The sequence below is a fragment of the Schistocerca gregaria genome, chromosome 8 (genome assembly GCF_023897955.1).
Source record: "Schistocerca gregaria isolate iqSchGreg1 chromosome 8, iqSchGreg1.2, whole genome shotgun sequence".
Taxonomy (NCBI): domain Eukaryota; kingdom Metazoa; phylum Arthropoda; class Insecta; order Orthoptera; family Acrididae; genus Schistocerca; species Schistocerca gregaria.
Genome location: NC_064927.1, coordinates 167,575,588 through 167,645,762, shown reverse-complemented (window position 1 = coordinate 167,645,762; position 70,175 = coordinate 167,575,588). Strand labels below are relative to the sequence as shown.

Below are 70,175 nucleotides of genomic sequence, written 5' to 3'. Positions count from 1 at the left end.
TAAAGTACGTTTGAGGTAGATGACACTATTGAAATGAGCAGAGAATATTTTTTAGGTTTTGAAATTATTGCAGAAAGCTACGATGATTGAGATTTGGCTGAGGTTTTATGATGTTATGATGACGATATGTATTATGCTGTTCGGTATGTTTATGATCAATATACTGATGCTATATGAGTTATTTGATTATGCTACGTATCTGTTATGATGAAATATTGAAGAAGTGTCTATGAATAAGGTAAGGAATAATGAGTAGTGGTTAGAGACTCTGGTTTGTGAAAAAGGTTGTTGGAAACCAAGAATCGTACTTTAAGAGTTATGAAATGTATGTAGATGCGTGAATGTACTACAATGCCGACGAAATTTTTTTGGACACTGTTATATCAATAGGATTTTGTTTCTACAGATGTGTAACGCAAATTCTTGACCTATGAAATTTTTTATATGAGACTGCCACTGTAGCGGAAACTGGTGTAAACATTTCGGTAAGACAGTTAAGTGACCACCTGCACGTAATGCGTCTTGGGCACCCAGTTGCGCGACAGCCACCTGACAAAAGAAAGTCATTAGGTGGAAAAAAAAGAGGCCATTATCCTCGCTATTGACATTCCTTTGTAGAAAGCATCGCAAAAAACGACACGCTCATTACTTGGAAAGATACTTACATCTGCACACCTGATAATGACAAGCGTCTTTCTACCAGAGTTGAGAGAATTTGTACTAACTTATAAAATATCACATGACTATTGAATGATATTTTTATGCTTTGCCTTTCATAGTTGCTTATTTCATTTGATATCTAGTTTCCAGCTGTGTTGCAGCATTGGTTTTATAAAATAAAATTAAATGCATTTGCTAATGTGAACACTTTCTGTCAATAGATCTATTAAATAATCATTTTATGATCCACGTTCTTCGAAAAAGGAGCACTTGGAAAGGAAAGGAAAATAAGAAGGGATTAATAACAGTTACTGAATACTTAATTTTCTTTTCAACTACTTGGTAATATCTTTTGTAGAATTAGTTTTGTGGTGCACCACTTTAATGACATAGATATTAATATGTGAATAAACATTTCCCTTTTCTGCATTGTTGTCTTTACTGTAATATTTCTTCTGCTTGAGCTTTTTCATATTTAGATATAAGTTATTGCATTTGCTGCTGCTGTTTGCCAGGCATAGTGTTACTTTCACTTTGTATTACTCTCTTAAGCCAGTCTTACTACTGATTTATTTTTCTTGTTGCTGTTCATTGCTTCATATTAGTTGTAATGTTGCATTTGCTTTGCTAAGTCCTATATTGCTGCTTTTTTTGCCAATTTGCATTTTTTGTCACTGCTGTTTGTGTTAATTGTTTTGTACTGCTGCATGCCTCGTCCCTTATTTTAGCATCTGAGCTCAGTAGGTTTAAGTTAGCTTAAGAGGGGGTAGACTATATAAGAAAGTAACTATGAAGAAATCATTGAGAAGCTATAAGAAAATGATTTGGCCAAAAAAGTACTGTACAGTGGAGAAAAACTATTTTTGAAAATGTGAACAGAATACAGAAAGCATGCTTGGATAGGATTTTTTTTATTTATTTATTTATTTTTTTTTTTTTTTTTTGGCTGGAGCAAATGTTGAAATAAAAGGGACGATCTATGGAATGAAGTTTTGGGTTGGACTGCAGCACCAAATGTTACACTGAAAACAAACCCTGTCCTTTCCTTTTGTGTTATTCCACTATGTGTTTGTGTACCTTTGTGTATTTGTCTTCTTCCTGTGTCTGTGTACTGTTTCATAGAATTTTTTCTCTTCTAATACTAAGCTACATTCACTATGATGAGGAATACTGTTATCCTCAAATATAATTTGCAATAATAACATGTTATTTACTTCGTAAAGAAGTTTACACATTATTTATTCTGTTTTGTTCTAATGCTCATGTGTGAAGTTGATGTTTCAAAAGTTATTCTGATCTTTTATGTATGTACTTTGTCATAATTCCTGTAACACTGATGTATATGTTATTTTGATTCTTTTGTAAAGCCTGTATTACTGCAAATGTTATCTGTACTATTACGTTCTTTAATGATATATTTTGTACCTTTGTTATTGTATGCTCATGTTATAAAATTGTAATTGACACCAGTTCATCGAATTAAGTAACTTGTAAACTACATTTCACTGCACACGTTTCTGTTGGTCATAGTATATGGACAACATGTGAGAAGTAGGGACTGATAGTGTTTGCACGTGTGTTAATAATTCAGCAAGGGACTGGATAACAGCATTGCTGGTACTAAGGACATTTCAAACAAATTTTTTGTCAGTGGACAAGTGGTGGTTTATGGACTTGCTATGTTCTCCACAAGACTCTTCGATGTTGATTGTGCACCTGCACAGTCGCAACAGATGGCTGCTGGCCGTATCTACATGGACTACAGTGGGTTTACACCGTTGATAGCCCACGAATAGCATTATTTCTACAAGGACTACAGTGGGTGTGCACCTCTGGTGGCCCACCAATCCCGTAATCTCTACCAGGACTACAGTGGGTCTGCTCTGTGACGACCTACCTACCAATATTCTTCAAAACTTTGACTGACCCTGCCGTGCGTTTGCTCTGTTGTGGCCCATTACCTGTCAGCATGTCAAGAGTCAGCACTGTCTTTCCGTTGGAAGAACAACACTACTTCTTCAAGACTGCATGGAAATCCACTTCTTCCGTGTGCACTTTCTTTTGCTGCTCAGACTTTGAGAAAAAAAAACACTGCAATTTTACTGTGATGAATGATCAGGACTGTCTTTATGGACTGTGAGAAAATTTTAGCTTTTGACCAACATTGTATCATTAAGTGTGTGCATTTGATTTCTTTGTTATTGTAATCGTAATTAAGAAAAAAAATTTCAAATCTATATTGGCCAGTGCGCAAAACAATTTTTAAAAATTTTTGTGGGGAGCATGGGGGCTATGTAAGTAGGCTGTTTAGGTTTTTTTTTTTTTTTTTTTTTTGTAACACCACCTCTGTAGGAAAATCACTGGCTGTGCTGTGTGCAGTCTGTGGCTGGATGGCATTGTTGTAATACTCGTCATTGTAGCGTTGGGCAGTTGGCTGTTAGCGGCGCATAGCGTTGCGCAGTTGGAGGTGAGCCGCCAACAGTGGTGGGTGTGGGGAGAGAGAGATGGCGGAGTTTTGAGATTTGAACGCCTGGATGTCATGAAGTGCTATATATATTATGACTTTTGAACACTAGTAAGGTAAATACATTGTTTGTTCTCTATCAAAATCTTTCTTTTGCTAACTATGCCTATCAGTAGTTAGTGCCTTCCGTAGTTTGAATCTTTTATTTAGCGGGCAGTAGTGGCGTTCGCTGTATAGCAGTAGTTCTAGAACGAAGATTTTTGTGAGGTAAGAGATTTGTGAAACGTATAGGTTAATTTAGTTACGGCCATTCTCTTGTAAGGATTACTGAAAGTCAGATTGCATTGCGCTATATATATATATATATATATATATATATATATATATATATATATATATATATATATATATATATATATATATTTTGTGTGGCAGTTTAAGCACAGTCATGTATAATTGTTATAAGGGCACGTTTCAGATAGGGTTTATCAGTGAGACACTAACACAGGTTGGAGGTTGAAGACGAGCATAGCAAGGGAGGTAACCAACATCCTATCTGAGTTATTTCGGGCATTGCGATTCCAAATTGTCGTGGATGTCGATGGTCGTCTCACAGAATAATGTTTGTAACCTAGAACGTAAACATGGTACACGTATCAGTAGAAACAATCACTGCCGTGAAACACCTAAAAGCGAGAAACCTAAGAGACCTAAAATGAAATAGCCACACAAAACAAATTGTAGAAAAGGCTGGCTCCGGCTGAAGTGCACTGGAAGGATCTTAAAGAACTGTAAATCAGCCCCGTAAGAAGTGGTTTGCGAAATACTTGCTCGACCGACTCTCGAGTGTTATTTATGATTCTTGAACCTCTTAACAAGTAGGATTAACAGAAATGATAGAAACGACCCAACGAAGAGCAGCGCGTAGCGTCATAGGATCATTTTTCTAGTCGGCAGGCAAACATTACGGAAGTGTCCAATGGCCGAAATAAGTGTGACAACAGGGAGGGGGGAGGTAAAAGTGTGAGTACCCTCCGCCTCTCATATTAAGGTGGGTCCCTAATGTAGGTGTAGCTGTAGACGGTAACAGAAACAACGAAAGTACAATACTTATTAAAATAAAATAATGAAAGCAATTACCAAACGAGACTTCAGAAGAAAGAGCGATTTATTAGCAAGAAAACAACCTAATATGGAAACAAGAAATAAATTATTCATGTCGTATATTTAGGTAGTTTTCAGATAAGAACATCACTGGCTGAAAGAAGACACAATAACAAAATATAAAATGAAATTAAAGAGGAAATGATGTTTACATTTTGGTAACATGTTGAAGCATAAGCTATTGTACATAATATAAAAATAAAATGCAACAGTCCCAAATTCATTTTATTTCCGTCCTACTTGAGGTAACCGGTTTCGGTTGTAAATTATAGTCGGAACAAAGTACCACACACCAAGAAGAGCTGGTGATCCGAGCTGATACGCATAGTAACTCCGAGCACCGACTCTTCGTGCTCCCTGAGGATGGTTATTACAACAAAACCCGGTTACATGCTGCATGACTGAAATAAATTGCGACCGTTACTTTTTACTTTCATAAGAAGAACATTGATTAATATACTACAGAGAAATTTTACTTTTATTAGAAGGATATTGATTAACATGCTACAGAGAATAAAGATGAAATGCCTTCACAAAAGACGACGACGTAAATATTCCAGAATTCGAATCGAGAACAGCTGTCAACGTGAGTAACGTAGAAGTAAATATCCTCTACATCTACATCTACATGACTACTCTGCAATTCACATTTAAGTGCTTGGCAGAGGGTTCATCGAACCACAATCATACTATCTCTCTATTATTCCACTGCCGAACAGCGAGCGGGAAAAACGAACACCTGAACCTTTCTGTTCGAGCTCTGATTTCTCTTATTGTATTTTGATGATCCTTCCTACCTATGTAGGTTGGGCTCAGCAAAATATTTTCGCATTCGGAAGAGAAAGTTTGTGACTGAAATTTCGTAAAAAGGTTTCGCCGCGACGAAAAACGTCTATGCTGTAATGACTTCCATCCCAACTCGTGTATCATATCTGCCACACTCTCTCCCCTATAACGTGATAATACAAAACGAGCTGCCCTTTTTTGCACCCTTTCGATGTCCTCCGTCAATCCCACCTGGTAAGGATCCCACACCGCGCTGCAATATTCTAACAGAGGACGAACGAGTGTAGTGCAAGCTGTCTCTTTAGTGGACTTGTTGCATCTTCTAAGTGTCCTGCCAATGAAACACAACCTTTGGCTCGCCTTCCCGACAATATTATCTATGTGGTCCTTCCAACTGAAGTTGTTCGTAATTTTAACACCCAGGTACTTAGTTGAATTGACAGCCTTGAGAATTTACTATTTATCGAGGAATCGAATTCCAACGGATTTCTTTTGGAACTCATGTGGATCATCTCACACTTTTCGTTATTTAGCGTCAACTGCCACCTGACACACCATACAGCAATCTTTTCTAAATCGCTTTGCAACTAATACAGGTCTTCGGATGACCTTACTAGACGGTAAATTACAGCATCATCTGCGAACAATCTAAGAGAACTGCTCAGATTGTCACCTAGGTCATTTATATAGATCAGGAACAGCAGAGGTCCCAGGACGCTTCCCTGGGGAACACCTGATATCACTTCAGTTTTACTCGATGATTTGCCGTCTATTACTACGAACTGCGACCTTCCTGACAGGAAATCACGAATCCAGTCGCACAACTGAGACAATACCCCATAGCTCCGCAGCTTGATTAGAAGTCGCTTGTGAGGAACGGTGTCAAAAGCTTTCCGGAAATCTAGAAATACGGAATCAACTCTTAGTAGTGAAGCAACATAAATCAATTAATAAAAGCAAGTCTTCTGGTCCAGACTGTATACGAACTAGGTTCCTTTGGAATCATGCTGATGCATTATCTCCATACTTAACAATCATATACAGCCGTTCGCTCAACGAAAGATCCGCACCCAAAGACTGGAAAGTTGCACAGGTCACACCAATATTCAAGAAAGATAGTAGGAGTAATCCACTAAATAACAGGCCAGTATCGTTAACGTCGATATGCAGCAGGATTTTAGAACATATATTGTGCTCGAACATTATGAATTACCTCGACGAAAACGGTCTATTGACACAGTGTCAACATGGGTTTAGAAAACATCGTTCCTGTGAAACACAACTAGCTCTTTATTCTCATGAAGTGTTGAGTGCTATTGACAAAGGATTTCAGATCGATTCCGTATTTCTGGATTTCCCGAAGGCTTTTGGCAAGTAGCTCGTAGTGAAATTGCTTGCTTATGGAATATCGCCTCAGTTATGAAACGGGATTTGTCATTTCCTGTCAGAGAGGTCACCGTTCGTAGTAACTGCCAGAGAGTCGTGATGTAAAACAGTAGTGATTTCTGGTGTTCCCCATGGTGGTGTTATAGGTCCTTTGCTGTTCCTTATCTATATAAACGATTTTGGAGACAATTAGAGCAATCGTCTTCGGTTGTTTGCAGATGACGCTGTCGTTTATCGACTAATAAAGTCATCAGAAGATCAAAACAAACTGCAAAACGAATAAGAAAATATATCTGAATGGTGCTAAAAGTGGCATTTGACCCTAAATAACGAAAAGTGTGAGGTCATCCACATGAGTGCTAAAAGGGACTCAAACTTCGGTTACACGATGAATCAGTCTAATCTAAAAGCCTTAAACTCAACTAAATACCTAGGTATTACAATCACGAACAAATTAAATTGGAAGAAAATGTTGTGGGGAAGGCTAACCAAAGACTGCCTTTTATTGGCAGGACACAGAAAATGTAACAGACCTAAGGAGACTGCCTACACTACGCTTGTCCGTCCTCTTTCAGAATACTGCTGTGCGCTGTGGGATCCTTACGAGACAGGTCTGACGGAGTACATGGGAAAAGTTCAAAGAAAGGCAGCAGGTTTTGTATTATCGCGAAATATGAGAGAGAGCGTCACAGAAATGATGCAGGATGTGGGCTGGAAATCATTAAAATAAAGACGTTTTTCTCCTCACAATGCGAAAATATTTTGTTGACAGCGACCTACATAGGGAGAAACGATCACCACGATAAAATAAGGGAAATCAGAGTTCGTACTGAAAGATATAGATGTTCATTCTTTCCGGGCGCTGTACGAGACTGGAAGGTGGTTCGATGAATCCTCTGCCAGGCACTTTAATGTGGTTTGCAGAGTATCCATGTAGATGTAGATATAGATGTAGAACTGAATACTTAATTCCACACGGCAATTTCATAAGAACATCTTGCAAGGCAAAATGTTCGGGGGAATTCAGCGGGCAATGCCAGAACTTCCACATCACACAATGCTACTAATGGAATTAACCAAGTGTAACCAAACGGCAAAACTGGTGAGCGAACGAGAAGTGTCGCTACATTGACAAGGTGGTGCCTTCAGTGTTTAACGATTAACGGCTGGTTAAGACGCTTCGCTTAGCTTGTGAATGGGACGACATATCAACGAAAGAGGCGAAGGAAATCAAGGCATAGGAAATGTTCAACATTGAGGTCAGCTGGTAGACCCGTTGAGTTACTACTAGTCTATACTAGTGATTACGTAAGCCAAAAAATGAGGCGAAGGGCACGTTCTTGCAACCAGCAGAGAGCATCCCTAGAGACAAGTAGTGCTGCTTCTTGTAACGCATCTACTTTTATTGTTTAACGAATTGTGTGTGGTGCAAATAGTATTCCAAATATAAACAAATTTTCATGTACATGTTTATTGGTGTGTACGGTGTTTAAAACTTTAAGTAAAATTTTACAAAAGCATGTTGTTAAAAATAACCGTAACTCAAAATGGAATTTAGCTCCAAAAATATAACTTGTAGTTTTAATGTTTTCTAGAGCATGGCGACCAATATTTTTATTTTCAATATAGATACCTTTTGTTTTAAGTTTGTAACTTGAGATATAAAATTACATAACAAAGTATCAGCAAAACTGCCGAATAGTACCCAAGCGAGTGAGATGGGGCTGTAGCCAGCCCCATTGTTATTCAATCTGTTAATTCAGTAAACAGTACATGAACCAAGGAAAAACTGAGAAAGGGAGTTAATGTTGTGGTTGGCAGGAGAGCCAACACCGTGTTACTAAAGGAGACCGAAATGCACGCGTTTTAGCTCACGCAGGCTGGCGTGAGATCTGGAACATGACAAGCGAATTAGAATTGAGAAAAACGGACGTAGCTGGTCGAATACTTAACTTTAATCCATTAATGACGAACGTCGGTCTTGACGGTACATGATTCAATATCAATAATAACTGATAATGGCGCCTTGCTAGGTCGTAGCAAATATCGTAGCTGAAGGCTATGCTAACTATCGTCCCGGAAAATGAGAGCGTAGAAGTCAGGGAACCATCGCTAGCAAAGTCGGCTGTACAACTGGGGCGAGTGCTAGGAAGTCTCTCTAGACCTGCCGTGTGGCGGCGCTCGGTCTGCAATCAGTGGCGACACGCGGGTCCAACGTATACTACCGGACCGCGGCCGATTTAAAGGCTACCACCTAGCAAGTGTGGTGTCTGGCGGTAACACCACATTCCTCCCCCGCAAATCGGCGTACGGTTGTAGCATAAGGCTTCCGCCCGCAGTGGGGAGGACCCCATGTTTACGTATGCGACGAGGTGGGGAGCCTAACAACAGGCGAGGCTTTACCACCCGCACCCTGCCATTCGGACCGCTGGGAGCCAGGAAACGCCTGAAAACCTGCTCCAGGGTGCACGCCAACATGCGGTGTATGAGCCCGTAGAGAGACAGGAGGGCCGAAGGGTCGACCTCCATCGGGCCGGGGTACCCGACAGGCGAAGACGACATTTGGTCCGGAGCAGGAAAGAGTTCCCCGTCGGAGGACAACTGGTCACGGAATGCGATCGGCGGCGCGTGACCCAGGGAGGCGCCCGGCGGTTGCAGCGGCGCGTCCACTGCGGGCGTCGCCGGCGGGAGAACAGGCGGCGGCGGCGGCGGTGGCGGCGGCGGCGGCGCGTCGCCATGGGTCAAAATGGAAGGCAGCGTCGGTAACACCTGGGGCTGAGGCGAGCCAGTAGATGGGTCCCCAGGGCGCTGACCGGAGGGCACCGTCGCTGAAAGCAGACGGCGAGCGGCAGATCCCGTGCGACGACAGAGGCGCAGCTTATTGAGTTGCCGACGCACCTCACAAGAGGCCCCCAAAACCAGATACATAGCGCAGCCGAGGCAGCGAAGAATGCGCCCTTCTAGGCAACGCCGTGAACCTCGATAGTGGCGATAGTATACAACGTCGCCTAGAGCAAAAGCACGTGTCTGCCTCTGCACAGGGACCTGATGCGGCGGATGTAGCGAAGACATCAAAGTTCGATGATGACGACCGTGGAGCAACTGAATTGTGGGCCATTGTGGGAAACAATTGTCTGTGGAAGACCTTCAATGCAAAAGATAGAAGACAACGCTTGGATGGTGGCAAACGATGTCGTGGAAGACATCCGGACAACAAAAGGAAAATTACTGAATGAATCTATCACTACCAACCACTACCATCGAGCATTCCAGAATGGACCAGCAAAATCGATGTGTAAGCGTTGCAAAGGGGAAGTGGCTTTTGGCCATGCAAAGAATTTCCGCGGTGGTGCTGATTGTTGTTCGGCACACACCCGGTACTGCAAGAGGAAAATAGACCAGGGAATGAATTCCTGCGCTGTTCGTGGAGGTACAGGCTTGGTCGGATGAAAAAGCGATGTCAAAGGTTTGTGGTCCGTGATTATGGTAAAGTGACGACCATACAAGAAATCATGAAACTTTGTAACACCAAATACGAGAGCCAATGCTTCTTTCTTGATCTGTGAATGATTTCTTTGAGCAGACGAGAGCAATTTGGACGCAAAAGCAATAGGGCGATCGTGCGATCCATCTTTGCGCCCAAGCACAGCACCGATCCCGAAATCCGATGCATCCACCATCAACAAGAGTTGCTTCTGGGGATGGAATGGCGTAAGGCAAGTATTGGAAAGCAACGCCGATTTCAACTGGCGAATGGCGCATTCGCATTCCGTCGTCCAGACGAACGGATCACCTTTACGGCGTAAGCGATGAAGCGGAGCTGAAATGGAAGAGGCATGCGGAACATAGCGGTTATAATACGTAATTTTCCCCAGCACACTCTGTAGCTGCTTCAAATTCTGCGGCGACAGTAACTCTTGTATGGCACGAAGGTGCGTAGGACTGGGATGTATGCCTTGGGCATTGAGTACATGTCCCAAGTATGGCAAGTCCCCGAGCAAAAAACACATTTGTCCTACCGCAAGCGAAGACCATTTTGTCGCAGGACCTGAAATAACGGCCTGAGATTGGCCAAATGTTCTTCTTCCGTCTTTCCAGAGATCACAATATCGTCCAGATAATTCGCTGCAGTAGGGACCGACGCACAAACAGTTTGTAGATATTGCTGAAACAATGCAGGGGCGGATGCACACCCGAATGGCAGACGTTTGAATCGATACAAACCAAGATGCGTGTTAACCACCAAAACGCGCTGGGATTCTTCGTTCACCGGTATTTGCAAGTACGCATCTGCGAGGTCCAACTTCGAAAAATATTTACCCGGGCACAGTTTGTAAAAAGATCTTCCAGGCGGGGTAAAGGAAAAGTTGCAATCACTAGTTGTGGATTCACTGTTGCCTTGAAGTCCACACAAAGTCTCAATTTTCCGGAAGGTTTTGGCAAAATTACTAAGGGTGATGCCCAGAGAGAAGCCTCCACTTGTTCAATTACACCTTGTGATTCCAAATCGTGTAATGTTTTTGCGACCTCATCACGCAATGCGTGGGGAACATTTGCGCGCTCTGAAAAATTTCGGTTGCGCGTATACTTTCAGTTCCAAATGTGCTTTATAGTTCGTAGCGCAACCGAGGGCCGGTGCAAAAATGTCTGCAAATTCTTCACATAGACTAGAAACACTGTCTGAAGGCACCGTCTGGTTCACTGATAGGACCTGTTTTACTATAGACAAGTTAAACAACTGAAATAAATCGAAACCAAATAAGTTCACTGCAGAAGAAGAACGAAGGACGTAAAATGACACAAGTTTTGTTTGTCCTTTTTATGTTGCAAGAAGGCTGCACTGTCCTAACACAGGGATGTTTTGTCCTGAATAGCTATTTAACTTAACATTTACGGCACGCAACTGAGGTGTGCCCAGCAGTTTGTAAGTGTCTCGATTGATCAGTGAAACTGCAGCTCCGGTATCGAGCTGGAATGGTATCACTTTGCCGTTAATGTCCAAGTCTACAAAAAGTTCTTTTGTCCTGCTGACGACAAGAGCGACTGTCTCGTGCAACGTGTACTCACACTGGTACATAATCACTTGCGACTTGACGGGAGTTCCGGCGATGTCGACGCACACTATTTTTGGGACGAACACAATCACTGTTAGAGAGAGTGGCACTGCGCGGAGTGGAATGAACTACATGAATTTCCATGGGCGATGTTTCGCGAGCCTGAGTATACTTGGTTCGATTCCTATTCCAGCGCGAAGCAAAGGGCCTGGAACGGTTTTGAGCTTCCGATCTGAGCTTTTTCTGGCAAACACTCTGAACATGTCCTTTTTTATTACAGTAAAAGCAAATAGCTTGGCGTGACGGGCAATTCTCACGCGAATGTGCAGTAGCACACCGAGGGCATGATTTGATCACTGCATGTGCTTGCCTGCGCGGCACACGTGGCTGAGAGCCTGGCGGCAGCGGCGCGGCCGGGCGCGAGGGCTGTTTACTCCACCGTGCAGCTCGCCTGGCAGGCCGGTTAACCTGACACACTGCTGGCGAAGTTACAAATGATTCCTGAGCAAAGTCAAGTGTGTCCTGCTGATCCAATATGTTCATCACTTGTTGAAGGGAGGGATTTACTAGTTTCAAAATCTGTTCCGTTATACGAACATCAGAAACGTTCTGTGCAATTGCATCACGTACCATAGTACCTGAATAAGGGCGTCCACATTGACACTCAAAAGCACAATCCCTAGTAAGGCCTTGCAAGGTTGCAACCCACTCCCGATTAGTCTGACCTGCCGTACGTTTTGTACGAAAGAAGGTATACCTTTTCGCAACTACATTGACTGATTCTTTGAAACATGCATCTAATGCAGACAAAATTTCTTCGTAGGACAGAGTTGCTACGTCGCGTCGGGGAAATAATTTGACTATCACACGGTAAGTTTGCACGCCAACCGAAGACAATAAAAAAGGCTGCCGCTCGTTACCTTGAATTCTGTAGGCGGCGAGATGGAATCCCAATTGGCATGACCACTCCGTCCAGCTTTCCAGTGCAGCATCAAAAGGTCGAAAAGTTGGTGCAACTGCGTGTTGTGGCTGCGTTAGCGGCGGAGCGGCTGCTGCCGCATCGTTTTGCATCGAATGTTGACCCTGGACGAGCTGTCCAAGGGCATCCAGTAATGCCTGCGTCTGCTGATTCTGTAAGCGATAAAATTCGGACAGTACATCTGGAGATTGTGGCGAAGCCATTACACGAGTAAATCTGGGCTGTTTAGAGAAGAACGCGGATTTGCCTCGTCGCCAATGTTGTGGTTGGCAGGAGGGCCAACACCGTGTTACGAAAGGAGACCGAAATGCACGAGTTTTAGCTCACGCAGGCTGGCGTGAGATCTGGAACATGACAAGCGAATTAGAATTGAGAAAAACGGACGTAGCTGGTCGAATACTTAACTTTAATCCATTAATGACGAACGTCGGTCTTGACGGTACATGATTCAATATCAATAATAACTGATAATGGCGCCTTGCTAGGTCGTAGCAAATATCGTAGCTGAAGGCTATGCTAACTATCGTCCCGGCAAATGAGAGCGTAGAAGTCAGGGAACCATCGCTAGCAAAGTCGGCTGTACAACTGGGGCGAGTGCTAGGAAGTCTCTCTAGACCTGCCGTGTGGCGGCGCTCGGTCTGCAATCAGTGGCGACACGCGGGTCCAACGTATACTACCGGACCGCGGCCGATTTAAAGGCTACCACCTAGCAAGTATGGTGTCTAGCGGTGACACCACAGTTAAAGTTCGTATAAAAGAATTAAAAACTTTCTAATTTGCCGATGATATTGTAGTTATGTCAGAGATGGCAAAGAACATTGGAGAGCAGTTGAACTGAATTCATAGTGTTCTGAGAAGAGGTTATATGATGAACACCCACGAAAGTAAAACAAGTGTAATGGATTGTTGTCGAATTAAATAAGGCGACTCTGAAGGAATTACATCAGAGAATAACATATATTTAGGCGCCGGCCGGTGTGGCCGTGCGCTTCTAGGCGCTTCAGTCTGGAACCGAGCGACCGCTACGGTCGCAGGTTCGAATCCTGTCTCGAGCATGGATGTGCGCGACGACCTTAGGTTAGTTAGGTTTAAGTAGTTTTAAGTTCTAGGGAAGTTGTGACCTCAGATGTTAAGTCCCATAGTGCTCAGAGCCATTTGAACCATTTTGTAAACATTTTTGAAAGTATTTATCTGGAGCGCAGCCTTATACAGGAGTGAAACGTGGACAGTAAGCAGCTAAGACAAGAAGACAATAGAAGCTTTTCAAAATTGGTATTACAGCAGAATGCTGAAAATTATATGAGTAGATCGAATAACTAATGAGGCATTGAGTCGAAATGGGGAGAAAAGAAATATATGGTACAACTTAGATAAAAGACGGGATCGGTAGATAGGACATTTCCTGAAACATCAAGCAATATTCTGTTAATTCAGGAAGCAGGTACAAATGGATGTAGAACACAGTTGTTGAAGAGGCTTGGAAGGGACGGAATAGCATCGATAGTTGCACAAAACAGTCTTCGGACTGAAGACCACAAAGATAACATTACCGAAAGGAAAGTAAATCAAATCTTAATGAAGTTTCCCATTCTTTCTCCTATCGTTTCGCACATAATTTGGTACATGACCTTAAAAACGTATTGTCTGTCGATGAAAATAAAAGCTATGAGGACGCTATGTGGCTGGAATTGTCAGGTTATCTTTCGCTGGCTTGTACAACTGTGAGAAGAAAACTTTCACGTCTTACCAATGCTTTATAGGTTTAGCCCACAACAATACGTGAATGATTCATCTTTTTATCTTTTGTTTGCTGTGTGCTAATGTCTTACTATGACTCTAAACGAACCGTTTCAGGAGAAGAGTCACTATCTTGTTCGCAGCAGCTGGTTCCAGGGTTAGCAGCAAGGTAATTTAGTTGCTAATAAATGCCTTATTGTAGAAATTCTGAATATGTATATTTTCGAAACTTGGGTTAAGGTTCAAATATCTCTGAGCACAATGGGACTTAACATCTGAGGTCATCAGTCCCCTAGAACTTAGAACTACTTAAACCTAACTAAGGATATCACACACATCCAAGCCCGAGGCAGGATTCGAGCCTGCGACCGTAGCAGTCGCGCGGTTCCGCACTGAAGCGCCTAGAACCGTTCGGCCACCTTGGCCGGCTATTGGGTTAAGAAAACATGGTACTGCAGCCTAATGCTTATATTCAGTTTGTCCAAATTTGCGTTCTGTTTCCTTGTGTAGCTCATCTTATACTTCCTCCACTACTCTGCTGACAGTGCAGTAACCAGTAATGCGGCCAGAATTTTGGGTAAATAATAAAAATGTAATAAATCGTAACTAGGATCCATGGAAACGATACTTGTTGTAAAATATAGTATAAATTGAATATTATGGAATAAAATTTTTTCAAAGTTGAAAGATCTCGACAGCAACTCTGTACGGCCATCTTTTCTTTCTCTAGGGTTGTTCTAATGATGGGAGAACCTCTTCCCACGCTTCATAAATTAGGAAGCATGCGAAGAATTGACAATGACAATTCATGTCAAACAGGCGGGCTTAGAGCATGAGCAAAATAGTTAAACCGACTGCCTATGAAAAGGAAGATCGACTGCTTGTGAATAGGAGGATATCCAGATACGATTCACAGTCCGAGTTCAGTTGTAGACCCAAACAGAGAAAAAAAGTCGAGCTCCTTCTTCTGTGTACCTTGAATTCAATTGATGCTTCGCGTGAGGGACAGGGACGAAGCTGTGGCACAATGAAAATAAAAAACAAACAATCATGTTGGCAGAACATCCGCAACTGAGCACTGTAGCAGAATAGAAAATACCGCTTCAGTTGTAAATTATTTTATTTTCACAGGACCGGTTTCGGACTGTTATAAGCCCATCCTCAGGTGTCGTATCTGTGCTGTGGTCCCCGAGCACCGCGTGTACCAGACGCGGTGCGCTGCCTATGAGCGCAGAACAGGGACTCCCTGTGAACCGTATCTGGATATCCTCCTTTTCATAGGCAGTCGATCCTTTTATTCATAGGCAGTCACTTTAACTATTTTTCTCATGCTCTAAGCCCGTTTGTTTGACATGAATTGTCATTGTCAATTCTAGGAATGCTTACTAATTTATGAAGCGTGGGAAGAGGTTCTCCCACTGTAGGAACAACCGCAGAGCAAGAAACGATGGCCTTACAGACTTGCTGTTTCCCGCTCATAGGCAGCACACCGCGCCTGGTACACGCGGAGCTCGGGAACCACAGCACAGCTACGACACCTGAGGATGGGCTTATAACAGTCCGAAACGGTCATGAGAAAATAAAGTAATTTACAACTGAAGCGGTATTTTCAAACTGCGAAAATAAAAAAAATAAAGTAAAAAAACAGTAACAGCCACACTTACCACAGTGGGAGGAACAATGTCGCGGAAACTGCAATCATAGGTGGCGCCACCCTGCAGCTGTAGCTGAAACTGCTCAGTCCCATTAGAGATTGTATGGCGGGAGTAAACGACCCGTGGGCGGATACGTGACCCAGGAGTCCACTAATCACGGACTGGTAGAGCCGTTCTTCTGTGTGTGTGTCCGCTAAAGGTAATTCTGAATACAACGCGGAATGCACATTTGAGTGGCTCATCAGCAATACCTGGCACGTTAAAATGGCAACGTTCTCTGATGGTACTAAGTTGGCAAACGATGATGTGGTATCCTGGAAACCTCAAGTACAGCATTCCACTGTCTCTCGGGAGGCGACATTTCACTGGACGATCCTCATTAGGGCGCTGCACTCTCAGATGGAAATATTCGTCTGGCAGCTGTGAATCGTTAGTACAGTACATTCTCAGGCCGGTAAAACTTACTTTCCGTCCCCCACTGAACCCGAAAAGATGCGGTGCACTGTCTCGGACCAGGCTGAGGTTAGTGTGTTTTGTTTTCCTTCGTACATGAGTAGGACGAGTACCCATGTGGTAGACTGAGGTGAAAATGATCCTTTGGACCGCCGCCCCCAACCCGATCGTCAACTTTCTGCGGTTCACAAATGAAGGGCGGAGCATTGCCTATGAAAAAGACCAGGGCGTCTCCGGACCTAGAACGAGAATAATGGAATCGCGTCTCCTGGAAGTAATCTCTGGCGTTGCGGCCGCTGGAGACTGCAGCCATCGTCAACAGCAGAAGGCTGCAAGACCTCCCCGAGCTCTTCATGGCGCACTGAACTCTGACACTGCTTGCAACTCAGGATGCGAGACCAGTGCTGTGCTATAAACGCGGCGTCCCTACATCACAGCCCTACGTCTCTGTGTTAGTTTTTGTTTCTGAGTTTGTCCGCTGCCGCAGTTACTTGTGAGCAAGTCTCGTGGATGACGTCACCGCAGCTGCTGCGGCCGCTGTTAGCCGCTCTCGCCGCTGTCTCCCAGACTCAGCTGCCGTTCTGCGACTTTTTTCTGCTTACTGTTTGTGGATGACTGACATGTGTACACACGTAGCTGCTCGCTGACGATACTGCGTAACGCCGAGAGTGAACTGAATGATGCGACTCTCCCTCCATTACACCTCCGCAAGCCACATTCGGCTAATGCCAGTAGGCCCACAGAGTGCCATAATTTTCTTGCTGCCCCCTATACTTCTTTCCTCGAATAGTGAAAGATGCAGAAACAAATGACTTTGGTGGTTAATAGTTACATATTGTGTGTCCTCTTTGCTACACTTGAAATTCTGAGGAGGGAGTTTGCGATATATGAATAGAGTGAGTAAGCAATCTCCGTAACCCTGTAACACCCGTTTAGTGTCAAATATTATTGTGCAGGCTGGTAGCTATGTTTCTTCTTAACAACTGTTGGGATTCATGTTTACATGTTTTCACAGTCGCAGTCTAGTTTTAATTTCTAGCCATGGCAGATTCGAGCGTTCATAGTCTCGTTGTTAAGGAGTGCTTAGTGACAACTGTATGAGTGGATGAACGGCAACACAACAGACAGTGAGACAGATTATCGCTGCATTCCAGGAAAGATTTAATAAATCTCCACCGGGAAAAGCAACACTTCTGGACTGGAAAGGATGTACTTTTGCTTTTCGTAGTGTTAAAGACAGGTACCATTGTGGAAGGAATAGGAACAATCTCATATCAAGTCGACACGTAAACATGCTTCGGAACTCGGTGTACAGAGGACAATAATGTGACACGAGGAAAGACGTTTAAGGGTCAGATGTTTTCGAGTGACTTTCGTAAATGAGACCAGAATGAGCACATGCTTGGTTAACTCAGTTTTCAAATGCAGTGAATGAGCCAAATTTAAGTTTTCAGTTTGATGAGTCACTTGTCGCAGCACACTTGCTACAAATATCGTCGTTTGAGCCAAAGAGAATCCTCGTTACACAGTTAGAAAGGAACCTGTCTCACGTAACGGTATGGACAGCGATGACATCACAACATCTATTTGGACCGACTTCTTTAAAGGAACTGTTGATGGCAGAAATTATTTACACATGTTACAAACATGATTAATACCTCAGCTTGAAGAAAGGGGCCTCATGTAGTTCCGGCAACATGGAGCTTCTCCTCATTACGCTCTTGGAGTTCACGAAGACCTAAATCAACACTTTCTGCGCAGTGGGTAGGTAGTGGTTCATTAGTAACACCAGCTCCCTTGAAATGGTCACCAAGCAGTCCTGACTTCACCACACCTAACAACTCATCAATCGGAGTCACTAAGACACGTGTATCTGCGCTTCATTATGCTAGAAACGAAGAACTGCGCAACGCTATTGAGGATTCCTTCCGCACTATGACATCAGACATGCTCAAAAATATGTCAATAAGAACACGGGGGCGCATGAAAATGTGTTTACAGCATGAGGGGGAAGATACCAATGTATTGCAGGTTTAGTACGTAAGTAAGTATTTGTACTAAACCAAATCAATCAGAATTCGATACCAAGGGATACGGGGACTTCTCGCCCAACCGGCACCTATGAGCATCAACGTCCTTCACCTTCAAAGTAATGGCCTTCACCACTAACATGCATTGCAACAAATGGCAACTAGTTTTTCATTCAAAAATCTCCATTGTGATTGTTAGAAGGTCCGGTATTGCCTCATATATGGACGTGAAATATCTGCGACCATATCTCGGAATTAAGACAACGGCATGGCCCATAGAGACTTCGGCATGTCGTTCCACGGTACTGCTGCTCGTGTTGGTTACGATCCAACGACTGGCTCAAAAATGGCTCTGAGCACTATGGGACTTAACATCTATGGTCATCAGTCCCCTAGAACTTAGAACTACTTAAACCTAACTAACCTTAGGACAGCACACAACACCCACTCATCAAGAGGCAGAGAAAATCCCCGACCCCGCCGGGAATCGAACCCGGTAACTCGGGCGTGGGAAGCGAGAACGCTACCGCACGACCATGAGCTGCAGACTCCAACGACTGGCCGTGCGATTATGGAATAGATGTATACAGGACGGTCAGACTCGGCTCCGGGAGGGATGTCAACCACACCACGTAACTTGCGCGCGAGGGTACTGACTCAGTGCGGCTTCACACGAGGCACCGAGTAGCGCTTCTCTGCAGCGGCATACTATACTCATGCTCATAAATTAAGGATAATTTCAGAATGTGGTGCCACACAACGTGGCACTACATAAAACTGGCGCTAACAGCAAAGGCACATAGGGAGCACACTCGACACAGATCTGTAAGTCCACGGTATTGGGAATAAGTTGAGAAAACCGACCAAAAACACATGTGCTACAAAACGCCACTGTTTCTTGTGCATGCATCCTGACATCAATATGGGATATGATCACCATGCACACGTACACAGACCGCACAACTGGTTGGCATAACCTGGATCAGGTGATCGAGTAGTTGTGGGGTATAGCCCCCCATTCCTGAATCAGTGCCTGTCGGAGCTCTAGGGGTTTCAAGACGAGCAGCGATACGTCGACTGAGAGCATCCGAGACGTGCTCGATGGGGTTTAGATCTGGAGAACAGGCAGGCCACTCTATTCGCCTGGTATCTTCTGTTTCAAGGTACTCCTCCAAGATGGCAGCTCCCTGGAGCCGTGCGTTATCATCCATCAGGCGGAAGGTGGGACCCACTGCATCCCTGAAAAGGCGGACATACTGGCGCAAAATGACGTCCTGATACACCTGACCTGTGTCAGTTCCTCTGTCAAAGACATGCAGGGGTCTACGCGCACCAATCATAATCCCACCCCACACCATCAAATCACGACCTCCATACAGGTCCCTTTCAAGTATATTAAGGATTTGGTATCTTGTTCCTGGTTCATGCCAGACCAAAACCCGGGGAGAATCACTGTTCAGACTATACCTGGACTCGTCCGTGAACATAACCTGGGACCATTGTTCCAATGACCGTGTACTGTGTTGCTGACACCTAGCTTTACAGGCTCTCCTGTGACGAGGGGTCAGTGGAATGCACCTTGTAGATCTCCAGGTGAATAAACCATGTCTGTTCAGTCGTCTGTAGACTGTGTGTCTGGAGACAACTGTTCCAGTGGCAGCGGGAAGGTCCCGAGCAAGGCTACCTGCACTACTCCGTGGTCGTCTGCGGGTACTGATGGTGAGATATTGGTCCTCTTGTGGTGTTGTACACTGTGGACGTCCTATAATGTAGCGCCTGGACACGTTTCCTGTCTGCTGCAATCGTTGCCATAATCTTGAGATCACACTTTGTGGCACACAGAGGGCCCGTGCTACGACCTGCTGTGTTTCACCAGCCTCCAGTTGCCCTAGTATTCTACCCCTCATAACGTCATCAATATGTGTTCTTTGAGGCATTTTCAACACACAGTCACCATTAGTACGTCTGAAAACGTTTGCACACTTACTCGCTGCACCGTACTCTGACGTGCACCAACACACCTCTGCGTATGTGGACTGCCGCCTGTGCCAGTGTGCGACGACTGCAGGTCAGATGCACTGCATGGTCATACCACGAATTGATTTGAACCCGCAAACCGCCCACCACAGGGTTGTTACACCATGTATCAGCATTATCCTTAATTTATGAGCATGAGTGTAGAAGAAGAAGCGGCTCCTTTGTCGTGGTGCTGCGCCGCTTTACTCCGCCGATGCTGCAGTGCTTCGGTTCCGTCATGGGGTCAGATGAACAGGATGCCTCTCTTGTACTTCTCTTACTCAGCAAGCAAATCAAAAAGAGGCGATTTAAAAGTAAATCGTGGGTGCCACCGAACTTCGAAGGAAAGCAATTAAAGGTTTTCTAAAATGGCAGCCAACATACCGAACTGAGTGGCTGCTACAAAGGATAAACATACCCGTGTCATCAACGCAGCTGACTGCGTGTCACTTTAATACTAGAACAAAAATATTTTCTCAATATAGTCGGTTGTGTGCTTCTCCCCACGCACTAATGCTCATTAACACTAGAGAAAATAGCGGATCGCCAGACTGACCCGTGTTCAAGTACTAATGACTTCAGAAGAAGTAATCTCACAGTGAAACTAAATTTTGTCAAAGCAGGCAGTTGTATGAGGCCTGTAATTACTTCCCTCTTCTAATCGTTGGCGATTAAGGTTTCGGTATCTCATGTTTCTTACTGCGTTAATACGAAGCCATATTCTTTTCAAAGACTTTACAGATACAGCCTCGGTAGAGTTAGAAGATATGTTAAATGTATACTACTGGCCATTAAAATTGCTACACCACGAATATGACGTGCTACAGGCACGAAATTTAAACGACAGGAAGAAGAGGCTGTGATATGCAAATGATTAGCTTTTCAGAGAATTCACACAAGGCTGGCGCCGGTGGCGACATCTACAACGTGCCGACATGGGGAAAGTTTCCAACCGATTTCTCATACACAAGCAGCAGTCGACCGGCGTTGCCTGGTGAAACGTTGTTGTGATGCCTCGTGTAAGGAGGAGAAATGCGTACCATCACGTTTTCGACTTCGATAAAGGTCGGATTGTAGACTTTCGCTATTGCGGTTCATCGTATCGCGACATTGCTGCTCACGTTGGTCGAGATCCAATGACTGTTAGCACAATATGGAATCGGCGAGTTCAGGAGTGTAATACGGAACGCCGTGCTGGATCCCAGCGGACTCGTATCACTAGCAGTCTACATGACAGGCATCTTATCCGCATGGCTGTAACGATCGTGCAGACACGTGTCGATCCCTGAGTCAACAAATGTGGACATTTGAAAGACAACAACCATCTGCACGAACAGTTCGACGACGTTTGCAGCATCATGGACTATCAGCTCGGAGACCATGGCTGCCGTTACCCTTAACGCTGCATTACAGACAGGAGCGCCTGCGATGGTGTACTCAACGACGAACCTGGGTGCACGAATGGTAAAACATCATTTTTTCGGATGAATCCAGGTTCTGTTTACAGCATCATAACGGTCGCATCAGTGTTTGGCAACATCGCGGTGAACGCATATTGGAAACGTGTATTCGTCATCGCCATACTGGCGTATCACCCGGCGTGATGGTATGGGGTGCGATCGGTTACACGTCTCGGTCACCTCTTGTTCGCATTGACGGCACTTTGAACAGTGGACGTTACATTTCAGATGTGTTAGGACCCGTGGCTCTACCCTTTATTCGATCCCTGTGAAACCCCACATTTCAGAAGGATAATGCACGACCATATGTTGTAGGTCCTGCACGGGCCTTTCTGGATACAGAAAATGTTCAACTGCTGCCCTGGCCAGCACATTCTCCAGATCACTCACCAATTCAAAACGTCTGGCCAATGGTGGCCGAGCAACTGGCTCGTCACAATACGCCAGCACTACTCTTGATGATCTGTGGTATCGTGTTAAAGCTGCATGGGCAGCTGTACCTGTACACGCCAACCAAGCTCTGTTTTATTCAGTGCCCAGGCGTAACAAGGCCGTTATTACGGTCAGAGGTGGTTGTTCTGGGTACTGATTTCTCAGGATCTATGCACCCAAATTGCGTGAAAATGTAATCAGATGTCAGTTATAGTATAATATATTTGTCCAATGAATACCTATTTACCATCTGCATTTCTTCTTGGTGTAGTAATTTTAATGACCAGTAGTGTATTTCTGGCATTGTTGCTAATGAGTGGAGAATTTTTAATCGACATTCGAATGTATCATACTTGTTGGATGTTGCACTGTTTTGTTGCGATCGAGACAAATCCAACACGAGGGGGAAAATACGTGTGATGCTCGCTGTCATCGTCACCAGCACAGTCACCAGACATGAATGCAACTGAGCACACATGGGGCATATTGATGGTGGCTATTGCAAAGAAATATAAGGAGTATTAGGGACAGAAAACTGCTTATAGACGTTGACTCTGATGTTCCTGGTTCAGCCGGAGAGCGCCACTTAAGCGATGTAAAGATTCAGTGACTTCCTACACTGTGGTACAAATTACGTGGCTATTTCTGAAAGAGCTCTTGGTGGGAAGAGTGGATGTCCACGTAAGGAAATAACGGTATTTCATTCCAATCCACTGACAAACAGGTTATTGAATATTGTGTACAAGAAGTTGAATTTAGTGAAACTAAATTTTCGACTGTGGTTCTCTATACGTCCGCTGACTTGGTTTCGTGTCATTTGTGCTCAAGCTGAAGAGAGTAAGTTTGAGGATCAATATACACGGTAAATCACTTACAATTTGCAGTGCAGATATTGTGGAAATGGGAAGTGCTGTTGATATGCGGTTCTCACAGAATGTATTGGTAGACAGGTACTCGTATTGTTAACCAATATGATGACTGGGTGTTGTGTGATGTCCTTAGGTTAGTTAGGTTTAAGTAATTCTAAGTTCTAGGGGACTGATGACCATTGATGTTAAGTCCCATACGGCTCAGAGCCATTTGAACCATTTGTTAACCAATAAACAGAGTGTAATAATACTTAGAAAGTGTATTTTTTGTGCAAACACAAATTTTTTAAAATGAGATATTGCCTATTGCCATTAACATGCTAAAAGCAGAACAAATTAGAAGGTCAGTGATATCTGTAGTAGGATTCTAGTGCGAGTCATTTACGAGATATCGTATTTAGAAAAGTATCCACACTGACACTTCTTTGTGCCATTCAAGCTGCGTAGTTGCTAGGTAAGACGTTGTTATGTTTGCTTATAGGATGCTTGTATGTTGCTTGAGTGCATTACAGCTTGCTAGTCAGTGTATGATACTTCTAGGAGTAGGTAGTAAGTGGAGGATGAGATTTACCAGAGCAGAAAAAATCGACATGGTAACTGAGTATGGAGATTTTAGGGAGCATGCAGTTCTTTCTTGTACGCGCATATGCTGTAAGATATCCCAATAGGCATCAATCATCCACGCAGATATTTATCAACCAGTTACGTGGAAGCGGTAGTACAACATCTAGACAAGGTAACAGAAGAAAGCTAGTGACGACAAAAGAGGTGGAAATTAATAATGTTCTTGCTGCTGTTGCAGCTGACCCACACATTAGCTCCCTCGCAACCACACGACGAAGTGGCACGACTGAAGAAAGCGCCATACGCATTCTCCATCGACATAAGTTCCAAACCTATCACATCTCTCTCCATCAATAGCTGCATGGAAATGATTATGAGAATCGTGTTAACTTCTGTACATCGACATGAAGACAGATAACACCAGATCAGTACTATGGATCTGGTGACAATCCCAGTTGGTTTCGACAGCTGGAACGTCAGCGTCCATGGAATGTAAACATGAGGTGTGGGATAGTGAATCATCATTTCATAGACCCGTGTTTTTTAATTGACGGAACACTCAATGTGCACAAGTATCGCAACCTCCAAACAGACAAACGTCCTCTGCAAACTTGGAGGAACCAGTGGTAGCAACATGGCGGCTGTCCAGCTTATCGTGTGTGGCGTGCATACTGTAAGATCTTCGGTACACACACCATCAGATAATTTGACTTGTCGCTCTAGCAAGTAGGCGAGTGTCAGCAATATGTCTCGTGGTCTTACCGTGGCGTGTTTGTCTTCTGTCGTTAGGTTAGACGATAAAAATGCCACTTGCACGCTTAGAGTAGCAGATTGACGGTGACCAACTTTAAACAGAACTCGATTAATTGTCACACACACTTATTAAAATAATAACAAGCTTAAAAATAACTTAACTTGGTTCTGGATGCTATTTACAATTGACAATCTGAAGTTCCTTTGGTCTTGGTACATTAATCTTATTCTCATATATCTCTGGTACTTGAGAAAGTGTCTATTCATTCATCTTCGTGGCTATGTACAGGAATGTACAGACTGGTGCAGACAAATGCAGACTAATGCAGACTGACTAATCGGAGGTCTGTACTCTCGTTATAATACCTCGAGCGAACGAGGTATCACTGAGCGAGTGTGATCCGCGAGGAGAAAAGGTTCTACGTTAGCAGCAATCTCATTGGCTGGATCGGCAGAGGCCGAATTTGGTCCGTCTCTTAGACAGCGCCATCTCGTAGTGCGGACACGGACGAGTGCTGCGCCTGCGCTGTTGTGCTTAGAGGGGCGCGCTCTAGTGGGAAAGTTGTGTACGCGCTGACTACACGAAACTATGTACACAACATGGTGGATGAACTACGATAGCATGTCTTCACGAATTGTTTCCTAATCGTTGGACTGGACGCAGAGAACCTGCACTTTGGCCAGCTCATTAACCGGAAATTTGATGTCTGCAGATATTTTTCTGAGCGGAAAACTGAAAGACATACCAACTACTTCCGATGATATGCAACGACTTATTACTGTGTCCTGTTCGGACATCTCCACTCAGATGCCAGCACTTGTGCACCAATCGTTCTGTACCAGACTGGAAGCGTGTATTGTTGTTGCAGACGGTTATTTTGAACACAACCTGTGATGGTCAGTTATCTCGTTACTGATCAGAACCCACATCACAGGTGCATGCAATTGTGTCGTTCTTTAATGTGTAGTGCCACACATTGTAGGAGTGTCGGTGTAAGGAACTAGAAATAGAATCCTGAAACAAACACCACTGACATTCTAATTTACCTTACTTTTGGTTTTTTAGTGAGAATAGGCACTGTTCCATTTAAAAGACTGCATATTTGCACAGAAGACTCTCTCTAAGTATTATTAAAATTTGTTTATTGGCTAACAATAGGAGCCCATGACTGTCTACCCATTCTGTGAAAACCACACGTTGTAACACTTTCCATTTCCGCAATTTTTGCGGGGCACACAGTTGGGGGACAAGGATGGTGTCACTCCACTCTCCATTGTTGCCAAATTTATTCAAGGTGGCAGTGATGACGTCATCCAATATGGCGGCATGTAGACTTGGCAACAGCAGATGACATCATCCAAGATGGCGGATTTTGGCGGGAAAATAGGCCAATTGTGCTATGTCCACTAACCTAACCTCAAGAAAAAATGGCGGAAATTGTGAATTTTGGCGGGGAAAATAGGCCAATTGTGCTACGTCGACTGACCTAAGCCACCAAAAGAAAAAATGGCGGGAAATTTGGATTCCAACAGGATAATGCATGCAATAGCCGTACTTGTCTTTATTATTATTGATTAGCATTTATTAACATTCATTATAATTTACTATTATTTATTATCATTTGCTATTATTATTTACCTGCCTTCACTAGAAAATTCCATCCAAATTCAAATTCCAACACGATAATGACTGCAAAACCTTACTTTTGTTTATTATTATTCATTATTATTTATTAACATTCATTGTCATTTATTATCATTCATTGTCATTTATTATCATTCATTATCATTTATTATTATAGGCCTAACTCCACTAGAAAATTGCGCCAAATTCAAATTCCAACACGATAATATCTCGAAAACTGTACTTCTATGTATTATTATCATTCATTATTTATTCAAGATGTCCGATTTTCTCGGGTAGAAAGACATTTTCCTTACATCCATAACAAAAATCTATCACAATTTCAAATCCCCAACACCATTATTGATCACATGTCTGAGCTCTCTCAGTCACTTATCTTTTTTTCACTGGTAACCTATCATAATCGCGTCAAATAATAAACTGCACTTATAGTAACGTAATTCACGTCCTTTGATTTCGCAGGGGGGAAGGGACTGAAGACTTTATTCCAAGCAGCACGGTCATCACTTGTTCTCCAACACAGTCAGCACACACATCTTTGATATCGCAGTGCAGTCACCACGACGTCCGCGCTCCAACTGAATTAGTTCAAATGCTCGCCACCCCCTGGCCAGCACGCGGAGATACTGCCTACGCCTGTCACGTGAGGCGGCCGGCCACCAGCCCGGGGGGCGAGCCCAGCGATCGCTCTCACGTCGTAAACATGTTTTCACTGGACACGCTGTAACTTGTCGAGTTTGACGTCACAGCGGCCCCTTGTCCGCTCGCCACGTGTATTCGTCGCCTCCGCACGTTTCCCGCCAAAATTGTCTGCCTCGGAGCTGAATCACACAAAGGTCGGCCGTTTCCCTGCAACACCTTCGGCACCACGTTCAGACCTGTCGATGCCAACCGCTCACCATCCACCACGTGTCCCTGTGCGAGCGGTAACGCAGTGCTACACTTGTGTATAAAAAGTATCAAAAATTATTAATGTATGTTGATTTAAATATTAACTATACAACGAAAAGACTCTTGGAATACGGTGTCGTCGAGAGTGGATAATGTTGCACCGAGGTCGGCTACCTCAAATGTGCTTCATGTACAAGCAGCAGCATCTGCGGCGCCAATCTGTACGACGCAGTGCAGTCGCCATAGCACCGCTATCTGCTACGGAATACGGCCACGAGGACCAGGAGAGACTTCTGTTTGATTTCCGACTTGGGGTCCGTCTCCAGCGAGAATTCTGTTTCCGCCTCCAAGGTATAGGTCGACGTTTCATCGCTCTCTCTACCAAGCTACTTCTTGAGGGTATTTTTGTTTCCGTCGATGCAAACTACAAAAATGCGTTTCGCTTTATTGAGGTAATGCATCATCAGTGGTATGTAATTAAGTTATTTACATTTTGATTTGCTTTTAGATCGAAAAACAGTCCGTTAAGAATAAGTTGAGTTGTACTTACGGTGATTCTCGTTTGATTTCTCGTTTACATCGGGAAATGCCGTCTGCTAGCACATTGTTGTTTTTCTGCGTTAGACACTGATTATTTTGGTCTAATTTTTAGCTGCAGCACTATTCATTTCTTATGTTTTTCACTACACATTTTTTATGAACACCACTGATTCTGTTTGTGTTTGTACTTCAAGTATGTGTCGTAGTTTGTGTTTTGTAGTGTTGCCAACATAACTTTTCCACTACTTTGTCTTTTTTATTTTAAATTTGATTACTGTATTTGTGTAATACATTTAATTATGTTCCTGTGTATTTATGTACTGTGTAGGAGTAGAGAAGGAACAGCGATGGAGGAATTTTTTGTGTGTAGGGGAGGGGGAAACCATGATGGGTGGAAGTAGGTACATAGCAGTGTGATGTGATGGAGTGTGAGCAAGAGGAAAAGGTGAGGAGCGAGAAGTGAAATGAAACTGTGAGTGGGGGGAGGGGGGGTTGTGGGAGAGTGGGAGGGGGTGAAAGATGGAAAAGACTCTTTTCTTTTTCAAGTAATTTCATCAATTATTCTATATTGAGTCTGGTTTCCAATACTTGTTCATTGAGCAACTGTTTATTTTGTGTTAGTGCTTTTTGTATGTGGAAATGCTCCGCACATGTTGAGTGATTTGCACAATATTTAAATACTCTGATGTGCTGTTTATATCTCATGTAGAATGTCCTGCCAATCAGTCCAATGTACCTCTTCTCACAACTCTGCAACTTAGCTGATAGACCCCACATTGTTGATATCTGTCTGGTTTTGATTTCTGTTTTGGGATGTGATTTTGGTGGAATTGTTTATTTTGTAAGCAATGTTTATGCCTTATTTTTGAATATGTTGCAATTTCATGTGTTAATTTGTTGTGGTAGGTCATTGTACGCCATTTTATTTTGTAGTGCAAGTTGTGCGAGTTAGTGTGGTTTGGTTAGTTTTTTCATTATTTGTCTCTTTATTTTTTTGTTCAGATTGTCTACCATTGTTTCTTTGAGTCCATTTTTAATGCTACTAGTTTTATAATGGCTAACTCATTCTGGTAATTGGAAGTGTTATGGGGGATCCTGTTTAGCCTGTTTAACATGTATATGATTGCTGCTTGTGTGTGGTTCTATGGGTGGTTTGAGGTTTCATGTAAGATAATTTCACTTGTTGTCGGTTTTCGGTATAAGTCAAATGTGTGTTTATTATTGTCTTTTCTTGCGCTTATGTCTAATAAGTTGAGTGTGTTTTCTTGTTCTTCTTCTATTCTGATCTTTATGTTTTTATTTGTGTTGCAACGACGGAAACAACAATACCCTCAATAATTATGAAGCAACTATGGTCACTACTCTCACACCAATGAAGAATTTAATTGACAAACTTGTGTTTAGATAGTGAGCAAAGTGGAATTGTAACTGTATTGAGACATGCAGACTGCAGGATTCAGACAGGTCATTTTATGCAGCTATGTGCTTACGTCTGTTTCTTGTCTATCAATAGTTCCTATATTCAGTCACAGTTCAGTAGAGTGATGAATATAAGTCTCATTTTGTCCTAAGTAATTTCACTACTGGTGTTAGTAAACTGAGTTTTCATTATACCCACCTTGGTGTATGTGGTGTCACCGCCAGACACCACACTTACTAGGTGGTAGCCTTTAAATCGGCCGCGGTCCGGTAGTATACGTCGGACCCGCGTGTCGCCACTATCAGTGATTGCAGACCGAGCGCCGCCACACGGCAGGTCTAGAGAGACTTCCTAGCACTCGCCCCAGTTATACAGCTGACTTTGCTAGCGATGGTTCACTGACTTGTAAGCTCTCATTTGCCGAGACGATAGATAGCATAGCCTTCAGCTACGTTATTTGCTACGACCTAGCAAAGCGCCAGTATCCGTACTATTGATATTGTGAATCATGTACCATAAAGAGCGACGTTCGTCATTAATGGATTAAAGTTAAGTATTCCACCAGCTACGTCCGTTTTTCTCAATTCTAATTCCCTTGTCATGTTCCAGACCTCACACCAGCCTGCGTGAGCTAAAACGCGTGCATTTCGGCCTCATTTAGTTATACGGGTTGGCTCTCCTGCCAACCACAACAGTCTACAAACGCCGAAAACAACGCGGAGGACCTCCTAAATTCATGTAATCTGAAGCAGACTGTAATATTTCCAATCAGAGTGTAGGGGAACAGTAGCACAACTACAGACAACAGTTTTGTTCATTCTTAAAGAGTCATTCCTTTAGTAAGAGGGTAAGTGACATTTCAGACCATGATGCACAGAGAGCTCCTCGTGGTCTCGTGCCTTCCGCTGCCGATTTTCCATCCCCCATCCTGGCCGGGTATGGAATTTTCTCTGCTCAGGACTGTGTATGTATGTATGTGTCTGTGTGTGTGTGTGTGTGTGTGTGTGTGTGTGTGTGTGTGTGTGAGGATGTTGTCCTGATCATCATTTCAACGTGGAATTGGCATCAGATAAAAACACTCACACTAGGCGCTCAAACATCCCAGAAGGGATTGCCAGATAAATACACAAGTGCCAAAAGGAATTTGTGGACACAAAATGTCAAATATAATCATAAAATCTTTAGAAATATTAATCCGATGGCCACAGATATAAAGGACCTCTGTTAAATGTTTTGGAAGAATTGTAAATTTTCGTAAAAAAGAAGAAACACCCGCAAAATTCATTAAACGAATTTCACTTGCATGGGTTCCTCCCTTTATTTGAAGAGGTGCTGTAGAAAAGCATTCAAAATATAATACCTGTCGTATTATCCTAAAAGAAGTGTTCTTAAAAACGGTAATTTTGGATGCATGTTTGTAAAAGCGTTTGTTCAAATGTGTGTGAAATCTTATGGGGCTTAACTGCTAAGGTCATCAGTCCCTAAGCTTGCACAGTACTTAATCTAAATTATTCTAAGGACACACACACACATGCCCGAGGGAAGACTTGAACCTCTGCCGGGATCAGCCGCACAGTCCATGACTGCAGCGCCCCAGACCGCTCGGCTAATCCCGCGCGTAAAAGCATTTCTAAATTGTATTTTTATAATGTATTTTGAAATATATAGTAATTTTTACGGATGTATTTTGAAAGATAAACAGATACATAAAAATATCACATGCCTATACACATAACCATAAAAGAGACGGTTAAAATGTAAACTTAGTTTTTTATACTTATAAAGCATGTAGCATGGACGTTACAAGTATTGTTGGTCAGTCAAGTTAATCTTTGGCGCTGTCAACGTCATCATAACTTTTAAACGTAATTTTAAGTACTATAGTACAGTCAGTTTGATCTTTAGCGCTGTCAGCCAACCTCAAAAGCAATCTTTAGTGCTGACAGACAACTTTAAAAGTCAGTCACTACACTGGATATATAATACAAACTTCACGTAACGTCAATGTAACTTTTCCGTATTATCTCTGAGGCTATTACAGTGTATATTCTGATGATTTTCTTGTCCATTTAAAGAGTGCACCGGTAACTAATAAACATTAAGTGTGACTTGTGGCTGTTCCAAAACTTCGTTCTACAAGTCGCAGGCAACGCCTCTCTTGCACAGATGTGTTGACGGTATCTCTAGTATGCTTGTCGATTGCTTCACGTCGTTCTTTCCAGTTCTGAGCACGCTTTGCTTAACTTGTAGATGGGACGATATGCGAAACGAAAAAGAGCAGCAAATCAAAGTACACGAAAGATTTGACGCTGACATCAGCTGGTATACCAACATAATTACACACCTATACTTCTGATATGGTAGCTAAACAACGGCGCACAAAGATCACGCCCTCACAAATGGTTCAAATGGCTCTAAGCAACATGGGAGGTCATCAGTCACCTAGACATAGAACTACTTAAACCTAACTAACCTAAGTACATCACACACATCCATGCCAGAGGCAGGATTCGAACCTGTGACCGTAGCAGCAGCGCGGTTCCGGACTGAAGCGCCTAGAGTCGCTCGGCCACAACGGCCGGCTACGCCCTCACAACCAGTACGATCCTCACTACCATAAAGAAGTGCTGGAAGAGTCATAGCTCTTCGTGATTTTACTCTTGTAACCTGTCTATTCTTATGTTTTAATACGTTGTGAAATATTATGCCAAATATATAAGCAATTTTGCATCTAGATATTTATTAGCGTCTGCGTCATTTAACAGCGTAAATAAATGAAGATTGAAACTTGTTCTAAAAATATTTTGTTAATGCTTCGAAACGGGTCCTAACTCAATAAAGAAAGAAATATGACTCTAGTCTTAGCTTTAGTAATTTCTAAATCTTAACAATCTTTTTCTACGATTGTTTTCAACATTGATCACATAGGCATTTTATTATAATGACTGTTTTCGGCGATCGTCATCGTCAGATCTGTTACATCAAAAATGGAAGAAAACTACGATTAATAAGTGCATCACAACCAGTACAATAAACTACAATTCCCATTTGTATAGCTTCTAACAGTAATGTACGAACAACAACCAACAAATGCCAATTTTGTACAGTAATCAAAACAAAATATATCCTTTCATCGGTTTTTTCAAACAGCTTCTATAGCAAAATGGTTATATTAAAATTGTCCAAATTTGATTATTTAGCTCATTTTTACTTTCTTTATTACACTGTCATAAGGAACGTAAAAAAAACCTTGTATATCACGACTAGGGTCATTCGATATGATACCTGCTATAAAGTACTAATATGAGTAGAAGTGTCAACTGAAAAGTATCGAGAAAAATGTGTCGGTAAGAGTCGAAAGTTTTCGATACCAAGAAGTATCGATACTTTTTCTGTGTTCCTGCTGCCATATTTCCTTGGAGTAGGAATGTTTCGGTGATTGGTGTTCCCGTGATGGGAGAACCTCTTCCAACGATTCAGAGATTGCGATGCATCCCCCGAAAGGATGATAAGAATTAATGTTACTCAAGTAACCTTGCTTCACGATCCTAATCGTTAAGGAGAATGTTTATGGAACGGAGCTTATCCAAATTCGATTCACAGACCGAGCAAACGTTTAGACGCAAATGCGGAAATGGTTTCTAAAAAGGTGGTCTCCTCTATCTGCATATCTCGAATCAAGCTGATGCTTGATGAGAGAAGCTGTAAGACAATAGATACAAAAACATGAAGACACACACTTACCGGATAGCGAGGAGCAGCGTCACACAAACTGCAGTTGTAAGGGAGCCGCCCCGCAACAATAATTAAAAGTGCGCCGTCCCATTCAAGGTTGCAGGACGGGAGCAAACGATGCGCCGGCGGCTGCCGTCCACGCGACTGGGGAGTCTGCTAACCAGAAACTGACTGAGGCGTTCTTCTGAAAACGTGTCCACTAAAGGCAACTCTCCATACACGCGGAACGTGCATTTTAGTGGATCATCAGCGAAACCTGGCATGTTGAAACGGTAACGCTCTGCTTCAGTAACGGTTTGGCAAACGATCGTTGGGTATCCTAGAAAACTTGAGATACAGCATTCCACAGTCCTAAAGAAGAAGGAATTTCACTGGATGATCCCCACGAGGGTACTGTATCCGCAGGCGGAAATATTCGTCTGGTAACTGTGAATCGGTAGTGCAGTACATTCTATTTCCGCTAAACTTTATGTGATATCCCGAAAGAACGAAAAAAGTGGCGCACTCCGTTGGATCAGGTTGAAATTATTGTTCATCGTTGCTTTTCTCTCGAACGAGCACTTGTAAGGTGAAGATCCTCGTGAGAGACTGAGACGGAACCCGGCCTCTAAGGAGCCTGGCACGACGCGGTCGTAATCCTTGGGCTCACAAATGAAGGGAGAAGAGCCGCCTGTGAAAAAGACTAAGGCATCTTGGGGGCTAGAAAGTAATTCTAAGGTTGCGGTCGCCGTAGACTGCGGTCAACGTCAGCAGCAGAAGGCTGCAATTCCTACCCGAACTCTTTATGGCTCACTGCACTCTCGCAGTGCCCGCTGCTCAGGCAGCGAGGTCCGTTGTTGTGCCTCTACGTCACAGCCGTACGTCACGGTGTCAGTTTTTGTCTCAGACTTCGGCGGCTGTCGCAGTTTCTAGTGAGCAAGTGTTGTGGCTGCCGTCACCGCAGCTGCTGCGGCTGCTGTCACTCGTTTGGATGCTGTATCCAGTAACAGTGCTTACTGCCCTCCCGTGACTTTTTTTTCTGCTTACCGTTTGTGACTGACATGTGTGTACGAGGAGCTGTTCGCTAACATTGTTGCGTAAGGCAGTTTCAGAATGTACTGAAAAACATCACTGAACCGTGATTTACTTTCAAAGAATATTCTTAAGAATTTATTTTATTTACCAGCGATTCATCAAGAACATTAACACATTTAATCACACTATGTAAGCATGGAAGTAGTTGCCAGGGAGTAACTGATGAAATCATAACCAAATTCCTTTTAACAAGTGGGAATTTTATTCACTAATTGTGCCTAAAAGCATTTTTTTAAGAAACAGATTTAAAATTATAATCAGAAAACACCCTCTAAATATAAAAGTTACAATTTATTCAGAGGCAGAAAGAAGTAAGTTTTGACTGGATGAGCTTTCAGGCAGAGAACCTTGCCACTCCCTTTTGACACGGCCGTAGTTACGACCACTCACAACAGCCTCTGAAAGACTACACTGGTGCAAATCTGCAACACACCAGATAACTTTAAACTAAGAGTTTCAACAATTTACACAAGCACACAAACTATGAACCTCCTGTAGGATGGATGGAAATGGTACAAAACACTAACAATTAAAGTATTAATCTTGCCACCGAAGGTACAACTTGATTTTGAATTCTAAGAAAAATCTTACGCTGAAAGGGTGGCAACTTAACATACTAAATGATCATTTAAACAAAAGCCCATGAAATGCAATCTTATATAAAACTCTACAAGGTTGGCCAAACAATAGTTAAGAGTTCGACAGTACACAGATACCGCCTCTCAAGATCATAGGCAATAATATCAAAGTTTCCAAAGATCAAAACATATTTCAAGTATTAGGTCGTTACAATCCAAGCAATAAATTCCGACAAACATGACAGAGGCACCTACTAACGTACGGTACATTGATAGGGAGGCTACCGAACAACCCAAACCGCAGGTTGCTCTAACCCGCCCCTACTCCACAAGAGAAAAACGGACCACCCAATTTATAAACAACCACCCTCCCGCGAGTGGGCAAACGGAGAAGAATGGTGGGACGACCCCAAAGCAAAACGGCTGGTGACCTCACCAAGAAAACAAGTAGTATTTAACAAGAGTAAATCAAACAACATATCACCAATCATTTAACTTCTAATAAACTGCGATTTCTCGAGAAGACCTGGCGCAGCACCCCCAAATCGCTCTCCCGAACCGTCCGCTGCCAGCCGCTTCAACGGACGCAGGAAGGCGCGCCGATCTCCCGTCTCACGGCGTCGCAGCTCGCACCGGCCAGACTGATGTCGTGGGTTGGCTCCTGTTGCTCTCGTGACGACCGCGAAGTCACTACCCCTCGCTATACGCAGCGGCCCACTGGACTCTCGTGGCGACATCACATGCACCGACGCTCAAGACGGACAAGTCATCTTGTGTCTCAGTGCGCGACCGACCAACCGATCGATCCAACCGCCAAGACCATTGCCTGAGCAAACTCGAGCAGACTGGCGGCCTAACGCGCAGACTCAGATGCAGGAAGACCGGGAGACCACTCGCTGAGGTCTCTTACTGGCGGAGTGGAAAGACTCTCATTTTGCCGGCTTTAAAGGTTGATCCAAATGACAGACATACTAGCACTCCGAGCTTCAGACGGACACTAACTAACAACTGCGGACGAGAGCCAGACTAGCAAGCTGGGGACGAGAGACTGACCCACTGGAGAGCTCATAGCGCCCCTTAAATGCACGCGAAAAGGCAACATTTCCCTTTTCCCACCAGAAGGAGACACAGCGGCGCCACCGCCAGAAACGAAGGGCGACTGCTTACACTGCGCGCTGCGGCGCGCTCTTCAAAACAGCAACTTTCACCACGGCTCAATCACTCTCTAAGCATCTCCGTAACGCTGGTTATATACATGAGACTAGTTCACTCTCAGAGAGATTTTGCTAGTAACACTTCTTGTGTAAACAGCGCCGAGAGTCAGATGACCGGCAGCGGCGGAGAGGGAGCAAAATTTCAGACAGTCGCGTCCTGCGAGTTTAGACCTTCCGTGTAGTCGGCGGCCTCCATCTCCCTTGAGCTGCTCGCCAAGCTCTCAAACAAGTATACTGCAACCGTATGGGAAGCTAAAACTACTCTCTGATTGCTGGGCGGACATATTGCGTCCCCAATTTTTGCCTTGTTTCACTGTTTATACCCTGCCACACCTTGGTAATAGATTTTGCCATACTCACTCACACATTAAATGTAAGTACCCAAGACCATGCGTGTTTTGAGCCATAATATGTGGCCATGGCATGTTTCTGAGCTCAGATATCGCCCATTTTACCGCCTAAACGGACAGAACTAGCAGTTAGCCTGTTTCGAAAGTTCTAGGCTTCAACAATGCTACGCAAGAAACAACGTATAAAATAATCATAGACATATTACATAGAATTTACAAACGAAAGTTTAAAAACTTCTCACTAAACAAACTCGATCCGAAGTTAACGCGAAAAAGTGAAGGAGGGAACACCGCGCTGCCCACTGAGCTACAACACTACTCCAACAAATAAATCTACCAACGTGTATTAGGAGTGGCGGAACAGTTGAGGCTACTGTCGCAATGGATGCGATCTATGAGCTACTGTCAGCGATGTGTCGGCAAAAGAGTAATGAAGTGGACTCAGTACGAAATTGACGAAGTTGTGCATTTAATTAGTTTTATGAGGAAAGGTCAGAATCATGGAATGTACAGTTACTTGACTGCCGGAACTGAGAAAAGAAGCAAAGTTCGATGGCTGAAATGCCTACCGTTTTCAACACCTGCACAAGAGAAACTTACCAGAGTATCCACAATTCACAGAATAAAGTAAAGTAGTTTTATAACATAGATTAATTAACATAGAGAAACAAATGTAGTTACGTTTGAAAGTACCGGTAATCATTTTGGAACTCGGAAGATTTGGCATTCAACTTCAAGTAATACAGATGTATCTACAATGTTATATGACGTGGTGTTTATTGATTATACTATTATATAATTTACAAATGGTTCCTTAAGTTAATACAAATAAAAATGTTCAAAAAACTGTATGTGTGGAAAGGCTTCATTTATCAAATATTTGCATTATTTGGCTTTTGAACGTCGATGGGTATCCAGATGAAATTGGTTTAACGTTATTTTATGATAACTGTTACTTTACCAGGTATTAAGGAGAATAAACATAGATGATGCTAGAGGTATTAGTGTCATAAGCAGTCTGCCTTTAACAATAATACTGTCGATTTATGCATAATAGTAACTAGAGTGGCAATTTTGGGGCCCATTATAAAGAGTGTTCCCTCAGTCTCCATCGTTGTCATTCTAATAAAATTTCGATATTGTTGTGGATGATGTTCTTGCACGCTCCCAAAACGAACAATATCGGTTCCTTTTTTTTTGCACTAAATGTATTACAAGTGTATCAGCAGCCCAACGCTCTTCAGCTGTAGTCACATTCCCACATGTACAGAACTACGACAGAAAAATCTTGTGGGGAGTGGACTCTCAGTCTCACAGACACTGACACTCTAGTCGCAAGGAACTATCAGACAGCAACTATCATCGAAAATTCGCTCCTAGTGTAAACTATTCTGCGAGTGCTGTCTGACAGTACCAAACTGTCTACCAGTATCTTGCAAGTCACTTTCGGCCGATGCCGACAGCGCATCATTTTTCTATTCCCGCTCCTTCCTACCACCCTGGCTCCTGCGCCACTAATTAATTAGTAAAACATGCGAGCAACGCACTACTGTGGACGGTAAGAGTGGCATACTGCTCGCTCCACTCCCTATCACATGAATTTGGAATCGACGGATTCATTAGAGCCTTACCCAACGCAATGCAGGTCCTTAACTACCCCACACGACTAGCGCCGGAGATTACAGACACATGATTGGGTCGTCAATGAGAAGAGGCACCAGTCCTGTATGGAGCATCATGGTGAACAGATCCATGTGGGCAGAGTCTGTGAGGGGGCATTGGTTATCACCAAGCATCATAGTGGCTGGATTTGGTTCAAATGACTCTGAGCCCTATGGGACATAACTTCTGAGGTCATCAGTTCCCTAGAACTTAGAACCACTTAAACCTAACTACAACACACACATCCATGCCTGAGGCAGGATTCGAACGTGCCACCGTAGCGGTCGCGCGGTTCCAGACTGTAGCGCCTAGAACCGCTCGGCCACCCCGGCCGGCAGTGGCTGGATTTACACTTCTGGAAATGGAAAAAAGAACACATTGACACCGGTGTGTCAGACCCATCATACTTGCTCCGGACACTGCGAGAGGGCTGTACAAGCAATGATCACACGCACGGCACAGCGGACACACCAGGAACCGCGGTGTTGGCCGTCGAATGGCGCTAGCTGCGCAGCATTTGTGCACCGCCGCCGTCAGTGTCAGCCAGTTTGCCGTGGCATACTTACGAGTAGCTCCATCGCAGTCTTTAACACTGGTAGCATGCCGCGACAGCGTGGACGTGAACCGTATGTGCAGTTGACGGACTTTTGAGCGAGGGCGTTTAGTGGGCATGCGGGAGGCCGGGTGGACGTACCGCCGAATTGCTCAACACGTGGGGCGTGAGGTCTCCACAGTACATCGTGTTGTCGCCAGTGGTCGGCGGAAGGTGCACGTGCCCGTCGACCTGGGACCGGACGGCAGCGACTCACGAATGCACGCCAAGACCGTAGGATCCTACGCAGTGCCGTAGGGGACCGCACCGCCACTTTCCAGCAAATTAGGGACACTGTTGCTCCTGGGGTATCGGCGAGGACCATTCGCAACCGTCTCCATGAAGCTGGGCTACGGTCCCGCACACCGTTAGGCCGTCTTCCGCTCACGCTCCAACATCGTGCAGCCCGCCTCCAGTGGTGTCGCGACAGGCGTGAATGGAGGGACGAATGGAGACGTGTCGTCTTCAGCGACGAGAGTCGCTTCTTCCTTGGTGCCAATGACGGTCGTATGCGTGTTTGGCGCCGTACAGGTAAGCGCCACAATCAGGACTGCATACGAACGAGGCACACACGGCCAACAACCGGCATCATGGTGTGGGGAGAGATCTCCTACACTGGCCGTACACCTCTGGTGATCGTCGAGGGGACACTGAATAGTGCACGGTACATCCAAACCGTCATCAACCCATCGTTCTACCATTCCTAGACCGGCAAGGGAACTTGGTGTTCCAACAGGACAATGCACGTCCGCATGTATCCCGTGCCACCCAACGTGCTCTAGAAGGTGTAAGTCAACTACCCTGACCAGCAAGATCTCCGGATCTGTCCCCCATTGAGCATGTTTGGGACTGGATGTAGCGTCGTCTCACGAGGTCTTCACGTCCAGCACGAACGCTGGTTCAACTGAGGCGCCAGGTGGAAATGGCTTGGCAAGCCGTTCCACAGGACTACATCCAGCATCTCTACGATCGTCTCCATGAGAGAATAGCAGCCTGCATTGCTGCGAAAGGTGGATATTACCTGTACTAGTGCCGACATTGTACATGCTCTGTTGCCTGTGTCTATGTGCCTGTGGTTCCGTCAGTGTGATCATGTGATGTATCTGACCCCAGGAATGTGTCAATAAAGTTTCCCCTTCTTGTGACAATGAATTCACGGTGTTCTTATTTCAATTTCCAGGAGTGTATTTCGCTTCCTTAGAGGTGTCTAGGACGTTATCTTCCAACAGGTTACTGGTATACCTCAATACAGAGGGTGTTCGACTGTTGTCCAATGCAGGACGTTCTGAAAACGTGTCACCCTCTGAAAACATTTGGCCATTCGTTGCCGGGAGGCTGACACACATTCCGCTAGACACTATGAATGTGGAAAGGAAGAGAGGAGACAGAGCACAGAATAACAGTATGTGTCACGCTAGCTGAATGCGAGTCGATAACCAGCTGCGTCACAACTGTTGTTGCTACCAGAGTTGGCATACCTCTGTACTAATTGTAAACCTTCAAATCACATAAAATTTAACCACGTATTATTCCCACTACACTTTACAAGCAAGGAAAACAAAATTTCGTTATTGGCTACGCTTTCTGGAATTTCAGTTGTATTGGCCAGCAGTGTGTAAGGGGCGATAAAAAAGATTCCGTTAGAACACCATACAGTCCAGAACAGATTTGTCAGGCAGACAGAATCACAGTGAGCGTTGAGGTAATTATGCCACCGACGCACCAGGTTGAAGGTAACCATTTGATAAAACATCGTGTCCTGCTGGGTGAAAATGTTCGTAACTGCCTGCTGCATATCCTTGTCTGACAGGAATCGTCGACCCCTCAAGGCTTTTTTTTTTTTTTTTTTTTTTTTTTTTTTTTTTACGGCCCGATGCTGTAATAAACGCATGGGTAGGGATCAGGACTATAGGACGGGTGCTGGCGTCTCTCACTTCAGTTCAGCCTTACGACGTTTGTGATCAGCACTGAACGTGTCGCATCATTCCACAACGGCAGTTTTTGACAGACAAGCTGCACCACACAAGTTCTTCTTTCTCCGATGTATGTTTACAGGTATTTGTCCTTCGGCAGCATAGAGAAGGACAACAGCACGTTGGGCCTGTTTGTAAGCAAGATTCCGTTAGAACACTATAGTCCAGGTTTCCGCATTTACTGTACACCCGGTGAAAAGACACGAATGCCACACTAATCCTTGCTACATGTAGGTTGTTACACAATGTCCTTCCGTAAGAACGAATAAAACTTTAACAGGACTTAGAGGATGCCCCACTGGACAATTTAAGGTAGGGAAACTGGCGCCACAGAAGCCAACTTAAGGAGATAATAGGGTGTGAAATCTTAACTGCTAAGGTCATCAGTCCCTAAGCTTACACACTACTTAACCTAAATTATCCTAAGGACAAACACACACACCCATGCCTGAGGGAGGACTCGAACCTCCGCCGGGACCAGCCGCACAGTCCATGATGGCAGCGCCCAGACCGCTCGTCTAATCCCGCGCGGCGAATAAAACGACATTACTGTATACTTTTTTATTTACTTACAGTTAACTGCAAATACCACCATTGACATCATTGACACAATGGACGCACCATTTGTATTGTTCCTTACAAAATGTGCTAGGACTGGTGGCCGTCAACCTCAATGCAAGTTCGACATTGTCGAAGGAGATTCTGACGCACCCTGCCAAATATCCCTGATGTGTTCCGAATCACATCACAGGCAGCTACAATTCTGGCAACCAATTCCATCCCGGTATCCACTGGGATCTCAGACACAAGTGACATTAGATATCCCCATAGGAAATAATCAAGCGGATTCAGGTCAGGTGACCTCGCAGACCATGGAATAGGACCTTCCCTTCTAATCCAGCGGCCAGGAAATACTGTACCGGAACTGCTCCATCATATTGTTCTGTATGTCTATGAATACCACTGAATAATGAATGTGTATGTTATTGATTCATAGCTCGTTCTGTCATGGGACAATGTAAATACGATACAACAGAGCTACCCTATGAACATGTAAAAAAACTTGCATCATGACTTCCTAGTTATCAGGCTCGTTCTTCTTGTTTCCTTGGACGAAATAAAGAGTGTACATGTAAATAAACAACACAGTGCGTGTAAACTTGTACGCATGTTAGCTGTAAATAAACGGGAAAATAACAATGCTAGACAAAGCGGTAGCCCAGTTTACTTCCACACCTCCTTAAGCTGGCTTCTCTGCCCCCAGGTTCCCTTCCTAAAATTGTTCAGCAGAGCATTCCGTATGTCCCGTTACATTTTTGCACGCTCTTACGGAAACACCCTGTATACCTGCATCGGAGTAGTGCTATGCTGGATATATGCAGCAACGCCCTCAAACGAAAACTTTTTGTACGTTACACAGCGTCTGTTTAGATCATCTCGCAGTTTGTGTTAATTTGAAAGAAAAGTGGTTTAATATACGAGCGAGTGTAAGCTACGACAGATTTTCGTCGACACCAGAAATGACAGAACCAGTCGAAATTCAGGCGTTTCCTGTCACCATAATCACAGATGTTAAGTACAGAGCAAACTTTTCAAAGATCTCGGGCTACGTAACCGATCAGTCCGTTACTACACCTATTATTACGTGCTCACATTACCTCAATTATCGCCTTCCAACGTAAATTAGACCTTTTGCTACGCTACCGATTAAAATGACGCTAAAACCAGCTTTTCACTGGGGAAGAGTGGAGGGCTTCACTATCACACTCTCCTAAACATCCCTAGGTCCACTGTTTCCGATGTGATAGTGAAGTGGAAACGTGAAGGGACGCATACAGCACAAAAGCTTACGGGCCGACCACGTCTGTTGACTGACAGAGACCGCCGACAGTTGAAGAGGGTCGTAATGTGTAATAGGCAAACATCTATCCAGACCATCACACAGTAATTCAAACTGCGTCAGGATCCAATGCAAGTACAATGACAGTTAGGCAGGAGATGAGAAAACTTGGATTTCACGATCGAGCGTCTGTTCATAAGCCACAAATCACGCCGGTAAAAGCCAAACGACGCCTCGCTTGGTGTAAAGGAGCGTAAACGTTGGATGATTCAACAGTGGAAAAACGTTGTGTGAAATGACGAATCACAGTACACAATGTGGCGATCCGATGGCAGGATGTAGGTATAGCAAATGCCCGTAAACGTAATCTGCCAGCGTGTGTAGCGCCAACAGTGAAATTCGGAGGCGGTGGTGTTATGGTATGGTTGTGTTTCTCATGGGGGGGGGTGCACCCCTTATTCTTTTGCGTGGCACTATCACAGCGCAGGCCTACCTTCTTGCTTCCCAGTGTTGAAGAGCAATTGGGGGATGGCGATTGCATCTTTCAAAACGATCGAGCACTTGTTCATAAAGCACGGCCTGTGGCGGAGTGGTTACACGACAATAACATCCCTGTTTATAGACTGGCCTGCACAGAGTCCTGACCTGGACAAGGAAAGTTGCCTCGTTCTTCTACCATTATGAAAGTTACACAGACAACCTAGGCTCTCTTGATTATTGGCCAGATACATTTTTTTTTATTTTACGTGTATAATTTCGCATGTGTCGTAATTCCGGTCTTACACATTCACTTTCAGTTCTCCTGAAATATTGTTCTCATTCTGGATACATTTAAGTCTCGCAGAGTTCCCATGCATCTCGTATTCTCTGTGAACAGTTTTTATTGGAACGAGAGTTTCCACAGACAATAATAAAACACAAAGAAGCTGTATTTTTAATATAGATTATATTTTATACTAAATAGGGTGATTCAAAACTAAACAATAGATTTCGGTTGTTTATAACAGACAAACTATGAGGGATAGAAACGCATTGCACATGTCACTTGCCAGAGGAATGTGATCCCCAAATTCGTACATTAGGGCATTTCACTTTACCCCATAGGTGAAACTTCGATTTGTCCGAAAAGATGAGTCGTTCAAAAAAATTATGATCAGCCATATTCTGGAGAAGTGAATTGCAAATTTCGTGCCCTGTCATAGTTGCCGGAACGCAAATGCTGCAGTAACGGCAACTTGTAAGGCATAACATGCAGGCGTCGTTTTAGAACACGCCACGCCGTTGTTTGAGGAAGTTAAAGTTTCTGGCCTAATCGTCTTGTGAACTACTGAGGGCTCCGCGTGAACGCATCTCGGTTATGGTCCAGACGTTCGTGGCTGACCGACGCTCTTCGCTTTGCATCTGCAACCAACTTCCAAGAATGTTGCATGGTCGTCATAAATGTGCTAATGCAGAGACGGTTTCTTATTGAATCGACAGTAGAATGCGCAGTGCACTTGAACGATGGATTGACTTCGCACAAATTCCAACACACAGAATGATTTCTCTTGTGTAGTCGCCACTGCTTCAAACAGGCAACAGCAGAGCTGTGTCAAGTCTTTGCACCTTCCTCTATCCAGCGAAATGTACCATGTGTTTCTGTATTTTATAATTCGTCTGTAATAAACAATTGCAATCTGTTCTTTTTGAACCACCCAGAGGGCTGTTAAATAGAGTGTTTTGGATGGATAAAATGCAACACATATAAAAAAGTCGCTTTAATTACGAATGCTGGAAGCGATAAAACGGTGGTAAGAAGACCGGAGTCCATTAGGTTCTAATCCCTGTATATCCATCCAGATTTAGGTTCAATGTGATTTTTGTAAATTGTTTAAGCAAATACCCAGCTGCTTTCTGTCATAAGTATTCGCATAATGCGTGCTTGTACTCCATCTCTAACGACGTGCACCACCTTAGCTGAGTGGACAGTGCTCCGGCTTGTCATGCCAGGGGGCCCTGGTTCGATTTCCAGTTGGGTTTGTGAGGTAACGGGCGAGTTGCGGCGTCCTGGAAATATTCAAAGTTCGGAGTTGACGTGGCTGCTCGGCAATCCGGGGTCAGGCAGCAAACACGTGGTGCCGAATATTAGCCCGAGTCCAGCGAGCGTGTGGTGGGGAATTTCCATGGTGACACTGTGTAGATGAAGGAGACATGCTGGGAGTGTCGAAGATGCCGGACTTTGTGAGACATTAATGGCAGAAATTTCACAGTTCGTATAGAAATTAATAGTAGCCAGAGGAATCATGATACCTCAAAAAGAAACATGTACATTACCATTATTTGCAGGAGGTTCTGATGGTGTAATCAGAGTTTCAATATCTTTGTTAGTTTAAAGTTTAGTATCCGACGCTAAATTTTACAAGTAACATCCAGCAACGAATTTCCAAAATCTAAACGATTCGTCAGATTTTGTCGACTGACGTGTCGTTAGAAAGGTATTAGTGTAAATCTTGAATAGTACATGAGCTATTGGAGGTCAAAGTGGCTGATTACTATCGATCACGTCAGGCCATAAGTACTCCACAGTTACAAGAAAAAACGATAGCAGCATGCTTATAAATATATTTATTCATCTATGTCTTTGTTTATATCCGATATATACTATTCACGAAGAAATTTGTTAAATATTTACTGTGTTTTAGAAAGCACAGAGAATATTAGGCTACTGGCCTACCTTTTGTTGCTATTCCTTTGATGAATGTTTATTTAATTTGTTTATGTATTTAATAATGTGTGTTAGAGCGTGTTTATGGTCCAGACGTAGGAATATCTATTTAATTTCAAGTTATTTAAATGTAAATCCAGTATTTCGAATGTGTTTGATTATGTTTGTGTGGGTGCATTGGCTTGAAGACATGGCGCGAGCGCTCTAGCCTGTCACAGCGCTCGTGAATGTGGAGACTGGGTGGAAGCGGGAGAAGAGTTCTGGACAGTCGCGAGAGAGACTTGCAGGAGAGTAGTCTGCACATGGTCGCAGGTGACAGAAATACTTCGGAGTGCCGACGTGTGGACTTGTGAGATTTCGGTGGTTTCTACAGTGAAGACGTAGTGTGCATTTAGAAGTGAATACCTCGTGAACTATGTCGTTGCTCATAACTAATTATGTAAAGTAGGAATCGATTGTTTCCCTGTTATTCAACTTATGTTTTATTTAATTGCTAGATCACCGACACCAATAACTGTTTTGTCGTAATGTACCGCATTCTCAAAAGTAATTCTACTATCGTGCTCATAATTTAAAGCCGTTAAAACAGTATCTGCAGATTTTATTTAATTGCAATCTTTTATTTATAAATTTCTATATTAATTCACAATTGCCGAGTGACAGGAGCCTTCGATTCATGTGTGTATTCATATTGTGTACTGTAGACTCAGCAGTATTTGGCTTGTAACGCGGCGACTACGTACCCCAGCACATAGACAACGAAACCAACCAAAACTTTTAATATTTCAACTCTGACTCTGAGGGCACGTCGTTGAGGCCCACACACCACCATCACCATCTTTCATTTCCTTTTCGGAAGCCTGTAGGTTACAGATTTTCTCCGCTTAGGGACTGCGTCGTCTTTATCATCATCATTTCATCCTCATCGACGCGCAAGTCGCCAAAGTGGCGTCATCAAAAGACAAGGCGATCAGGTATAACCGCCGGGAGTCCATCGCCACACGACGTTTCATTTCTTCTCCAACGACTTCGTTGTCTATTTGGAATGTCGCATGCGTAGTAGAAATTTAAACCATCGTATCACATGTGTTGTATGTGGACGAATGGAGAGATTACATTCTTTGAATTCAAGCAACTCCTGATAAGGTTTGCTCATCAGATGCTAACACAGTGGTTTTACGTTCCAGAATCATTTGAGTTGTTTCTCCACGACCTGCTTTGAAAACCACCGAACCTAGCAACTTTATAATCTGTGGACGTTGCTAATTACATCTTTGTCGGTATCATACACTACAATTTATAAGAAAACTGTTTGAAAGTTATATCAAACAAGGAAATAATTTCAACTCAACTGTATTGTTCTCCTTCAGCGTTCGACTACACATGTTATATTTCTCCCATGACGTCCATTTCCAAGTACGTCGTCAGAATAGGAGAATTCATACGTCGTAAAGATCAGTTACGGTTGTTCTATCAGTAACAAAGAGAAATCGTGAACATATGTACTTCCACCTACGATCACATGTAAATAAATTTGTCGATGGATACTCTCTGAGTCCAGCGACGAGTTTACTGCAGCTGTACATTGGTATCTCGCAGACATTTTTAATTTCATTTTGAGCAAGAAATACACTACCGTTTGTGGGAATTGCAACACCAAAAAGGAAACGCAGGAATTCAATTAATTTTATATAGCACAGGTTAGGTACATGACAAGTAACAAATGATTACCTTTTCAATCTGTACATGTCCTTAGAGCCCTACTACTCAGTATGTCGTGTGTCCACCATACGCTGCAATTAGAGCTGCTGTAAGCCGTGGCATTGAATCAATAAGGTTCTGAATACGTTCCTGAGGGATTTCCCTCCACGCAGTTTGTATCCGAGTCCACAAATCCGTGACACCAGTTACTGGAGGACCGTGACGCACCAGGTGCCTACCAAACATATCCCAGACACGTTCGATGGGCGACATGTCTGGCGAACGTGCAGGCCAGGGAAGCAATGGTACCCGTCGCTCTTCGAAGAAGGCCCGTACATTTTTCGAAGTATGTCCGGGCATTGTCCTGTTGAAATGTGGCTTTTGGAGATGCTTGAAGCAGGGGAAGTACCTCAGGCTCCACAATCTCCGTAAAGTACCGGTTGCTGTTCAAAGTGCCCGCAACACGTGCGAGGCGAGATCGGTTGCCGTAACCAATGGCGTCCCAAATCGTCACACATGGTGTTTGTCCGCTCTGCCGCAACACAATGCACCCCTCCAGGTTTCGCTCGTCACGATACCGCACGAGACGTATGCGGCCATCACTGTAAGACACGCTGAAGCGGCACTCATCCGAAAAGATTACATGTTGCCACTCAGCACCCCACTGACGGTGTTCACGTGCCCATTGTAGTCGGAGGAACTTGTGGTTTCTGGACAATGGAAGCCGACGTAATGGCATGCCTGCAATCAGTCCAGCCTGCAGCAGAAGGCGACGAACTGTCGATGCAGTCAGGTTCACACCTGTTGCAGTGTCCAGCGACGAGGCAACACTGTGGACGACGCTGTACGTTCCGTAATGGCCATGCGGACTAGATGAAGGTCATACCGTGCTGTGGTCATGTTCCGTGATCCAGTTCCCACTCGTCGCTGCGTACGACCTTCCTCTATCCACTGCTTCCACACACGGTATGACAACCCGGTTCCCCGGAGATCAATCATTCTGCCCTGTTCGAACTAGCTCACATGCCGATATGGCCCCTTTGACGTTGACGAGGCTTACTGGCACTCACTGTATTGTTTCCACCTTCTGTGACAGCTCTGCACTGACTACACTAGGCGCAATACCGACCCTGTGGGACCGACACGGGAGAGCTCTGCTCCGCCTACGCGTACCCCATCTCGCTGCAAAACGTATCACGTATTGCTTGCACTCCCGTCGCCACTTCCACCAAGTATGGCGCTGTTCGTGTAATTCCTTCTCGGCGTTGCACTTTTCACAAACGGCAGTGTATACTCCACGGGAAACGTGTCGGACAGTGTCCATTAATGTAAATGGGCACTGCATCCTTTACCTAACAATCGTTCTTTCTTTACTGTACAGAGAACTTTTCGCATTCTTTTCATCAGCATCACCCGTCATTTTATATTTTCTGCATTATTGAAGCCTTTTCTAAAATTTTCCAAATATTAGTAACTTCAGCAATAAGCGTCTACTTTGCTCATCTTTACCTTTCTTAATTCCTGGAATTGACACGTTCAGCGGCAGAGATCTCTTCCACCACAGTTTCATTTGCTTACAGTTTTCTACTCCAGTCTGTCCTTTGATCTGTTTTCTTCTTTTCTGGCTCGTCTAGTTATGCTTCTATCTCAGCCGCAGTTTTTTACTTTTTTCACATTAAAATTCCATACCTTCCTGCCGTACGTCACTCTGTCCCTGCCCGCACTCCCAAGGAACTTGAGTGTGAGCTCGCAATTTCAGTCTTTAGTAAGGCTCATTTTAAAGCGTTGTGCTAACAATTATGACCGGAAAACTTTAGCTGCTAATGACTCACCATGAAAATCAGGAAGGTGGCAGAAAATTTGTGTCCGGAAGGTGCAGAGATCCACCTTCTATGAAATGTATGTATCACACTTCAGAAAATGGACATTGCCAAAATCCAAGAAATGTTAAACCACTAACTTGCACCACGGACACCGATTGAAAAATGGCACACCACAGTGATCACAAAAGTTCCCACCGTCAAGATCGGAAACAAACACCTCGGGAGTTACAAACGGTGCCGGACGTTCTGCTAGGTATCCACTCTTAAGAAATACGTATTATACAGGGTGGTCCATTGATAGTGACCGGGCCAAATATCTCACGAAATAAGCATCAAACGAAAAAACTACAAAGAACGAAACTCGTCTAGCTTGATGGGGGAAACCAGATGGCGCTATAGCTGGCCCGCTAGATGGTGCTGCCATAGGATACCAACTGCGGTTTTTTTTTTTAAATAAGAACCCCCATTTTTATTACATATTCGTGTAGTACGTAAAGAAATATGAATGCTTTAGTTGGACCACTTTTTTGCTTTGTGATAGATAGCGCTGTAATAGTCACAAACGTATATCACGTAACATTCCGCCAGTGCGGACGGTATTTCCTTCGTGATACATTACCCGTGTTAAAATGGACCGTTTACCAATTGCGGAAAAGGTCTATATCGTGTTTATGTATGGCTATTGTACTCAAAATGCCCAACGGGCGTGTGCTATGTATGCTGCTCGTTATCCTAGACGACATCATCCAAGTGTCCGAACGTTCGCCGGATAGTTACTTTATTTAAGGAAACAAGAAGAGTTCAGCCACATGTGAAAGGTCAACCACGACCTGCAACAAATGATGCCCAAGTAGGTGTCTTAGCTGCTGTCGAGGCTAATCCGCACATCAGTAGCAGACAAATTGCGCGAGAATCGGGAATCTCAAAAACGTCGGTGATGCGAATGCTACATCAACATCGATTGCAACAGTACCATATTTCTTTACATCAGGAATTGCATGGCGACGACTTTGAACGTCGTTTACAATTCTGCCACTGTACACAAGAGAAATTACGGCACGATGACATTTTTTGCACGCGTTCTATTTAGCGACGAAGCGTCATTCACCAACAGCGGTAACGTAAACCGGCATAATATGCACTATTGGGCATCGGAAAATCCACGATGGCTGCGACAAGTGGAACATCAGCAACCTTGGCGGGTTAATGTATGGTGCGGCATTATCGGAGGAAGGATAATTGGCCCCCATTTTATCGATGGCAATCTAAATGGTGCAATGTATGCAGATTTCCTACGTAATGTTCTACCGATTTTACTACAAGACGTTTCACTGCATGACAGAATGGCGATGTACTTCCAACATAATGGATGTCTGGCACATAGCTCGCGTGCGGTTGAAGCGGTATTGAATAGCATATTTCATGACAGGTGTATTGGTTGTCAAAGCACCATACCATGGCCCGCACATTCACCGGATCTGACTTCCCCCGATTTCTTTGTGGGAAAGTTGAAGGATATTTGCTTTCGTGATCCACCGACAACGCCTGACAACATGGGTCAGCGCGTTGTCAATGCATGTGCGAACGTTATGGAAGGCGAATTACTCGCTGTTGAGAGGAATGTCGTTACACGTATTCGAAATGCATTGAGGTTGACGGACATCATTTTGAGCATTTATCGCATTAATGCGGTATTTACAGGTAATCATGGTGTAACAGCATGCGTTCTCAGAAATGATAAGTTCACAAGGGTGCATGGATTACATTGGAACAACCGAAATAAAATGTTCAAACGTACCTACGTTCTGTATTTTAATTTTAAAAATCCTACCTGTTACCAACTGTTTGTCTAAAGTTGTGAGCCGTATGTTTGTGACTATTACAGCGCCATCTATCACAAAGCGAAAAAAGTGTTTCAACTAGAACATTCATATTTCTTTACGTACTACACGAATATGTGATAAAAATGGGGGTTCCTATTTAAAAAAAACGCAGTTGATATCCGTTTGATCTATAGCAGCGCCATCTAGCGGGCCAACCATAGCGCCATATGGTTTTTCGCTTCAAGTTAGACAAGTTTCGTTCTTTGAAGTTTTTTCGTTTGACGCTTATTTCGTGAGATTTTTGGCCCGGTCACGATCAATGGACCACCCTGTAGAATCATACTGGTCTAATAGGCTTATGAGAACTGATGTAATGTAATGACATGCAACCGAATGCGAAACAGTCTGTCATCGAGCTTATCGTGAAACTGGCTATTCTCTGCGGCGTATCTGAAGACAGGATTTGTGGCTTCCTGTCCGACAAAGATGATGAACTACATAGCTTGACACCTCTTTCAGTACCACTTTCATTTGCTATGCACGTATCGTCATCATTGCACTTCTAATGTACATTGTCCATACGGTAGAGAGTGCATGACACCACACCTTCCTCTGATTCGCTAATATTTAATAAGCTAATATTTCATATGCTAATATTTCTTATGCCACTTTGTCGCTCTGCGGAATTCGTTTTTGACGGATATGTCAACTTGGCAACTGTTGTAGATATAATGCGATGTTCGCTTTCTTTATCGTTGCCATTTTTCTGCTTTGTATCAAGACCACTAGCACTATAGCACTATTGTCAGTTACCAGTCTACTAAGCAGTTCAACTAAGCTCCGTAGGCACATGCTGTGCTAACCAGTGGATACCTGCAGTCCCCACCCCTTTTTCCATGGTTGCATTGTAGACAATAATTGGTGCGACGAATATCGTAAACATCATTGGTCTTTTGCGACCTTACATTTAAGCGGTTCCTTGTCATACAGCGAGCTGTAAATAAAAACTTTTATTAAGCACAGGTTGCAGCATTGCTTTGCACCCTCACCGACGTCTTGTTTTCGAACGCTTTCAAGAGTTCATTAAAAATGTTCCAAAACATTTGTACCCTTCTGTTTATTTATTTTTTTGACTACCCATTCGCTGTCTTCAAAGTCCCTAAATACAGAACTGATGAGGTAGGTGTATGGATTCATTGTTAACTCTATTTTCTTATTTCTGTGCCGACAGCATCTTACTGTGGATGTATTATTACTGACTTGGAAGTCTCTATTAGAACGTAGTTTCACAGGGTGACATTATTGGGTAAATGATTCAAGAATTTATTGTTGAGCTACATTTGTATCTAATCTCAGGCTTTCGTCGACTTCCTCTATCATCATTCGCCCGTGTTACCTGTAGTCTGTGTGATACTTCGTTAAGCTGCCCGAATTACGTCATGGGGACATCAGAAGGTCACGGCACTTCCATATGCTGTCAGAGATTGTGGATGTACGGGATGGAAGAAAGTTGGTAGCGACGCTGGAGGCGTTATATGATACGTTATTTCTCCGTTGCCAATGGCTCGTTCGGCAGAACCACTAAGAGTATAGATGCTGCCACGAAAATCAAATGGCTCTGAGCACTATGGGACTTAACATCTATGGTCATCAGTCCCCTATAACTTAGAACTACTTACACCTAACTAACCTAAGGACAACACACAGCACCCAGCCATCACGAGGCAGAGAAAATCCCTAACCCCGCCGGGAATCGAACCCGGGAACCCGGCCGCGGGAAGCGGAACGCTACCGCACGACCACGAGATGCGGGCCGCTGCCACGATTAAAGTTGTTGTTGAGCATTTTGATGTCAACTTCTTTGATGACAGCAGCTCAGTAGAGTGATGATTGTGGTAGAAATTCCCGTTTCATCAAACATAATCATATGTTTGTTCATGAGGCTGTTTCTGTCCGCAGAAGATTTGTCTTTGCAACGTTCTGAAATGTAACTACCTCTACACTAAAACTTTTAAAACACTGAGACGAAGGCTGCCTTTAACTTTCTTGAGTGGGCGAAAAAGATATTGAATTCCACGTCTGATTACGACTCTTGTAATTTTATTTATTGTAGCTCTAGAAAAAGTAAAAAAATGCTATACGCTGACAATTCTGTGATGATTGGGTACGTCCATGTTTCCTTTTCACAGATATTGCTAACATAACTTGTTCATTATATTTGCTCTTCCGAACACCTTCTATTGGTTACCTGATACTGGAATCCAGGTGGTCTTTCATAGAAACAGTTTTAGCTCTAACAAGGGAAACTTCCCATCGCATTCACCTCAGTTTTTTAGTAAGATGGCTCAGCGAATAGTCCGTCAAAAACTAAACACAGATTGAGGATGAAAACAGGAAGAGGGTGAAAAAAGAAGCAAAATAGTATCAGTGAACGGTCCAAGCTCAAAGTGTGTAACATCGAACGACTTCAAACAGACACGGGGTCGTAGTTATGTGGGCACTGTGTTGCACTACGTAGAACAAGATCTATGTTCAAATCTCCCTCTGGCCCCTTTTTTTTCAGAAAATTATGAACTGTCTGTCTGGTCATTGACGTGTCTGTTGGCTGTATTAAAATTTGTGACTACGTCGTGATGTAACGTCCGTTTGCTACAGCGAGGTGTAAGGAACGGAGTTCTAAACATACTATTTGTTCTACTAAAGTACCACATGTTATGACTCTTGCGTTCCGTTTTGGAAGTTTTGACTGTTGAATTTACTTGTCGTAAGAGAGTTCACACCCGTTTATTTGTCGTTTTCATTTCTGTGGGAGATCTAAGCGGCATCTCCCTGCTCTCACTATTCATCACATTTACTTGCGACGTTGATATATTCTTACGATATGACTCACATTCTATAACCAATGTATAGTACGACAATTGCCAAGAGCACGGAAGGCGAGCAAATCCGTCAATGATCGGGTGGGATAAATTTGCGAAAAAAGTGACACGAGGGAGATATGAACACGGATCTCTCGTTTTGCAGTCCCACACTGTAACCACACATCCACGATGCCGCGACTGTTGCGATTCCCACGACGTTGCACATCTTCATTTTGGACCGTTCACTTTTACCATTTTGCTTCTTTTTTCACAGTTCAGTATACCTTCTTTCTGTTTTCATGCTTGATTTGTGTTCAGTTTTTGACCTGCTATCCACTCATCCATTTCTCCCCGAAATCTGAGGGGGGAGGGGGGGTTACGATGGGGAGTTTCCTTTGTGAGTATGAGCGTGTGCTGCATGATGGAAGCTTCACATTCAGGCGCATTGACACGACGCGTGGATAAATCTAAATTGATAAACTGGTGCTGTCTCTTACAGAACCACAGTAAACCTTCCTGATATGCATATACCAACTCTACTCGAAAGCGATATAGTTATAAAACTGCTGGACAGTCCTGGGATTATTGTGCTATAACGTAACGATGCGATGTTACATTGACTATTTGTTTGGGGATTGCCCCACAGTTTTGTAATCCTATCACTATAACGTAAATTTGCATACACAAGATTGGAATGTTCACCCCAGATTTACGTAAGGCGGAACAAGATTGTCGATCCCGGCTGGTTCATATGCTCTGTCAGACTGTCTGGAAAGGAAGTTATCCAGCTTCGAAACTGATAGCATGTAAAACATACAATACTGCTCCAGGGAAAACATCTTTCTTCTTTATTGTTTGACTATACTATTGCTGACATGAAAGGTCATGGACGCGAAACAGACGTTTGCAGGGATTTAAGCTGAATCGAGCACATCAAGCCAGATGTGCAGTAAAGACAGGTGCAAGACTGATATTCAGTAAAGGTATCCTCCAGAAATTAATTTCATTGCAGAGGATGCGTTCGACTGATTCTTGTGCAAGGCATACCAGGTAGATTTAGAGTTGCAGACTACCAAAACTATGGTTCGGTAGCTAAGGTACAGAATATAAACGACGTAGTAAATGGTGGGATGATTGGTAGTATTGCTAGGAGAAGAAATATAAATGAATCTCTGAGAGAGAGACTGGGAGCCGATGACTTCTCTTTGTTTTTTGTTTGTTTGTATTTCACATAATTGGAACCGCACGTCATTCACTGTATTTTATGTCCTTAAAAATATAAAGTGCTTTCTGTAAGTAATAAAATAAGTTTATCGCGGAACTTCTGCGCTTTTATGTAACCAAAGCAATTACTTTTGATGCAAGGACATTTTCCATGCATAAACATAAAATATCTATATAATCATTGTTGTTATTTTGTTCTCATCGGAACGTTCTTCATCATGATCAAATGCGAAAGTTCTGCATTATTACTGATGAGTGCGAAAGATGTTTATGAATAACAGACGTATTTAAGCTCCACGAGGTATTGAAGCTATGTTTGATATGTATGTGGTTTGCGATTTTTTTCTATTGTACCTTTTTTTCTTGAGGAAATTGCATTTTCTAGCACTACATGATAATTGTGCAATTCTTTTTTTTATTTTTGTTGCAACATCCCTCTGCTTCACGTCACAAATCAACAGTTTTTGAATAAAATGTGAATTAAACATGGACTATTTGACAGTTTCATTGTTGCTATAAATACTGTTTATTTTTAAGTAACAGTCAGGAAGATAAGGACATAGAACGAAAGTGTTATGCAGGTTATGTGGCTCTTTAAACATCTTCACTCAGTTTCTAGGCAGTTCACCACTTACAGTTTCTAGGGGAATCTACTAAGACACTGATCGCATATGCAAACAAAACGATCAAAATGAAGTAACGCCCGATAGGTATGCAACACACAACGTACAGCTAATGCGGTTAAGGTGTTGCCTGACCAAGGCAACTAGGAAAATATTGCAGTCTAGCTTACCTATGATGAAACACAAAGGAATTACAGACATTAGCTGCAAGCAGGCATTGATCGAAATCGATGGGGAAAGCTGAAAATTTCTTTCAGACATGTCCGAAAGAAGAAACTACGTGCATACAGATATAATTAAGGTGCGATGGCGACAGACCTCTTCAGTGCACATGCACACCATGCTCTAGCTCCTATTGGAATCGACGAAATGCTGTGGGTAATGAGGATAATGGGCAAGGGACACTACATTAGTGGTGTGTGGATAAGTAGAGAGTTTGGGTGCCAGGAGACGTGCTAGCGTAGTTCGTGCATTTGGGATGACCACTGTGTCCGGATGGCTCAGGGGTCAGAACATCCGCCTAGTTAGAAGGACACCTGGGCTCGAATCCCACTCCAGCACAAATGTTCAACTTTCCCCACTGATTTACATCAATGCCCACTTGCAGACAATGTCTAAAAAATTCCTTTGTGTTTTAATTCATAATGGCAGCTGGATCAAAATGATGTCTGTTCTTTCAGACTGCCCAAAAGAACAGTCATCAGATATGTACATTACTTATGATAGTCTACTGTAGCCTACCGTAGTTTTACTCTACTGTAGCTTACGGTAGTTTTACTCTACTTTAGCCTTCGGTAGTTTTACTCTACCATAGCCAACGGTAGATTTACAAGGCTAGATAGGATTAATAGAAGAGGTAAAAAAGATCATAAAAACGCGATATACACTACTGGCCATTAAAATTGCTACACCACGAAGAGAGACGAGAAATTTAAACGAATTTCAGTTATAGTATAATGTATTTGTCCAATGAATACCAGTTTATCATCTGCATTTGTTCTTGGTGTGGCAATTTTAATGGCTAGCAATGTATCATCTCGCATTCGTTCTGACATCAACCGACTATCGCAGAGGTAGTTAGCTCCATTAGCCAGCTCCACTGGCTGAATATGTAGAAGAGGGGCTATGCATCACTGAAAGGATTATTGTCAAAGATTTGAGAGACATTTGGAGGGCAGGCATTGACAGTAAGGTCAGATAAATTTCAGCTGATGAAGGAGGTATACTCGCTATCTCTCTCCTTGAGCAGGTGTTGATGGCACTAATGGAAGGGGAAAGGCAAGGTAGGATTATTCTACACAATGCGTCCACGGCCATGCAGTGGCTTGGGAAATACTAACGAGATTTAGATGTGAATGTACCAGGAGAGGGGAGGGGTGGGGTGATCTCATTTAGTACACTCTGAAACTCTCTCTCACAACTGTCAACGAGCAGCTACGCATGACCGTAAGTCAGTCTCAAACGTAAGCAGAAAAAAGTGACGGGACGGCAGTGAACGAGACAGCTGTCAGAACGGCTCCACGCTGCCACAGCAGTTGCGGTGACGTCAGCCATAAGACTTGCTCACAAGAAACAGCGGCAGCAGCCAAATACGGAAGAAAAAACCTGCACCGTGACGTACGGTTGTGACGTGAGGACGGAGCATTTGTAGCACAGCACCGCCTGCGGAGCGGCCAGTGGCAGAGTGCAGTGCGCCATGAAGAGCTCGGGCACGGCTTGCAACTTTGTGCTGCTGACGATGGTCGCAGTCTCCAGCGGCCGCAACGCTGCGGAGTACTTCCAGCAGGCGAGATTCCAGTACTCTCCCTCCAGGCCCTATGACGCCTTCGTCCTCTTCACAGCCACTGCTCCGCCCCTCATTTGCGAGCCGGAGATGGAGGGCAACTGGATCGGAGGAGACAGCTTAGAAACCGATCTCATTCTCGAAACGCCAAGTGCCAGATCGTACTACACGTGCTCTTTCGAAGGAAACGCAACAACGGACACTAATTTGAAATTGATCCAAAAAAGTCTGCCAGATGTTTTCACTTCCACAGGACAACGGAGAATAGAGTTTAGCTTCAGAGGAATGTACTGCATTACTGATTCGAAGCTACCGGGTGAATATTTCGACTTGAGAATACAGCGCCCTAACGAGGAACATCCAGTGAAATGTATCAGAGGTGTTGCAGGGGCCTTATATCTCAGGTTTCCGCGATACCCAACCATAATTTGCAAAACATTTGGGCGTGTTGATCCTTTTTATCGTTTTAATCTACCGGGTATAGTTGGTGATCGGATGGCGTGCGCATTCCAGGTGTACATAGACTTGCCGACATCGAACAAGGACACAGAAAAACTGCTTTACGAGTCTCTGGTTAGCACACTCCCCTTCCGTCTGGATGGCCGACTTCCAGACTTCGTATGCTCTCTCCAAACAGGCCCATACGGAACCGCCCACTTTCAGGTGCGATTCCCGGGATCTTCTACTTATGCCTGCAATTTCTCCGACACTTAATAATTACCACTTCTGACGGACTGGTAAGTGTTGCTCTCTTTGCTTCTGATACCATTTCATTATTTCACAGTTGTTATTTGAAGTTTTGGGAATATTTCTCATACTTGTATTCCTTAAACAAATACATATTGAGGCTATTAATTGACATGACCTGCCTACATAAAAAAATAAACATATAGTTGGCAAAATAGTAGGAGAACGTTATTATATTACCAAATTAATGAAGTCCTTTGTCTTAATTTAATACTAATAACCCCCTAAATGTAACATAAAAATCTACAAAATATAAAAAATGAAGAAAATTAAGTAAATACAAAGACAAAAATAAATAAATAAATCTAATAAATATAAAAGATAAAAATAACATACAGCTCTATACTTATGTCCAAATCTAAAGTATATGTTACCTCTGAGCGGTTCTAAAATTAATTTTTAAAATTTAATTCTTTTGCCTTGCAGTTTTGAGGTGATAAGTAAATCCCCATTTGCATTACCCTATTGATTTCTTTTTGGAATTTCTCTTTTTCTGAATGAAGCTTTATGATCTTGTGGGGTTCGGTAAAACTAGAGGACTGAATTCTATGGGGCCGGCTAACTGTTTAGTTTTATGGTGTGCAATGTGAATGACACTATAAAGCATACACAATTTACTGTGTTCCAAGTGAATGTGTCTATGTTGGCAATAAATAAAACGATCACTTCGAATTGCAATAGTAATGCAAGAAATATGATAATGGAAAGAACTGTAAATATATATGTCCAGTGTATTAAGAAACAATAATTCTATTCAACACGGATCGGCTGGCACAGGAATAGCAATTGAACACTATTTGTATAGGTAACAACTTGATGCTAAGGCATTATGAACGATGGGGAAACAGGTGGATTCGTCGTAGTGAATTAATAAGCTAGCCTTCATGAAGATATCATTTCTACATTCTCTTAAGACCTTTAGGTAAACACTAGAACTGAATGAGGATCACTGTTCTAAATTTCAACCGTATTCCCCAAAAGTAAGTGTCGGACGTTTGAGACTGCTAGAGAACAACCTTTAGGCAATTTTTTAAATAAAGTTGAATTGCTATGACATGGTACATATCCAGTCTATGCTTTGACCGTTACTGGAAGGATCCAAGTAACATAAAATCATAATATTAAAAGTCGATGTTTTAAATACACTTTTTAGCAATTGTAATAGACATCTAAGTCGAAGCTTTGTGAATTTCTCGAGCAAATTAGACGTGTTTTTAGATGTATATTGAAATATACCTGATAAACTGAGTGGGACCACAGCCACTATGATTTTCTTGAGGGTAGTCATTTTCCCGCATAGGCTGTTTCACTTGGAAATAATCGCTTTATTTCATGATTTAGCTATGAGTTAATTTCGCCCCCTTGGATATAATCTAGCTACCTCTGTTACTTGCATCGTAGCATGAAATTTTAAGCATACATCGTTATACACACGTGAAAAAAAGTTTTGCATCCCCTCAGTTTTGACAGTTCCGAAACCTGTACAGAAAACTGGAATAGAGATCAACATAAAGGTCATTTCCGCCATTTTTATTGCTCATGAAAACCACAAGTTACATATTGTACCACCATACAGAAAGACCTTCAGAGGTAGTGGTCCAGATTGCTGTACACACCGGTACCTCTAAAAGCCAGTAGCAAGCCCCCTTGCATTGACGCATGAATGTATTCCCCTACTTTCCTCAAAATTTCAAACACCTTGCACCCTTTTACATTGTCTATTTGCTTTTTCCAGGTCGATAAATCCTATGAGCACGTCAGCTTTTCTTTATTGTTGCTTCCATTATCAACCGCAACGTTATAACGGACTCTCTGGTGCCTTCAGCTTTCCTGAGGCTAAGCTGATCGTCATCTAACACTTCCACAGTTTTCTTTTCCGTTCTTCTATGTATTACTCTTATCAGCAGCTTGAATACAAGAACTGTTAAGATAATGGTGCGAAAATTCTTGCATTTGTCAGCTCTTACAGTCCTCGGACTTGTGTGGATGATATGTTTCCGAAAGTCAGATGGTACCTCGCCAGACTCATACATTCTACCCAACAACGTGAATAGTTGTTACGTTTCCACTTACCCCAATCATTTTAGAAATTCTGATGGAATGTTATCTATCCCTGCTGCCTTATTTGATCTTAAGTCCTCCAAAGCTCTGTTAAATTCTGATTCTAATACTGGATCCCCTATTTCTTTTAAATGGGCTCCTGTTTCTTCGACTATTACATCAGAGAAATCTTCCTCCTCATCGAGGCCTTCAATGTACTCCTTCCACCTATCCGCTCTCTTTTCTACATTTAACAATGGAATTCCCATTGCACTCTTAATGATACCACCCTTGCTTTTAATTTCACAGAAGGTTGTTCTGACTTTATACGCTGAGACAACCCCTCTGACAATCATTTGTTTTTCGATTTCTTCACATTTCTCAGTCATCCACTTCGTCTTAGCTTCCCTGCACTTCTAATTTATTTAATTCCTCAGCAACTTGAGTTCTCGAATTTCCCTTCTTTCATAGATCAACTGAAATATTTATTCTGTTACTCATGGTTTCTTCGCTGTTACATCCTTTGTACCTACGGTTTTCTTTCCAACTTCTGTTGCGATTGCCCTTTTTAGAAATGCCCATTCCTCTTCAACCTTATGGCCTATTGGGCTCTTCCGTATCCCTCTTCTTTGCTAATTCAGTCTTTCTGACTAAATTTGTAAACTTCAGCCTACTCTTCATCACTACTACATTGTGTCTGTACCTGCTTCTGGGTACGTCGTTCAATCGAGTATCTGATTTCGAATCTCTTCTTCTTGTGATTCTTGAACAGAGTATTCTCTATTACTAGCTGAAATTTATTACAGAACTCAATTAATCTTTCTTATCTCTCATTCGTTGTGCCAAGCCCATATTCTCCTGTAACCTTTGTTTACTACCCCTTCCCTACAAGTGCATTCCAGTCCTCTATTAGATTTTCATCTCCCTTTACGTATTGTATTACCCTTTCAATATCCTCATATACCTTTTCTATCTTTTCGTCCTCAGCGTAGGATGTCGGCATGTATACTTGAATTATCGTTGTCGATTTTGGCTTGCTGTCGATTCTGATAAGAACAACCCTATCATTGAACTGTTCACAGTAACACACTCGCCGCTCTATCTTCCTATCCATAGCGAATCCGACTCCCATTATATCATTTTCTGCTGCTGTTACTCTATACTCATCTGATCAGAAATCCTGTCTTCTTTCCATTTCACTTCACTGACCCCTACTATATTTAGATTAAGCCTCTTCATTTCCCTTTTCAGATATTCTAGCTTCCCTGCCACGTTCAAGTTTCTGACATTCCACGCCACGACTCGTAGAATGTAATCTTTCCGTTGGTTACTCAATTTTTTCTCATGGTCACCTCCTCCTTGGCCGTCCCCTCCAGGAGATCCGAATGTGGGACTATTCTGGAATCTTTTGCTAGTGGAGAGATCACCATGACACTTTTCCTATCATAGGCCACATTTCCTGTGGATACACGGTCTTTAATACATTGGTTTTCATTGCTACAGCATCCTCATGCAGTTGATCATTGCTGATTCTTCCACCTTTTGGTTCAATTTCCCACCCCAAGGGCAAGATAGTCTCCTGAAACTCTGTCAGCTCCTCCGTTGACGGAATGAGGATAACTTCTTATGCAGGAAGTCTTCGGCCACCAACGCTGATTTTTAGTTAAAATTTAAGCCGTGGCGGGCTTAGTACCCAGGACCGATGACGGTTTGATTGCTAATCAAAGACGCTACCGCTTGTTTTCGTTGCATTCGTTCACTCTTTTTATTACATAGGGCAGCTAACCCCCTCACCGAACACTTTGAGCTACTGTGCCGGATTTTTCAGATGTCCGCTAGATCCAGTTTCATGCATGCTTCTACTTCTTCACTTTTTTTGCTCTATCCATTCCTGTTTTGCCATCTTTTACTTCTTGACACTAATTTCTAATCGGCTTTTGCCTCCTTTTGTTGTATTTTCACATTTCTTCCTTTGTCAATCAAATGAAATATCTCGTGTTTATCCAAGAACTTCTACTGGACCATGTAGTTATTCCCATGCTGTCTTCAACACTACACCATCTCTCATATTACCCATTGGTCTTCCAGTGTGTTCTCCTCGGCTGTTTCAGTCAATAATGGACGAATGCTCCCTTTGAAATTCCCAAAAGCACCGGTTCTTTCAACTTATACAGGTCACACCACTTGAATAACGTATTTTTCTGCAAAATATAACCAGTAAATTATACTCAGAATTCATATCAATACAAGAAAAAATCTGTGGTGTAAAATCTTGTCTTGCAAATCTCTGTCTTATGATGATATAATCTGTGACAAAAGTTATCTGTCTCCAGGTTACTTCCACATATACAACATTCTTCCGTGATTCTTAAACTGTCAGTGAAGACGAAATTACGCTCCATGCAAATTTCTGCCAGGTAGCACCGTCTTTCAACCATTTCCTTCAGTTCATGATCTACAAGTATTTTTTCTTCTCTTCCTTTCTCTGTTACCGAATTCCAGTCAGCTATCACAATTATATTTTCCTTTCCCTTGACGATCTGGATAATGTCCTTTATCTCTTCATACATCTTTGACTCTCTTCATCATCTGCGTACCTACTTTGCATATACACTTTTGCTACTAACGTGCATGTTGCCTTTACGTATATGTTGGCTAGGATACTGCCTTTACTATGTTTTTAGTAGTTGTTTAACTGCCTTCCTATTTTTTATTCCTTATTAGGGCTATTCATGCATTACCCATATTTCATTTTGTGTCTTTAACCCTTTACTGACCTGACCGGGAGACCTGTTCATTCTGCCACTTTGTTTCACTAATGCACCTTATATCTAATTTTAACCTACGCATTTGCCTTTTTTAATTCTCTAAGCTGGCTACCCTGTTAAATGCTCTAACATCCCACGTTCTGATCTGTAGAACGCCAGTTTAGTTTTTCCTGAGGACCACATTCTTATGCGTAGTACCCATACAGAGCTCATAACGATCGGCTCTTCACCTCTGGAATATTTTGCCATGAATTGATCCGGATATCCTGGAGAAATACAGGGTGATTATAATTAATCTTTTGCTACTTGAGTCAGCGGAGACAGAGCGCTATTTTCCTCGTGAATACTCAGTTGTATAGGAATAATGTTTAGACTGTGTGCTGCATGATTTTCGTTGCCTGTACTATTAGTATCATCATTTGCCGTTAGGCGCAGGTACTACAACGGTGACGTAGGGTTCAGATATAAACATCAATGCGCATTACAGTCGCAAGCAGTAAACATGGGCCTGCAAAGACAAGCAGAGCTTTACTCATAAAATTGTTTTATCAAAACAACTGCAGTAGTGAGGCTACTCTTCGTGAGTATAGAATCATCAAAGGAAAACGGAGGGGTCCTCATTCCGCACCGGAGTTGAAGAACATGATCCAGAAGTTCGAATTACCTGGTGATTTAGAATTTGTTCCTAGGAGAAGCCGACGCCACAGATTGTTGAAGAAGTTACTGTTGCCATGGGTCACGCAAGCAGTGCTGTGTCGCGACAGCTGAACATTCCATGGTCCAATGTTGTATCGAGCAGCAGCAAGGCAGTTTCTGCTATTGTTCCAACCTGTCGTGAATGCAGATGGTCGTCACATTGAGCAACGTTTGTAGCCTGGAACGTAACAATGGTACGCAATTAACAAATATTGCCTTCTCATGTGGAAATTAAAATGTTTCCTTTCACAGGTTTATTCGTTATTTCTCTTCAGCGTGTCGTTACAAATGTTTCCTCGGTGTTTCACTCATTTGTCATGGTGGCCCTCTCAAGTAGCGAAAGTTTTGAGAGGCACCCACATGCTCATGCTGTGGCATCAAGCAGTCAGGCCTACAAGATGAGTGGTCTGTCATTCTTATTTATCAAGTAACATGAGCTCTAGTACTCACAATTAAGTTACAAATTATTCTCCTGTTTGAATATTACGCAACGGATACGGATAACGCACATCTGACTGTTAGTAATTCACACAACTCTGTTCACTACGCACTGGCAATACCACATTTTCTTTCTTACCCAACGGCTTTCGTCAACGCATAACCATCGCACTGAATATGAATGGCGCACCTATTACAAATTTTGGATATCATGACAGCATACTATTCGAAGTAAAAGGCCACCAATCTTTTTCCTTTCACGATCTTTTATATTCCGATAAATTCTATAACCTAAACACACCATTACATTTTCTACAACAATTGCACATGAGAAACTCCGCCCAGTGGGAATGGCTTTACATTGGTGATTCTCTATCTTATGGTCTCGTAATTATCTAACACTACAGTGCACTTTCTGTATAGGATGGTGGATCTTTTGCTATATCTTACACTTCGACTCTCACAACCATCATCACGAAACTTTCCTCCAGACCAAGCGGCACAAAAAGGAACATGCATAACCCACTGCCTCTGAATCTATCTTGTTACTCTCCCATGCAAACCACAAATACTTAAATTACATGAAATACACCACACTGCAACATGGAATACAACACAAGGAATAGTCACAACGTTATAATCACATCACTTTCAGCTTTCCCACTTCAATTAGTATTCATCCCAGTTTCACACGACACTGCCCCACTTTGTAACTTTTCTTTCCTACTATGAACTCTGGAGGATATATGCACGTCTTCCTGTGCAATGTAAGCCAAGTGGCGTTGCTGGATAGACGGCTGACTCACCTTGCTTCACTCTCAGAGTATTATAGTTTGAATCAAGCGTCACACGGAAACATAACACGCAAAGTAATATAAAGAACATATTCATCAAACACGCGAGTCCTCAACTGATACCATGGACGAGTACTTCTCTCTATCGTTCTTTCTCTCACACAGTACTCACCACGTGGAAGTACTCGTCTCTAATTTCAAGTCCTGCACACGCCATTTCTTAAATATTTCTAACTTATAGTACACACGCCAGTAATTCAGCTTAACTTTAGCACTCGGAAGTATTTCAACTTATTGCTACACGTGGTTTTATTGTGACCGTTGGTCATTTCCGAAGATTACTAAGATCCCATTAATATTACCTGCCTGACATTTAATTCTCCCCACAAAAGTTCCTGAAATAGAGAAATTATTATTCCAAACTACTCTGAAGTATTCCACATCCATACCATTCTATCCACTCTTTTGTCTTTATGGAGCACACCTAAGACAGGTCTTACCAACACAAGATCTAGCGCCAGAATTCTGAAAACATGGCCGTTATTCAGGTCATCTCGCACCTCTGCCGAAGTGGGGGAGCACCTTGCTACCGTATTGGTCAGCCACATTTCAGGCGCTCAAAGCTCCGGTAAATTTCATCTCTTTGGTTCCACCAAAGGTGACCAGAGGACCGTCTCAAAGATGATCATATATTCACATTCACTATCTGTGGTTAGCAGACGACCATACATTCATTCATTTCACAGATCTCACCAAATTGGATGTAGGGATTTATTTTGTGGGAGTGCACATGTGCTCAATTAAATAAATAAATTATCTTTCTTTCCTACACCGGCATCCGGCTTCGGTGTATTAAGTTAAATTGAGTTATTATTACAAAAAAATATGTTGTTCTGACAAGAATAACGAAGAATGTCGTTCCTATTTTCAATGTCGGTCGGTACTGTACCCTTTCAGTTTAATTATAACCGCCCTCTGCAACGGCTGCAATTTCCCCTTGGTTTCTGCCGTTCGCTGCACCAACACAACAAGGCCATGTCGGCTAATGGTAAGGTCAGTCAATCATCCAGACTGTTGCCCCTGCAACTACTGAAAAGGCTACTGCCGCCTTGTGGAACTACACGTTAGTCTGGCTCTCCACAGACACTTCATCCACGGTAAGGCTGTTTGTATCGTTGAGGCACACAAGACCTCGGCAAAGTTCACAGTTGATGGAAGGGCCAAATTAGAAGTTTTCTTTGATGGATTTACCATATTTTTATCTCCTATAGGTGGTTCATGGTTACCGCATCGTCTGTCATCGAGTACTCCCGTTCTTCATCTACAAAACGTCGTTTCTTTTACCAAGAAGTATAATACCAGAATACTTCTTACAATGTCGAAAACATGGCGATAAAAAATGTTCAAATGTGTGTGAAATATTATGGGACTTAACTGCTAAGGTCATCAGTCCATTAGCTTACACACTACTTAATCTAAATTATCCTAAGGCCAAACACACACAGCCATGTCTGAGGGAGGGCTCGAACCTCCGCCGGGACCAGCCGCACAGTCCATGACTGCAACGCCTTAGATTTCTCGACTAATCCCGCGCGGCCATGGCGATAAATTTTCGGCATCTTAATTTTATATCCCTTAAAATTGTTACTTAGCAAAAGTAAAATAGGTAAATCGCTGACATTTTCGTCATTTTCACCGTGTTCATAGTCACAGACTTCGCGTACAGTTGGAGAGAATAAAGTATGTAATCCACTGTCCTTTGTATGAAAAACAATACAGAGGGGAGTTACTCATTCATTTGAAAGGACTAAGGTGGAGTGTCCTTCAGCGTAACAGATGAAATTACCAAGAAAGAAAGAATCTAGCTTTATCTCCTCTCACTCGCTTCCTTCTCTATCTTTTCACTATCTCACTTCCTCTGTCACAGAAGTCATCCTCCCCTTCTAACTCCCCCAACTCCCTTCTTTTCATCATCTTCTTTTTCTTCTTCTTTTTCTTCTTCTTCTTTTCGCTCTTCATATAAGACGAATAGATTGCGGCGTTGGCATCTTTAAATGTCTTATCCCATCTCTGTTCTCCTCATCTTTTGAGATGGGTACATGCAGCTCGGTTAATTCGTTGTTCTCTTTGTTCCAGCCACGTCGTCACAAGGGGCGACAACCTGTTTCTACGATGCTGTGGAAGCATTCAGAAGACGAGAAAGCCGGAAAGCAGTCTTCGTATACTGTAATAAATTTCAGTAAGCAATTATATGCCATTATGTCAAGTAAAGCTCATGAAAGACCAAAATTTTTCTGAAACTGCAATAAATATCAGCCAGTGATTATAAATGTGTGTGCCAGAGTTAATTTTCATCAGTTTCACATACTTTCCTTTAAAAAGTCTTGGAGAGACTAAAATACCATATCAAAACATAATAAAAATTTTCATTTCTGGCATATAACATACTACAGTAATATGAGGCTAAATATACTGTTTGATTTAGATAACAATACTGAAAACTTTCAGCAAGTTGTTCATCTACATCTACATTTATATTCCGCAAGCCACCCAACGGTGCGTGGAGGAGGGTACTTTACGTGCCAGTGTCATTACCTCCCTTTACTTTTCCAGACGCGTATGGTTCGCAGGAAGAACGACTGTCTGAATGCCTCCGTGCGCGCTCGAATCTCTCTAATTTGACATTCGTGATCTCCTCGGGAGGTATAAGTAGGGGGAAGCAATATATTCGATACCTCATCCAGAAACACACCCTCTCGAAACCTGGACAGCAAGCTACACCGCGATGCAGAGCGCCTCTCTTGCAGAGACTGCCACTTGAGTTTGCTAAACAACTCCGTAACGCTATCACGCTTACCAAATAACCCTATGACGAAACGCATCGCTCTTCTTGTATCTTCTCTATCTACTCTGTCAACCCGATCTGGTACGGATCCGACACTGATGAGCAATACTCAAGTATAGGTCGAACCAGTGTTTTGTAAGCCACCTCCTTTGTTGATGGACTACATTTTCTAAGGACTCTCCCAATGAATCTCAACCTGGTACCCGCCTTACCAACAATTAATTTTATGTGATCACTTCACTTCAAATCGTTCCGCACGCATACTCCCAGATATTTTACAGACGTAACTGCTACCAGTGTTTGTTCCGCTATCATATAATCATACAATAAAGGATCCTACTTTCTATATATTCGCAATAGATTACATTTATCTATGTTAAGGGTCAGTTGCCACTCCCTGCACCAAGTGCCTATCCGCTGCAGATCTTCCTGCATTTCGTTATAATTTTCTAATGCTGCAATTTCTCTGTATACTACAGCATCATCCGCGAAAAGCCGCATGGAACTTTCGACACTATCTACTAGGTCATTTATATATATTGTGAAAAGCAGTGGTCCCATAACACTCCCCTGTGGCACGCCAGAGGTTACTTTAACGTGTGTAGACGTCTCCCCAACGAGAACAACATGCTGTGTTCTGTTTGCTAAAAACTCTTCAATCCAGCCACACAACTGGTCTGATATTCCGTAGGCTCTTACTTTGTTTATCAGGTGACATTGCGGAACTGTATCGAACGCCTTCCGCAAGTCAATGAAAATGGCATCAACCTAGGAGCCTGTATCTAATATTATCTGGGTCTCATGAACAAATAAAGCGAGTTGGGTCTCACACGATCGCTGTTTCCGGAATCCATGTTGATTCCTACAGAGTAGATTCTGGGTTTCCAGAAATGACATGATACGCGAGCAAAAAACGTGTTCCAAAATTCTACAACAGATCGATGTCAGAGATATAGGCCTATAGTTTTGCACATCTGCTCGATGACTCTTCTTGAAAACTGGGACTACCTGTGCTTTTTTCCAATCATTTGAAACCTTCCGTTCCTCTAGAGACTTGCGGTACACGGCTGTTAGAAGGGTGGAAAGTTTTCTCGCGTACTCTGTGTAGAATCGAATTGGTATCCTGCCAGGTCCAGTGGACTTTCCTCTGTTGATCGTCTGATTTAATATGACTACATTTAGTTACCCTTGCTTTACTTTTGTTAAAAAAACTAGCCATTCCACCCAAATCTCTTCTAAGTCCATCGCCGTTTCTGACCGAATGACAACGTCAGTGGCAAAATTGAGGGTCATATTTCTTCTAACTGAACCTTAATTTCGGCTCCAGTTTACAGCTTAACGGCATTCCTCTTGCGTTAATCATTATTAAGTCTACATCTGCATTGCCACTACAAGGGTTTGTGCTGATAGCTTTTAATGTCCTGTACTCCCTGCCACCGGACCCCTCGCTTGTGGCTGTACCTACTGTACGGCTACCTGTGTCGTTGAAGCATACAAGCCGCTCCTCCTCGGCAATGTAATGTTGTCCCATTCGAACGATAGCCAAGGGACCAGAAGTCATAGAATAAGAAGTGGAAAAGCCGTGGATCTCTGAATAGACGCTCAAACTTACAGAGGGACATTTCTACATATGTACGTATTCATAAATACACTCCTGGAAATGGAAAAAAGAACACATTGACACCGGTGTGTCAGACCCACCATACTTGCTCCGGACACTGCGAGAGTGCTGTACAAGCAATTATCACACGCACGGCACAGCGGACACACCAGGAACCGCGGTGTTGGCCGTCGAATGGCGCTAGCTGCGCAGCATTTGTGCACCGCCGCCGTCAGTGTCAGCCAGTTTGCCGTGGCATACGGAGCTCCATCGCAGTCTTTAACACTGGTAGCATGCCGCGACAGCGTGGACGTGAACCGTATGTGCAGTTGACGGACTTTGAGCGAGGGCGTATAGTGGGCATGCGGGAGGCCACGTGGACATACCGCCGAATTGCTCAACACGTGGGGCGTGAGGTCTCCACAGTACATCGATATTGTCGCCAGTGGTCGGTGGAAGGTGCACGTGCCCGTCGACCTGGGACCGGACCGCAGCGACGCACGGATGCACGCCAAGACCGTAGGATCCTACGCTGTGCCGTAGGGGACCGCACCGCCACTTGCCAGCAAATTAGGGACACTGTTGCTCCTGGGGTATCGGCGAGGACCATTCGCAACCGTCTCCATGAAGCTGGGCTACGGTCCCGCACACCGTTAGGCCGTCTTCCGCTCACGCCCCAACATCGTGCAGCCCGCCTCCAGTGGTGTCGCGACAGGCGTGAATGGAGGGACGAATGGAGACGTGTCGCCTTCAGCGATGAGAGTCGCTTCTGCCTTGGTGCCAATAATGGTCGTATGCGTGTTTGGCGCCGTGCAGGTGACCGCCACAATCAGGACTGCATACTACCGAGGCACACAGGGCCAACACCCGGCATTATGGTGTTGGGAGCGATCTCCTACACTGGCCGTACACCTCTGGTGATCGTCGAGGGGACACTGAATAGTGCACGGTACATCCAAACCGTCATCGAACCCATCGTTCTACCATTCCTAGACCGGCAAGGGAACTTGCTGTTCCAACAGGACAATGCACGTCCGCATGTATCCCGTGCCACCCAACGTACTCTAGAAGGTGTAAGTCAACTACCCTGGCCAGCAAGATCCCCGGATCAGTCCCCCATTGAGCATGTTTGGGACTGGATGAAGCGTCGTCTCACGCGGTCTACACGTCCAGCACGAACGCTGGTCCAACTGAGGCGCCAGGTGGAAATGGCATGGCAAGCCGTTCCACAGGATTACATCCAGTATCTCTACGATCGTCTCCATGGGAGAATAGCAGCCTGCATTGCTGCGAAATGTGGATATACACTGTACTAGTGCCGACATTGTGCATGCTCTGTTGCCTGTGTCTATGTGCCTGTAGTTCTGTCAGTGTGATCATGTGATGTATCTGACCCTAGGAATGTGTCAATAAAGTTTCCCCTTACTGGGACAATGAATTCACGGTGTTCTTATTTCAATTTCCAGGAGTGTATATAGCACATCATGAGCATACCCTTTGTATTCTGAGCATCCTAACTTCAAAATTTCAAAGAGTGTAGTCCAGTCAGTAATGTCAAAAGCTGTCTCTAAATCTAAAAACGCTATAAAAGCAGCTTTGTCTGTTTTCAGACTGACCTCTAAGATAAGACGTAGAGTAGGTATTGCCTCGCCGCCCGGGATAAGCCGAGCGGACGCCGGTACGGTAGCTCAGCGTGTTCGGTCAGACAGCCAGTTGGCCTCTGTAATAA

General features: G+C 43.3%; 1 long non-coding RNA gene across 1 annotated transcript; it reads left to right on the top strand.

Moving 5' to 3' along the window:
• The first annotated feature begins 56,394 nt into the window (after positions 1 to 56,394).
• LOC126284633 (uncharacterized) lies at positions 56,395 to 66,331 on the top strand. The gene is made up of 2 exons (XR_007551517.1): positions 56,395 to 57,255; positions 66,138 to 66,331. It is a non-coding gene; the product is annotated as an uncharacterized LOC126284633 (long non-coding RNA).
• Positions 66,332 to 70,175: the final 3,844 nt, after the last annotated feature.